Source organism: Arachis hypogaea, chromosome 20, assembly GCF_003086295.3.
Source record: "Arachis hypogaea cultivar Tifrunner chromosome 20, arahy.Tifrunner.gnm2.J5K5, whole genome shotgun sequence".
In the NCBI taxonomy this organism is placed as follows: Eukaryota; Viridiplantae; Streptophyta; class Magnoliopsida; order Fabales; family Fabaceae; genus Arachis; species Arachis hypogaea.
The window spans coordinates 44,630,046-44,702,134 of record NC_092055.1 but is presented as its reverse complement, the minus strand read 5'-3'; the positions used below and the strand labels follow the sequence as shown (position 1 = coordinate 44,702,134).

General features: G+C 34.6%; 2 protein-coding genes across 8 annotated transcripts; both read right to left on the bottom strand.

Moving 5' to 3' along the window:
• Window positions 1-29,334: 29,334 nt before the first annotated feature.
• On the bottom strand, window positions 29,335-33,246 carry LOC112784046 (jasmonate-induced oxygenase 2). The gene is made up of 3 exons (XM_025827142.3): window positions 32,625-33,246; window positions 31,230-31,560; window positions 29,335-29,757 (listed from the first exon to the last, which is right to left on the bottom strand). Exons 1-3 carry the CDS (start codon window positions 33,128-33,130, stop codon window positions 29,500-29,502), a joined length of 1,095 nt encoding a protein of 364 aa, XP_025682927.1. The 5' UTR covers window positions 33,131-33,246; the 3' UTR covers window positions 29,335-29,499.
• A 1,535-nt stretch (window positions 33,247-34,781) lies between these two features.
• LOC112784045 (protein LATERAL BRANCHING OXIDOREDUCTASE 1) lies at window positions 34,782-60,028 on the bottom strand. Of its 7 annotated transcripts, none has more exons than XR_011878687.1 (4): window positions 59,306-60,028; window positions 58,499-58,829; window positions 54,824-56,142; window positions 53,740-53,932 (listed from the first exon to the last, which is right to left on the bottom strand). XR_011878687.1 is itself a non-coding variant. In XM_072229868.1 (4 exons), exons 1-3 carry the CDS (start codon window positions 59,773-59,775, stop codon window positions 54,863-54,865), a joined length of 918 nt encoding a protein of 305 aa, XP_072085969.1. In that variant the 5' UTR covers window positions 59,776-59,858; the 3' UTR covers window positions 53,740-53,932; window positions 54,824-54,862. The 7 variants fall into 7 exon arrangements, 6 of the variants coding, with proteins under 6 accessions (XP_025682920.1, XP_072085969.1, XP_072085970.1 ...); XM_072229868.1 differs by having other exon boundaries at window positions 54,824-54,979; window positions 59,306-59,858; XM_072229869.1 differs by having other exon boundaries at window positions 53,740-53,926; window positions 54,824-54,979; window positions 59,306-59,858.
• Between the last annotated feature and the right edge of the window lie 12,061 nt (window positions 60,029-72,089).

Genomic DNA, 72,089 nt, shown 5'->3' with positions numbered 1-72,089 from the left:
AGAAGCCGCCGCCGTGTCCGTTTGGGTCTGACCAGAAGAGAGGAGGTGACGGTGGTGGATGTTGGCGCTGCTGCATGTGAGAAGGAGGTTCGTTGACTCATCAACAGCACTGCCTGGGCTCGGTTCTGTCGTTGGGAACGGCACTGTAGTCGCCGGAAGCACTACTGAAGGTGTTGTTGTCCTATATCCTTAATTCCTTTTTGGTACAGTGAATAGCTCTTGTCCTGAAACTCTTACTGTTATTATTCTGTTATAAATTATTGAGGATTCTGCGTCGTTAATGTCTCAGAATTTGTGAAAGGAATTAATTTATTTTGGTTTGATTAATTATGAAAAGAATTATATTTTTGGGGCGTTTTAGCAGAATTTCAAATAATAAAAATGATTATTTAGGAATAAATGATGCTTGTTTCAATTAAGATTATGGTTGGAAAATAAAAATAAAATTTTGAGTCCTTGAGAAAAACTTTTAAGCTTGAAAATGGAGTTGAAGTTAGTTTTGAGAAATTAAGGTTTAAAGGTTAAGGATTAAGGAATTAAGGATTCAGGTTTGAAGAATAAAGATTGAGAAAAAGACTGAAAAAGATTGAATGATTTAAATTAAAGAATTTAATTTTGAGCACAATCTCGTGAGAAAGGCAAAACATATCGCTCACTTGAGATATTGTGCATGAGACTCAGTGGGAACGCTTACTTGAGATTCGAAGGATAAGGCTCAGTGGGAACGGCGATACTTAACATCCACTTGAAATCAGAAGGAAGGTTTCCCATGAGAACGAAGATACGTAACGCTCATGGAAAGGACGATGGTTGAGGTAGGGATGATAATACGTAACGCCTATCTCAGGACCACTATCGGATATCGGGTAACGAACCGACACGTGAGCTCGCGACCTGAATAGAAATAGATATTCATCATATGCATTTATATGAATTGCTTAGGTGTGCTTTCTGTTGCAGTGTTATATTATCTATGAAATTTTCTGCTATTTGACTTGCATAATTTTCTTGTATCTTTGTATTGTATACTTTACTTGAACTTATTGATTTATAAAAGTGACTGTAAACCGAGTGATTGAAGATTAATTAATCTAACTGAAAATTAATTAAATAATGTAATTTGAAGAAAAATAACTAATCTGTTTAAAGTAGGACTCGAAGAATTTTAAGGGATTTATTAGGATAATCATTCTTGAGTTATAGGTTGATTATTTGTATTTTATTCTTTATTTTTACGACATTTTCATCCTCTACTGAGAATGAGCGATTAGTTCTCACCCCAAAATTTTTCACTCTTTCAATGACATAAATTTTTGAAGACTCGGTATGGATTTGCAGACGAATAGTGGAGTTTATTTATGAGTTGAGTGCTTCATAGAGTCCCCTCGTGCTTGTCGCTTAAGATTTTATTTTATTCAAAGGGATATGTGTTGTATTTGAACTTTATTTGAAATTACTTGAATAATATTTACTATTATTAATAATTATGAGACTATTATTATTTGAAGATCTTTGATGAACGATTTTATTCAAATAAAATTTTCTAACATTTTCACAAAACTAGAATGCGATATTGATATAAAGGCTCAACAATTAAGTAGTTAATATTAGAAAAGGTTACGTAATATTTTTGCTAGTAAAAATACCATGACTTAAGCAAGATATTTTGCTAGATGGAACATTACACAAAATATATAAAGAAAAATACCATGACTTGTGTTGTTTTTTTTTGGTACTGTTCACTAAGACTGTATTTAAATTTTAGAATAGGATAAAATAAGACATTAAAAACAAGATACAAAAGATAAAAATACAAAAATAAGTGGTTTTGTTTTTTTTTTTTTTGTGATAAACTAAAAAAATTATGAAAGTTTAATTTATTCTTATTTTTTTATTCAAAAAATTTGGAAAAAAATATAATTATAAATAATTAATAAGAATAATAAAAGAAAAATAAAAAATAAATTTTGTTTTTTGGTTAGTGTATTTGTATCTTTTTTATTAAGGACACAAAATACACTAATTCAATATCTCTGGACACAATATTTCTGTTCATATTTCATCTGTCAAACAGAATTTTGTGTCTCTACCGGTGTCTATAAACAAATGCAGTCCAACTGTCTTTTTTTCTTTCCTTCATATTTATGAAGTCCAGACACTTCCTTGAATTGTTGTGTTAGTGATTCAGACACATTTTGAACACGACACTTATCGGCACTTGTCCAACACATGTGTCTTATGTGTCCAACTGTATCTTAATAAAAAATAAAATATTCTTCTCCAGACATATATATTTGGACATACCTAAATATCATCATGTGTCAACGTGTCCATCCTTATTCTTAACAAGTATCTTTAAAATGAGTTTAGAAATAATATATATCTATTAATTATTAAAACAAAAAAAATTTAAATACTTTATATAATTAAAAAAAGGTTAAATTACACAGTTGATCAGTCTCAATATCGAAAGTATAGTGCTTCAAAGTACCAAAGGTACACTCATGGACTTCATGCTAGATGTATCGGTTAGATACCCTAACTAGCACAGGCACAGACTCAGAGTATGCATTGAAGCATAAGCAGTTCCATCCCTCAGGCTCACGAGGACGAACTGCTCTGATACCATAATGTAACACCCTAATATTCAAATCCTTATGCTCGAGTCATAAGTCAATGATATTACGGTGGTACGACTCTCAGGTAGATTTTTAATAAATAAATATAGGTAATTTCGAAAGGAGTATTAATCGAGAAGCCTGAAAAGAGTAGAAATAAAATCGCGAAGACGTATCTCTCACGTTTCGATAACAAAAGATAAACCGTGAAGTCGAAAACGATATACGGACAAGGCGTAGAGGAGATTAAGAGATAGATAACAGATAGATATATATAACATAAGTAAATAGCCACTAGTTGCGACCCGCGAAGTCTAGGCCGGCTAGGGTACAGTATGAAAATAGTTGACAACAGTATGTCCTAATCTCTCCCGAAGGAAACATGAGAGCCTCTAAGGGCAAATTCAAAGAGTTCAATACATAATATGATCTTTCCAAAATAAAGGTGGAGAGATTCTAATCAAAACACAAAGTAGAGGAAATAAAGATCTTCGCCGTCTCTCAGACGACCCACAACTCACTTCTGAGCACCTGGACCTGTATCTGAAAAACAAGAGATATATACGGAATGAGAACCCCGGGCCCATGGGTTCCCAGTATGGTAAAAGTGCCAAATAAATACAATGCACTGCAATAAAACTCACTAAGCATCCTAAGCTTCTTCACCAATTATTCATCTTAGGTTCTCACTAATCCATGAATAGGCAACTGTCATAAGGGAGTGCTAAATCTAATTCATGTTTCACATGTTTCCCAACTCGCTGACTCTTCCACGAATCAGACTCAGAATTATAAGCAAAACCATTACCAGTTGTTCTGCCTCAGCAATTCTATATCAATACATCATACACTCGCCTGGAGCTAGTGAAACCACATCACTGCGTCTACCCAGGGAGCTCCAGTTATCTCATTCAATAATCATCATCATCATGCAATCGCATCATCAATTCATCCCATCAAGAACAGCCCTCACACCCACCGACACCAGCATGAGGGGCCTCTCAGTTGTACAAACACAAGCAATACAGGCAAGTAATACACAAATATGGTACAAGTAGAACAAGTAGCATATAGTCAGGTAACATGACATATATGATGTAGAAATCCAAAACAAATGGCAAACCCAAACAATACAAACATATGCAAATGATGAATGCCTGCCCTATGGCTGATGATATCATATGTCGGTTATATAGCCAACCCGACACGTCCTGGTAGCTAACCATGGACAGAAACACCCATTGCGGAGCAAGTAGGTTTGAGCTACAACCCCCTTGCTACTACCCGCTCAACCCAGAGCCAGTGGAATAACCACTACTGCGGCTACTACCCAGGCGGGTGTTTACAAGCTCAACCTGGAGCGAGTGGATTCACCACTACTACCGCTACTACCCAGGCGTCACAATCTCTGACCTGGAGCAAGTGGGACGAGCCACAACCCTTGCTACTACCCAGGGTCTCAATCTCTGTCCTGAGCAAGTGGGACGAACCACAACCCTTGCTACTACCCAGGGTCTCAAAACATACATTCATTCAGTTTAGAAGCAATCATCACTGTTATCAAATCTCAAACATTAACCTGGAGCAAGCGGGACGAACCACCACCTTACTACTACCCAGGTATCACAAATACACATGTGTTCAAAACTCCATAATTAAACTCATTTATCATAAACATCCTTTCCCGTCTCATACCCGGAGCAAGTGGACAACGCCACTGCCTACTACCCGGGGTCACACATCACATTTCAACCTTTTTCATTGTTATGCAATTAACACATTCATTCATTAATCACATATATGCATTTATACTCAGCCATAAACAATAATGGCTTTGCCGTAACCCGGCAATAACTTAGCCATCCGGCTCATGGTTCAATCAAGAACCGGCCATTTGTCAACAAATATAGCCCTTCGGCCCATGGCATACACGGTACTCCCACCGTCATCCTCCATATCTCATATAATCATCTTTGATCATCATTGATCATAACTTTTCCCCTTGCTTCACTCGCAAGTTACCACATCCCCTAGCTCCTTTCTCATTGCTAGGCATATCATGATGATTTAATACATAAGGGATGAGATCGGAGGCTTAGAAGTATGAGATTTGGCTTTAAAAACTCAAAAATCAACTTTGGCATAAAAACAGGGCCACGCGTACGCGCACTCCACGCGCACGCGTGGATGGCCAAAAACTCATCGACGCGCAAGCGCCATATGCGCGAACGCGCGGGTTGAAAAATATCCAAACGGCGCGCAAGCGTCAGCCACGCGTACGCGTGAGTGCTCTTGCGCCCAGGCACAAAACTGGCACAACCCTGGCACAACTCTCTGGAAAATGGCTGGGCAATTGGTGCAGCGCATCGACGCGCCCGCGCACACCACGCGCACGCGTGGATGGTGCTTTCTGGAAGAACGGCGCACACGCGCCAAGTGCGCCTACGCGCGTAGGGTCGTTCAGCTAAAAATTTTCTAAGTTAAAAGCTGCAGAATTCACAGATTCAACCCCCAATCTTCCGACGGTCATAACTCTCTCATTTTAAATCATTTTTCACCCATTCTTTGAACGGCATGGACATCCCAGATCCAATTTTATTTTTAAACAAGTTTGGCACAAAATGGAAATCCGCAGTCCAAGTTATGTCCCATCAAAGTATGCCCAAAAACCATGTTTTCATACAAAATCACAAGGTGCCATTTTCAAAACAAGCCATTTTCAACTCTTTTCAAAATCAACCAAAACATGCCAATTTCATCCCTTTCCTTGAAATCAATCAAAATATACTAAAACCAACACCAAGCCTCCTCAACTCACACATTGACACTTTCTCAAACTCAAACACATTTACATATCATATACTCTTCCTCATGCCAAAGTTCAACAACACTATTTCCAATCAACCATCATTATACATAATCAATAGCATACTCACTATCACGTAATTTCACCCACAAATCAACCTTAATCATTCCTCAAGCATATATCACAACATACATATCTCTAATGCATCATCATACCATCAAGGTATCAATAGTCATAATCACATATATGACCACATAATATGTCTCAAGCAAAACCAAACATACCTCATCTATATAATTTCGCCCAAATTTACCAAATTCCACACTTCAACTCCTCAAACCTTATTATTCAATAACCAACCCAATCATTCATATATTCATTATCTGAAATTCATCCAATCACTTGTGTCATCATACAATGCACGCATCAACTTACCTTTCTTACCTTTCCCCGGCCTCCGGCCCAAAATTCACGGCCTCCGGCCCAATTTCACAATTTAAATGGATAAACCACAAATCAATACTCATTACCCAGTACATCAAATTCTCAATACACCAAGCATACAAGGCTACACAATTCTCAACCCAATCATTAATTCACATTACATACCAACTATGCATATTAGCACCAACCATTTACGCAATCCAAACTTAATCCTAGGGGCATCTAGCCTAGGAATTCTCATCACAACACACGGTACTTAAATGGAACTTAAATCGTACCTCTTGTAGCCAAACCAATTGAGCCTCTTCTATGGAATTCTTCACCAATCTTAGCTCCAAGCCTCACCAAAGCTCCTTAAGCAATACCAATCTTCCAATTGTGCACCAACATCACCAAATACACTAACATAACCAATATCACATACATACATCAATCTAGGGCTCATAAAAATGACAAATCACAAGGGTTTGAGCACTTCTTACCTTAGCCCATATGAAGTAGGGATAGAACCCACTTAGAATCTATGTTGGAGTATCTCTAAACACCCAAAATCACAAGATTTCAACACTAACTACCCAAAAATGTATAACAGTGGAGAAATTCGAAAACTGGGTAGAGATGAATGGAATACTCACCACAAAACTTAGATATAATTGTAGAGGATGAGAAGAGCGACGCGTGGCCGCAAACGGCTCGTCAATCGGAGCTCCGTAGCTCAAGTTATGGTGATTTGAAGATCAAAGAGAATTAGGTTTTCTCTCTTCTCTTCTCTCTTCCCAATTTCAGCGCCCAACACCCCTTCTTTAGGGCAGAATGAGCTGAAATGCTCATAACTAATGTTTATATATGTTGGGTCTTGGGCCCACTTAGGTCCGGTTCACTTATTTTTGTCCGTTGGCCCAATTTTGGACCAAAACCTTTAATATTAGCGCTCTAAATCGCATTTCAAATATTTCTACCTCCTCTAATTATAATTCCTCGTTTCTTAATCCTATTTACTCATAATCAATTTCCTTAGCTGTAGTACCAGACAGATCTCAGTCGGTACTGCCGGTCAAAATTCCACTGCGCGTTTTTACGCAGAAAACTATGTTTTCCGACTCAGAAAAATTCACTGAATCTAAATATCATATTTAGATGATCAAATCCCAATTGCCGAATCTTCCAACCATATTCGCTCCCATTTAACTTATTATTTAATTAATTTCGGTTAGACCGGGTATTACAAAATTAACGAGAAAATTTATATAATTTAAATAAAAGCCTTGACCGGGAGAAGATTAATTGGAAGTTTTATCCTTGTTGAATTTTTCCAAGTGTAATAATAAAAGGTTGTTGTTCTACTTGGTCATCCCTTACTTAATAAGGGAAAGTCAAGTAACTAACTAACCAACTCTATCACCCAAGTCCTAATCCTCTCCTAAGGGAGGATTAGAGTCAGAGACTAGAGAGTCAGCCAACAACTTCCAGTTAAGATTAACACTTGAGTATTCCAACTCAAGGTTCTCCTCTTAATCAACTCCCAATCAAGTTAGGGAACTACTCCATTAACATGAATACCATGTTCGTTGATATGAAAAAGGAATAGAAAAAAGACATGATAATTGAAATAAAATTGGAAGCAATTAAATAAATAATAAGATTAAATGAAAAAAGTATTCCTTGCATTAATAAATTCTAAAAACAATCCAATTGTAACTCTGAACAAAAATTAAGGATATGAAAGAGTAAGGGAAAAAGAAAGCAAACTACAATAATAGTGACTTCAACGGAGGTAATGACTCTTCTCAATATCCAAAGCAAAAGTAATAAATTCTAAAACTATGAATGTGAAGAAAACCTAGAGGAAGGAGTAGAATTCCTTCTAAGATTCAAAACTAAGAACTAAAAACTATACCAATGAGAATGTGTCTTGAGTCTCTGCTATTCCCTGACTCTAGTCTGTGTTTCTGGGCCGGAAACTGGATCCAAACTCGACCCAAAACCGTCCCCAACATTTTCTGCAACTTCTGCAAATCGCGCATGTCACGTGTACGCGTCAGTCACGCGTACGCGTCGCTGGTCAATTTCCCGTGTCACGCGTACGCGTCAGGTACGCGCACGCGTCACTGTGCAAACTCGCTTTCACCCGTACGCGTCAGGTCAGATACGCGCACGCGTCGCAGTGAAAATCTCCAGATTACGCGCACGCGTGAGCCATGCGTGCGCGTCGATGCTTGCTGGTTATCTCCTTAGTTTTTTGCGTTCCTTCCATTTTCTGCAAGCTTCCTTTCCATCCTCTAAGCCATTCCTACCCTGTAAAGCCTAAAAACACTGAACACACAGATCACGGCATCGAATGGTATAAAGGAGAATTAAAATACACAAATTAAAGGCTTAGGAAGCAAGTTTTCAATCATAGAACAAAACTAGGAAGAGATTGTAAAAATCATGCAAATAGTATGATTAAGTGTGTAAAGACTTGATAAAAGCCACTCAAATCAGCACAAGATAAACTAAAAAATAGTGGTTTATCAAACTCCCCACACTTAAACATTAGCATGTCCTCATGCTAAGCTCAAGGAGATAAAATAAATGAATGGGGAAAGTAAGACTCACGAAATGCAACCTATATATGAATGCAACTATATGCTAAGATGTTTCTGTCTACTTGGTTAAAAGTAAACAAGTTCTCTAAGACAAAAATAAATCAAATTTCACTAATTCAAATCATATAATAGAAGACAAGTAAACTTGTGAGAAGATAGCTTATGAAAGTAGGGAACATAGAATCAAGCATTGAACCCTCACTGGTAGTGTATGTGCACTCTAATCACTCAAGTGTATAGGGTAATCCACTCTAGTCTTCTCTAGTCATGCTCTCTAACCCTTGTTCTTCACCTAACCAATCAACAAATAATTAATGTACCAATGCAAATATCATGAGGTCTGTTTAAGGTTGTAATGGAGCTAAGGTAACGGTGAGGGTATATATATGGCTAAGTGAGTTATAAATTGAATCCTTGACTAACCTAAGCTCTCACCTATACTCACACACTCTATATACTTTTTAAAATCATGCCTAGCTACCCAAAATTCCCATTTTTGCATCACATACTCATGTATCAACTTTTCTTTAATTTTATCACATGTGCATTGATCTTTCATTAGCTTAACATTGGGGTAATTTTGTCCCCTTATTTATTTATTAATTTATTTAATTGAATATTTTTGGGGTTTTTTTTGTGAAAGTAAATATAACTTATCAATGCACATGAATTTTTCATTTTTCTGGTTTCACATGAGTAGGTACCCAAATTCCCAATATTTCATCAAAGTAGAAACATAACACATTCCCTATTAACCCATGTTCCCACAGTTTTCACACACTTAGTTGATACACAATATCTATCTTAAGCTAACCAAAGATTCAATTGGGGTAATTGATTTGTTTTTCCGCTTAAGGCTAGTGAGGTGGTAAAATATAGAACAAATGGGATTAAAAGGCTCAAGGTGGCTAACAAAGGTAATCGAAAGGGTAGGCTATTTGGGATAAGTGAGTTAATAACAAATGATGGCCTCAATCATATGCATGCATATAAATACATTAAACATTGAACATATAGAGTGGAACAAAATATAGATTACAATCATAGAGAAGAAAACACACAAGAATAAAATATTATGGTTAAATAGTGTAACCATGTAATTAAGCTTAAATCTCACAGGTTGTGTGTTCTTAGCTACAATTCATGTTCCAATTTATAGTCTTCAAACAAGTTTAACACAAAATTTTTAATTTAAATTAGTGAAATCTTCAAAATAGGGTCTTGAAAAGAAACTTATTATTTTAACCAAGAAAATACATGCAAACAATTATTATCATGCAATCTATTCTATCTAACAAAAGAAAAAAAAAAACTAAAATGTCGGTGTTAAAAGAGAGAGCTTACCTCTGGAAGTCAGGTACTGACCGACCTCCCCACACTTAAAGCGGTGCCATCAGTTAGGAACAAAGGGGGGCTGGTAACAGCATTTTCACAATCAGGGTTGTCATGGCTCCCGGTGCTGGTAGGTGAAGTGGAGTCCGGAGTGTCTGGTTCTTCTTCAGGTGGGTGGTTGCCAACAATCAGCTCCTTGAGGGTATGTAAATTGGCGCTTGTTACGGTGCTCCATTCTCTTTGCCTGCTGGTCAAGCCGGTCCAATCTCTAAAGTATCTGAAGGAGCAGCTGATTTGTTGATGGTGCTTGTGATGTGGAAGGGGAAGGAATATCTCCGGCCGGGTCTGCAATTCAGCTGGTAGTGGCTGCTTGGGGTCTGATGTACTTCCCGTTGGGGACATACTGATCGTCCCGCGGAAGTATGGTCTTGGTGTCCCCAGCTCTGTAGGAGACTCCGACTGCCGAGACTAGATCTGAAACCAAGGCGGGAAAGGGTAGGTTGCCCGCAATCTGTACGTGTCCCATGGCGTGCTGGATGTGTCTTGGTAAGTTGAGAGGCTGGTCTGTAAGGATACACCAGAGGAGAACAGCCATGTCTGCAGTGAAGGAGGACTCGTAAGTGGTTAGAAAGACGTAGTGGGATATAATCTGTGCCCACACTCGAGCCTCCACGGTAAGTGCTGAAGCGAATATGCCCTTAGGTCAGGATCGATGGTATCCATATATCCATCTGCCGCCAAGATGTGCTATAACTCTGAGGACGGCATCCCAGTCAAACTGGTATGTCTGGCGCTTGAAAGAGGCTTCTTGGTATGCGTCCAATCCTTCTGGGGAATGGGGGAGATCTAAAGTGCGCTGAATGGCCCTTTCGGAGATTGAGACTTGCTTCTGACGAACATAGACAGATTGCAAGGTTGGCATGTAAAAATTGGAGTAGAATTCGACTACCCATGAAAGATTGACCTGCCGTGGCTGTGTTTGTAAGAATCCCCAGTGTCTTCTCTCAATGCGGGGCTCCACAAAATCAACAATGTGAGTGGGGAGGATGAGTAGGTGCTCATTATTGTAGTTCCTCTCAGCCAAAATGGGGAACATCTGCTCAGAATAGTGGTTAGTGAACCGTGCATTGTCTGTGGCCGGAAAAGCTTTCTCAGTTTCATTGACCTTGATGATCCTCTTGACTCCCTTTGTTGAGGGCTTTACTGATGTTGAAGATGATTCCGCAGCTAGCGCTCTTTTTGTTCCTCTCCTTGCCGGTGGTTTGGGAGCAGCTTTCTCTGTACCCTTCTTGGTGGCCATCCTAAAAAAGGAAGAGGAAAGTAACATGTAAAGCCAAGGGTTAAAGCAAGGAGGAGGATAGTACAAGTGATAATCAATGCCAAGACTACATGTGATTAGTTCATCAACAGAAATATAGCAAGTTCATATTATGGCAAGTAGATGCAAGATGTTTATTAGCATGCCGGCAAAGGCATGAGTAGCATAGATCAAGCATCAATAACTAAAATGTATTATCACTCGTAACAAACTAACAATCACGTTTGTATTGACAATTATATTCAATTAATAAAATATTGAAAGGGTTATGTGAAAAATATGCATTAGAGTAGAAGGATAGAATAATTAAAAATGCACAATGCCATACGGGCTTTTTCACAAACACTTAGTATGCATGGTAAATATGTTATTGAAAGTATTAAATTTGAACATGCAAGCAACCCAAAAATAATTAGTGATAATTGTCAAACACTTCCTTAATAATCCATAAGCAATTACAGAAGAAAATAATCACCCAATTAGATTTCTAACACCAAGTAAAATAATGCAAAAAAATAAATAAATAAATAAATAAGAAGAGAAGAAAGAAAATAGAAAGAAAGAACCTTGAGAAGAAGGTGATAAAGAGAGGTAATGGAAAATGTGAGGTAAAGAAAATATGATGGAAGGGGAGAAGAAGAAGAAAAGAGTAAAGAAAGAAGAAGGAGAAAAAAAAAGAATGGAGAATAAAGAAGAAAGAAGAAAGAAATTAGGATTGGAAAAGAAAAGATAAGAAAAGTGGCGGTGCAGGGATCTGGTGGTGTTGCGCGAGTGACGTGCACGCGTACTCCACGCGTACGCGTGGGTCGCGCAAATGGGGAGGCGACGCGTAGGCGTCGGTCACGCGTACGCGTGACCGTGCTTGTGCTACTCGCACGAAGGCAGCCTTGCGCACGCACAACTCTCTGTTCGTTTTGGGGTGTGTGCCAAAATGGCATACGACGCGTGCGCATCATTGACGCGTACGCGTGAGTGTTCAGAATTTGAAAATGACGCGCACGCGTCAGGGACGCGTACACGTGAGTGACTTAGTGCCTTGGGCACAGTTCCAGCACCAAGCCATCACAACTTTCGGCCTGACACCTTTTTATGTCGATTTTCATAGGTCACGCGTGCGCGTCATTGACGCGTACGCGTGAGGTGCCAAATATTCAAATGACGCGCACGCGTGAGGGACACGTGCGCGTGGTGATGCTTGTGCGATTGGCACACTTTCTGCATTGCTCCCCCGCAACTTTCTGCCACTTTCTCTTTTTTTTTTATGCAATATGCATATGCAAATACAGACTATATGCAGAAATCATGAGAAGAGTCACTAAATAAAACTAAGAAAAGAGAAAAGAATGATCATACCATGGTGGGTTGTCTCCCACCTAACACTTTGCTTTAACGTCCTTAAGTTGGACAGTCCACAAGCTCAATCTGCTTCTGTTGGTGGATCTTTCAATAGGAAGATCTCTAGCTCCTTGTTTTTCTTCATCTTCTCACCATGATATAGCTTTAAACGATGTCTATTGACCTTGATAAATTTGGAGCTTGAATGATGACTCAGGTGAAAGACTCCATACGGCTCTGCCTTCTCTACTCTGTAGGGACCTTCCCATTTTGATCTCAGCTTGCCTGCCATGAGCCTCAGCCTTGAGTTGTAAAGGAAAACCAGATCTCCAGGTCTGAACTCCCTTCTCTTGATATGCTTGTCATGCACAGCCTTCACCTTCTCCTAATATAGCCTGGAGTTGTCATATGCTTCTAGTCGAAGGGTCTCCAGTTCTGCCAGTTGCAGCTTTCTTTCAGCACCAGCTTTCTCAAATCCCATGTTGCACTCCCGCACAGCCCAGAAAGCTTTGTGTTCCACCTCCACCGGGAGGTGACAAGCCTTTCCGTACACTAAGCAGAAGGGACCATCCCAATGGGTGTCTTGTACGCTGTCCGGTATGCCCAAAGCGCATCTTGTAGCCTGGTGCTCCAGTCTTTCCTATGAGGCTTGACTATCTTCTCCAGGATACGCTTTATCTCTCTGTTAGACACCTCTGCTTACCCATTAGTCTGTAGGTGGTAAGCAGTAGCTACCTTGTGAATAACGCCATGCTTCTTCAATAGAGCGATCAATCTCCTGTTACAAAAATGGGTGCCTTAATCACCCACGATCGCTCGTGGTGATCCAAAGAGACAGATAATATGGTTTCTAACAAAAGAGACAATAGTATTAGCATCATCAGTATGGATAGAAATTGCTTCCACCCATTTAGAAACATAATCTACAGCTAGCAATATATATAAGAAACCGCTAGAGTTTGGAAACGGACCCATAAAGTCAATGCCCCAAACATCCAAAATCTCACAGAATAACATAATTTATTGGGGCATCTCATCCCTCTTGGATATATTGCCAAACCTCTGGCATGGGGAACAAGATTTACAGAAGGCAGTAGCATGTTTAAAAAGAGTGGGCCACTAGAATCCACAATCTAAATTTTTTCTAGCTGTTCTTTGAGGTCCAAAATGTCCACCACTCTCAGAGGAGTGGCAGGCCTCTAAAATGGACTGAAATTCTGATTGAGGTACACACCTTCTAATTATCTGGTCAACACCATACCTCCATAAATATGGATCGTCCCATATATAATATTTGGACTCGCTTTTCAGCTTGTCCTTCTGATGCTTAGTAAAATTGGGAGGGAAAGTATGACTAACTAGATAATTAGCTATAGGTGCATACCAAGGAACTACTTCAGATACTGCATGCAAGCTATCAAATGGGAAAGCATCATTGATAGGAGTGGAGTCATCCTTAATGTGCTCAAGACGACTCAAGTGGTCCACCACTAAATTCTGAGAACCACTCCTATCCTTAATTTCTAAATCAAATTCTTGCAGCAGCAGTTTGAAGGCTGGTTGTTGGGAGTGTTCATTGATCCAATCTATGAAGTAAGAGCTTGTACAGCAGAGGTCAGGCCATTTAAGGTGGAGCTAAGTGTGCTCTCCATGGCCTTTTGTCTTTGCTCAATAGATTGAAGCAATTCGTCATTAGAAGACGAAGGGGGGCAAGTAATCTGAGGGGTCTGCTGTTGGTTGTTTTGAGGCGCTTGGGACTATCCTTAGGTGAGGTACTTTGTAAGGCTGGTTCTGGTTCTGCTGATACCGGTTTTGCTGATTGTTATTATTATTCCACCTCTGATTCCTCTGGTTGTCTCTGCCTCCTCTATTATAGTTGTCCCTCCAGCCTTGATTGGAGTTATCCCTCCACCCCTGGTTGGAGTTATCTTGCCAACCCTGGTTATGATTCCCACCTTGGTTATAGTTATCGCCTTGTTGATAGTATCCTTGGTTTGGGCGGTCATAGAAATTATGAGTAGCTGCTAAGGTGTTGTCCTCTTGTTGGAGCTGCGGACACTCATTAGTATAATGACTATAACATGCACATATCCGGCACACTCTATGAGGAACCAGTTGTTGACTATGTTGTGGTGAGCGGGGTTGAGATTGTTGTTGACTTAGATGTATCTGCTTCAGTAGGTTGGTCATCTCACACAGACTCTGTGTGAGAGCAGTAGTCTCACTGCTAGAGAAAACCTCTGCAACAGCCTTGGGGTGGCTGTTCCTGTGCCTATGATTCCGAGTGGACTCAGTTAAATCACTGATCAGTTGCCAAGCTTCATCTGCGGTCTTGTACTTTTTCAGAGAACCATTACTTGCACCATCCAATGTGGTCTTATCCCGGGGCTTCATGCCCTGTGTGAAGTAGTTGATCAACACCAGCTTGTCAATCATGTGGTGGGAGCATGCGTCTAGAAGATTCTTGAAACACTCCCAATACTCATAAAGGGTTTTTGACTCGCCTTGGATAATGCAGGAAATCTCCTTCCTCAGTCTGTCTATAACTTCAGCCGGAAAGTATTTTTCCAAGAATTCTCTCCTGAGCGTATCCCAGTTGGTAACAACTGCTTCAGGTTGAGTGTAGTACCACTCCCTCGCCTTTCCCTCAAGAGAAAATGAGAAGGCAGTCAGCAGAATAGAAGTTTCATCTGCACCATGATGCCTAACAGTAGAACAGGCTGTCTGAAAATCCCTTAAGTGCTTTATAGGCTCCTGAGCATGTAAGCCATGAAACTTAGGTATCAAGTTGATTAGCGCAATCTTCAGTTCAAAATCTGCATCCAGATTTGGGTGACGCACTTGATATGGGTATAGTGTAAAGTTTGGAGCTCCAGCTTCTTGGAGAGTGATCCTCCTTGGCTCCGCCATATTACCTGCACGTAAATCAACCAAATTAGTAGAAAAGGAGCTTATTTCTTTCTCAAACGGTGGTTCAGATTCACCCTCAGATGAGATTGGTGAATTGATAACAACCACCTCACCACCCTCAGAGGCTAACCGACGCCGAGCTCGCCTAATACGTGAAAGAGTTCTTTCAATTTCAGGGTCAAATGCGGCTAAACTCGGATCAGGAAGTGAACGCATCATTCAACGAAAGAAACATATAAATCATGATAATAAAATAAAATAAAATAAAATGCAAATAAATAAATTCCAACCAATAAATTAGCACACTGTTGCAACTCCCCGGCAACGGTGCTAAAAATTGACGTGGCGGAAATTAGCCAATTAAGAAATTAGTATAAGAGGTTGTTAGTACAGTTCTTAACCAGCAAAAATCCGCTTATCAAATTAGAAAGAGTGTCACAATTTTTAGAACAGAAATACTGGGAGTAAAAATCCCAGGTCGTCTCCCAACGAGTTGACAAAAGAGTGCAGCTTATTGGTCAGAGATTTTCCCAGAAATTTTTGAGTTTGAGAAACAGAAAAATAAATAATTGTAAAATGAAGCAATAGAAATTAATGAGAGAATTTATATAATTCAAATAAAAGCCTTGACTGGGAGAAGATTAATTGGAAGTTCTATCCTTGTTGAATTTTCCCAAGTGTAATAATAAAAGGTTGTTGTTCTACTTGGTCATCCCTTACTTAATAAGGGAAAGTCAAGTAACTAACTAACCAACTCTATCACCCAAGTCCTAAATAAATACAGTATAGCAAAATATCATAGCATAATATTATAAGAATCTAGCAACAGCTCGCGGAGTTTAAGCCGGCTCGCTATATATACAGACAACTAAAAGACTGTAGTTCAAAAGGGCTTATACAAGTTTTGTTCTCTCAAATAAAAGCCTCTAGGAAAAACAAAATACAAAAGTGAGAGTACAAGTTAAAAATAACCAAGATGAAAACAAAATAGAATAAGATCCTCCGCTCTGCTACCATCACCCAACTCACTGCGATGGGTTGCGACCTGCATCTGAAAAACAACAACAACGTATGGAATGAGAACCGGAGGTTCTAAGTATGGTAACAGTGCCCAATAATCTAAGATGTAAGGCTCCAGGATGCCAAAGGCAATCCTAGAACTTCACATCAAACCGATATTCAAGCTTAGAACAAAATATAATTAACGTAAACCTTGAACAATAAACATGGTTTTCTAAACTTAAAGGATTCTAACTAATACTAATCACACCGCTGTATCCCACAGCCTTCGCCAACCTAACCTCCGTGCGATCCCATCGCCACCACCTGCCTAACCTCCTCAGCATCAGACAAACACAAGATAAGTACAAGCAAGTAAAACACAGATAGTATACATTTACAGCATGTAATTCAAGAAGCAAGTAGGCATATTATACGATTAGGAAAACTCAAGTAAACAAAGCAAGCAAGCATATAGAAAATGCATATGATGAATGTTTGTCCTATTGGCTGTGATATCACATGTCGGTTGTAATGCCAAACCCGATAGAAAATCCAGTCGACAACTCCCGGATTAGTCTCACTATTGCGCATAAGGAGGAATAACTCCGAGGGATAAGTGCCCTACCACCTTCTCCTTTCAGAGGAAAACATTCTGAGGGAGAGAGCCCTACTACCTTCCTCTGGTTGTCGCATGATTCCGTGGGTTAGTTCCTGATAAATCCCGATTTCGTGTTTTATCTTGTGCTTATTTTAGGAGATTTTACCACCTTTTCTCACATTTATTCAATGAAATAGCATGGTTTTGTAATTCTCCCTTGAATTGTGCTTGAGTGTAAAAACATGCTTTTTAGGCCCTAAATTGGTAATTTTGATTCACTTTAATTCCATTCGATGCCTTGATGTGTTTGTTGAGTGATTTCAGGTTCATAAAGCAAGTATTGGATGGAAGAAATGAGTAGAAAAGCATACAAAGGGGAGAATGCATGAAGAAACAAAGATTGGAAATGCACCAATGGACGCGCACGCGTACAAGGCGCGCACACGCAGAAGTGATTTTGTATATAGACGCGCACGCATACATGACGCATCCGCGCGGATGAAAAATTTGCCAATAGACGCGCACACGCACATGGCGCATCCGCGCCGATACTCTCACGTGGTCCACTTAAAGGCAAAATGCTGGGGGCGATTTCTGAGCTGTCCAGGCCCAAATCTAACTTGTTTCTGAGTGTATTTCATGTAGAATTGAAGTCCAAGCAAAGGGGGAGCAATTAGTTTAGCCAACATGAGCCTTTAGTTAGATTTCTAGAGAGAGAAACTCCCTCTTCTCTCTAGAATTAGGTTAGGATTAGGTTAGATTGTCTTAAATCCATGTTTAATTACTTGATCTCATCTTGTTTCTTTTATAATTTCTCATTTCTATATCTTGATTTTCTTATTTGTGACGTTAATTTCTCATTTATGTCTCTTTTGTGATGATGAACTCATGTTGGATTTTGTTTACATTTAATGCAAATTGATGTTTGATGTTCTTTTATTGATGAATTGAGTTGTGAATTTTACTCTTCTTGCAATTGGTAGTTGGTAGATTTACTATTCCTTGCATTTTTACCATGCTTTCTATTTATACCCACCAAGTGTTTGACAAAATGCTTGGTTGGGCTTTAGAGTAGGTTTTGAGCATTCTTGGCTTGGAAAGAGTAATTAGGTAATCTTGTGTCATGAAAACCCAACTCATGTTGGTGATCTAGAGTTGTTAGCTAATATTGTTTCCATTAACTCTAATCTCTTGCTAATTCACTTAGTGAGTTGATTAGGACATTTGGATTGAGATTAGCTAGTCTTGTTAGACTTTCTCCGAGTGTGAAGATAATATGTTACCTTCTTCCATCATTGGGGATGACGTAATGAGATAAATTCTTGTTTATATTGGTGACATGATTAATTAGTGTTGTTTGATATTCTCCCTATGTGAAGATGACATGATACCTTCTTCCGTTTGTTGGAGTTGACTAAATAAGATGAATTAATCAATGTAAGACTAGGATAGAAAGCCTATATTCCCAATCTTTGCCATGAATGTCTCCCTTTATTACTAGCTTTCTTTAGTTACTTGCTTGATTTACTCTTCCTGTCATCTAAATTCTTGTCCATTTACTTTCTTGCCCCTTTATCAATCATACCCCCTTTGTTCCTTCATAGCCAATAATCATTCACTTCTTTGCAATTCTTTGTGAGACGACCCGGAGTCCAAATACTCCGGTTAATTCTTATTTGGGGTTTGTACATGTGACAACCAAAATTTTTTATGTGAGAGTTGTTTGTTGGTTTGGAGCTATGCTTACAACGAAGTTCTTATTTCTACTAGAGAAATTCTAAACCATCGAGCAAAATCTCATCTATCAAAATGGCGCTGTTGCCAGGGAGTTGCAATGGTGCTATGTTATTGGCTATTGTATATATTGTGAATAGCTTGAATTTTGGTTCGTTTGCTAGTTTTTGCTAGTGTAGAATTTTGCTCTCTTTGTTTCTTATTAGTCTTTGTTTTTATTTTCTCTTTCACTATGAATTCTCATCCTTTTGGCTATGAGCATGGTTACAACTATGTTGTAGGAAATGGAAGCTTCAATGGGAACATGCATCAAGGATTTGGAGATCAAGGGTGGGAGGAGCCCCAAGCTTATGGACAACTTTCTTGGCAACAACCTCCTCCGGCTTCTTATGGGTACAATTCAAATCTTGATGCATACCAATCTAATGTATGTGATGACCCTCATTGTGGTTGTCAACCACAATCATCATATGCATATGAACCCCCTCCTCAACATAGCTCTCCACTATACTCACAAGTCTCATACCACCATTCACCTCCATATGATCCCAACCCGTATTGACCATACTAACTACCATATCAACTATACCTAGAGCCACCACCATTCTAACACCAATACTCCCAAGAACCACAAAGTCCACATACACCACCTCACGAATTTCACCAATATGAACCACCTTCCAATTACAACAACCTTCCCTCAAACAATGAACCCTCTCTACCACCATCACCTCCCAATGAAGCCCACATGCTAGAATTGAGAGATCTTGAATCTCATATCTTAAGGCGACAAGAAGAGGATGAAAAGAAGTTTGAGGAGTTGAGAGCTGAAATGGCTATCATCATAGAAGCCATTGGCAACATAGTCTCATCCCGCCTAAGCCTATGCGATCAAGGCACTCCCATTGTTGAATGTGGAGAAACACCCAAAGAGCTGAGTGAGGGAGTGAGTTGAAGCTCCAAGGTGAAGAAGAGGAATTAAAGCAAGAAATGCAACAAGAGGAGGAGGTAGAGATTATTGAACAAGAGGAAGTAGTGGTTGGAGCTTTAGGATATGTTGAGTACATAGAGGAGTCGCAAATTGAAGAACCTTATTTCATGAAGTTTGAAGTTGATGTTGAGGAGGAGAGTGCACAACCTCCAAGACACAATGTGATTAAAGAATTGGAAGAAGTGTTCCAATCAATAGGCCCTCCTATTTATGATGATTCCGCATCAACATATGATTCTTTTGAGTTTGAGGAATCCTTCTCCACTATACTTGGAATTGATGATGAGGTAGATTTTACTCAACCTCCTATTTATGATTTGAGTGATGGGGAAGATCTAGAGGACATTGGTGAAGAAGAACTTGAACTTGAGGAAGTTTGGCAAGAGGTAAAGCTTGAAGAACCTTGCCAAGTGGTGGAAGCCTCTAGAAGAGGATGGATGGGAGTGGAATATGCTTTGTCAAGGCCGTTGGGAACTCCTCCACCTAGGTTGTCATCTATTCCTTCATTTGAGTGGGTAAAACTCCTAACTCTTAACTTTATTATCCCACTTGAATATGGTTTGCTTGAGACGGATGGCCAACTTAGAGCGCTTTGTGGAATTAAGCAAAAGAGGAGGATGTTTAGTGGTTGGCATTGTAAGTCTAGGCTCATTATGGTTGAAGCTTCAAGGAGAAAAGGTTGGACTAGTGCTCAATTGGATGGGTCTAGGAGGATAGTTTGGTGCTTCCATGAGAATTCATCTCTCTTGCCACCCGGAGAAAATCACCATGATCAACTCAAGGACGGGTGTGAAAACAAAGTGTGGGATCCCGGATCACACAAGGAAGATCAACTTTGGGAGCCTATGGTTTGTGAAGAACTCCATCAAAGCTTGGAGTTATTAACCTTGAATGATGAAGCACAATGGAAGTCCAAGCATTGGTGGATGTTCAAGGATGGATTCAAGCACAAGCCACCTTTATGAAGAGCTCCCCATAAGTCCAACTTAAGGACAACAAACAAAAGTGCTAGGTGGGAGACACCCCACCATGGTAACATATTTCTCTTTTCCTCTTTGTAAATATTGGTAATTTAGGTTTAATTTCATGTTTTGATTGCCTAGTTGACTTTATCTGGGAGTCTAGTAGGTTAAATAAGGTTTTATGATGTTTTGGTAGCTGTTTGGAGGTTTAGAATGCTTGGTTTGGTGCAAAAACATAGAAAAAAATTTGAAAAATAGAGCACCATCCACGCGCACGCGTCCTGCACGCATACGCGTGGATTGAATTTTCCCACTTCCCAGCCATTTTCCCGAGAGTTGTGCCTGAAGTGTGCCAACTTTGTGCCCCAGGGTACGCGCACACATACCTCGCGCGTACGCGTCGACTCTCTGCTTTACCATGCACGCGTACGCGTCGCTTCCATTTCATCAATCCACGCTTGCACGCACATGACGCGCACACGTGGATTGCCTTGTTTCACCCATCTTCCTTTCTTCTCTTCTTTCCATTTCTTTCCTTCTTCTCTCTTCTCTTCTTTTCTTTCCACCCTTTAAACATCATCCAACACTACCAAATATCATGTAATACCATTTCTTTTAGTTAGTTTGATTTTCATTTAACTTTTGTTTTCTATTATAAGTGTTGGATTACTAATCTTGTTTACCATTTACTGCTGCTTGTTACTAATAAGATGTTATCTTAACATCATTATAGTTAATTGTCGTTGTTGGATTTCTTTGTTGAGGTTGTATTTGGTTACTTGTTTGGAATTTTTCATGTTTAACACTTTTGAATACCAAGTACTTGTTACATTGCCTTCATGCATCTTACCTCTTTGAATTGCATGTTTTGGCCACCATGCATTCATCATCCATTGTTAGGCAATTGTATATTATCAATGCATTTTTTTAGGATTCTTGTTCTAATTGATCATCACCTATTTCATGTATTGAGATTGTGGAATTGTGAAATTGGATGCAAAGCTTACCTAGTGACGTATTTTTGAGCTTTTCAAGCTTTGTGGACCATGCTTGCTATGTGAAATGATTTTTGACTTCTATATCCTTTTTCCTAAGTTCCATAGCATCCATGTGTTTCACCTCTATGTCACTTAGGTGTTGCAATAACTTCAATATGTGTCATTGTTTGATGTGTGAGCTCTCTATACCATTTTGTTCATCAAGTTTACTTCCACATCAATCAATGTCCATGCATTATCCAATTTCACAATTGCTTGATTTTCGCTTGAATGCTTTCATGCCTCTTTACTACTTGTTTGGTTGACTTAACCTACAAGTCTTTTGAAGTATTTCAAGCACACTAGAATGAGTGAAATGTGCATCTTCTTTTGTATAATTGTGACATGGTTTCTAAATACTAGGGTGTGAGTTCTAAACTGCATGCAAGTTAGGACCCACACACTTATTTTTCATTAATGTCACACTCATTCACTCACTCAATTCTAGTGATTTACCTCATTCCAACAATCCATGCTTCCTTGCTTGTGCATTTACTTGTCTTATTATCTCCTATTTTCTATGTTCAGGATGAATCATCACAAGCGAAAATAGAAGTGGGAGGAAGAACACGCAGCAACCGATTGACCTACCAGCTGAAGGTGGCAACTCGGAAAGTCACCGCAACCCCTTGCTCATCTTTGAGTGCACCGAGGACGGTGCAAACTTTTAAGTGTGGGGAGGTCGTCCGACCATTCGACGTTTTTGGGTAACAAGTTTCTAATCCCAACACTCTTGCATTTCATTTTAGGATTCTTAGTTGCATTTTCTTATTTTGCATATGTATATATTAAACTTAGTCAATATGATGAAAATTTTCAAGAAATTCATTTTTAGGGCACCACCCCAATTGGTTAAAAAATTTTTAGAACTTACTTGAATTATACACTTTGTGGATCATGTTTTGAGCTAAGAACACAAGCATGAGAGTTTTGAGCCTAATTGTGTGGTTACATCATATAGAACCACTTATTTTCATTCTTGTGTGCATTATTCTCTTTCTATGAGTGTAATCTTTGATTTGTTTGATTCTTTATGTCCATTATTTTGTGTATACATGCATTTATATGATTGAGGCCATTGTTCAATTAGCTCACTTACCCAAATAGCCTATCATTTATCTTCCATTGTTAACCAATTTTGAGCCTATGCTTAACCCATTTGTTCTTAATTGTAGCACATTACAAGCCTAAGTGAAAAATAATAAATGTCCTTAATTTGGATCTTTGATTAGCTTAGGCTAGTGAGAGTGTTCATTATTTGATTTTGGGAGAGTTGGAAATATTGAGAGGGAATAAAAAAGGTATTTTTGTATTTTTGTTGAAAATTTTAGGAATTAGGTACATACTCATGTATTAATCATGTGTAAACCATATGCATTGATGTCCTTGTATATATTTTATCTTAAAAAAAATTTGCAACAAAAAGGGAACAAAATGTCCCAAGGTTTAAAGTTTCATAAATTCAATGCATATGTGTGATAATCTAAAAGGAAATGCATGAGTGTGAGAAAAAAGTGAAGGATGGATAGCTAGGTTTGTTTAGAATTGTTTAGGTTGTCATAGGTTAGATGGGAAGTTTAATTTAATCAAAGATTCGAATTTCAAACTCACTTGACCATACGCATCCTACCTTGACCCTAGCCCCATTACAACCTATGGAAAAGTCCTCATGATATTTGTATGCATGCATGAAATAATTATTGATTGTTAGATGAAAAACAAATCTTGGAAAGCATGATTAGGGGAGGAATTGAGTGAATCAACCCCATACACTTGAGTGTCTAGAGCGGATACACATCCGGCGAGGGTTCGATCACTTAATTACATGTTTCCACCCATGATAATCTTTTCTTCCAAGTTTGTGAACTCTTTCAATGATTCAATCCAATTGTGGTGATTGCTAATACCTTAGCCCTTATGCTTGCATGTGTACTCTTGGAGATTGATTTATTTTTACTAAGCCATTGCATCATGTAAATAGATTGCATATAGATAGATAGCATTTAGTTAGTTGCATTGAATAAAGGTTAATACCCATTGCTTCTTTCTTGATTTTAGCATGAGGACATGCTTAGTTTAAGTGTGAGGAGATTTGATAAACCCCGATTTCGTGGTTTATCTTGTGCTTATTTTAGGGGATTTTACCACCTTTTCTCACATTTATTCAATGAAATAGCATGGTTTTGTAATTCTCCCTTGAATTATGCTTGAGTGTAAAAACATGCTTTTTAGGCCCTAAATTGGTGATTTTGATTCACTTTAATTCCATTCGATGCCTTGATGTGTTTGTTGAGTGATTTCAGGTTCATAAGGCAAGTATTGGATGGAAGAAATGAGTAGAAAAGCATACAAAGGGGAGAATGCATGAAGAAACAAAGATTAGGAATGCACCAATGGACGCGCACGCGTACAAGGCGCGCACGCGCAGAAGTGGTTTTGCATATAGACGCGCACGCGGATGAAAAATTTGCCAATAGACGCGCACGCGCACATGGCGCGTACGCGCCGATACTCTCACGTGGCCCACTTAAAGGCAAAACGCTGGGGCGATTTCTGAGCTGCCCATGCCCAAATCCAACTTGTTTCTGAGTGTATTTCATGCAGAATTGAAGTCCAAGCAAAGGGGGAGCAATTAGTTTAGCCAACATGAGCCTTTAGTTAGATTTCTAGAGAGAGAAGCTCCCTCTTCTTTCTAGAATTAGGTTAGGATTAGGTTAGATTGTCTTAGATCCATGTTTAATTACTTGATCTCATCTTGTTTCTTTTATAATTTCTTATTTCTACATCTTGATTCTCTTATTTGTGACGTTAATTTCTCATTTATGTCTCTTTTGTGATGATGAACTCATGTTGGATTTTGTTTACATTTAATGCAAATTGATGTTTGATGTTCTTTTATTGATGAATTGAGTTGTGAATTTTACTCTTCTTGCAATTGGTAGTTAGTAGATTTACTATTCCTTGCATTTTTACCATGATTTCCATTTATACCCACCAAGTGTTTGACAAAATGCTTGGTTGGGCTTTAGAGTAGGTTTTGAGCATTCTTGGCTTGGAAAGAGTAATTAGGTAATCTTGAGTCATGAAAACCCAAACTCATATTGGTGATCTAGAGTTGTTAGCTAATATTGTTTCCATTAACTCTAATCTCTTGCTAATTCACTTAGTGAGTTGATTAGGGCCTTTGGATTGAGATTAGCTAGTCTTGTTAGACTTTCTCCGAGTGTGAAGATAATATGTTACCTTCTTCCATCATTGGGGATGACGTAATGAGATAAATTCTTGTTTATATTGGTGACATGATTAATTAGTGTTGTTTGACATTCTCCTTATGTGAAGATGACAAGATACCTTCTTCGGTTTGTTGGAGTTGACTAAATAAGATGAATTAATCAATGTATGACTAGGATAGAAAGCCTATATTCTCAATCTTTGCCATGAATGTCTCCCTTTATTACTAGCTTTCTTTAGTTACTTGCTTGATTTACTCTTCCTGTCATCTAAATTCTTGTCCATTTACTTCCTTGCCCCTTTATCAATCATACCCCCTTTGTTCCTTCATAGCCAATAATCATTCACTTCTTTGCAATTCCTTGTGAGACGACCCGGAGTCCAAATACTCCGGTTAATTCTTATTTGGGGTTTGTACATGTGACAACCAAAATTTTTGATGTGAGAATTGTTTGTTGGTTTGGAGCTATGCTTACAACGAAGTTCTTATTTTTACTAGAGAAATTCTAAACCATCGAGCAAAATCTCATTATCAGTGCCCTACCACCTTGCAATCAGAGAGAAGTCGCATTTTTAGGAGGAATAATTCCGAGGGATAAGTGCCCTACCACCTTCTCCTTTCAGAGGGAAACATTCTGAGGGAGAGTGCCCTACCACCTTTCTCTGGTTGCGAGAAATATTAGTAAGAAGCCTAGCTTCAACTCTCACATCCGAACGTAGGCGGGAGACTGCCACAGCCCCTACGACGGAGAACAATGCATATCGTAATTACATATTCAATCTTAGAAGCCACCCCTCTAAACACACTTTCACTCATACTCATCACAACCATCATCAAGTCATAAGTTTCATTCCGGTCTCCTTAGTTCATCAGTCTATCAATTTCGTTATCAGCAATCACCATATTCACCACTCTTCCTTCTCTCTCAACCAACTCATCCTCACTACACTAGAAACCTAAACCTCCGTTTGCTAACTTTTCAAAGTAAAACCCAAATTAAACATCCTAGGACCTTTCCCATGTTCCAACATCCAAAATTGAGCCCAAAAGTCTAAAAATGGTGTCACAGAGGCTTACAAGCTTGTTGGGAAGGTGAAATAGTTGAAAACAAAGTTTAAGTTTGAGAAACAAGGCATGTGCGTATGCACAGGGGTGTGCCTGCGCACGCCCAGGAAGATTTTAAAAGTGTGCGTACGCACAGGTACCAAATCTTGTAAGGTCTGTTCACTCGCACAAGGTGTGCGAGCACCCCCAACAAACGACCTTTCCCAACTTGTGCGTGCGCACAGGGCTGTGCGTACGCACAGGTTGCAATCCCTCATTGGTGTGTGCGCGCACAAGCTGTGCTAGCGCTGCAAACAGCACGCCCATCCCTGCCTGTGCGTCCACACAGGTCTAAAATCTTGCAGGGTTGTGCGTGCGCACAAGGCTGTGCGTGCGCACATACCAGAAATCACAAAATCCTGTAACTCTGCAGAATTTCAGATTTTGACACCAATCTTTGAATGATCATAACTTCCTCTACAAAAATCTAAATTCTACAAACCTTATATCAATTTAAAGCTCTCAAAGCCATATTTAATTTAAAATAAGTTTCATGTAATTTCAAGCTTTGAGGCTCAAGTTATGATCCGTCAAAGTTCACCAAAAATCCACTTTTACCCAAAAACCTCAAAACCTCAATTTCACCAAAACGCACAATTTAAAACCAAACTAATCATAACCCAAAAATACCAAAACAACATCAAAGCTCCTACCACTCATTCCTCAACCTCAACCATCCATAATCTCCCATTTACACTATCCCACACCATCAAAATTATTATTCTCCAACAATAAAAAATCATCAACATACATCATCACACATCATAATCATCAATGCCCTTTATTCCAAACCACCACAAACATTTTACATTAACTTATTACCTTAAATCCTCATAATCCTCATTATTCACCAATATGACTAATCACCATAAATACTCATCAATAGCAATAAATCTCACACTCATTATCAACCACAATAATCTAATACTAACAACAATTAATATCAATTCACATATAATTATTCATACACCAACAACATTCAATCCTATCTTAGGACCAACTAGCCTAACTGTCTATAAACATTACATATTACATAAAGGAAACCGAAACCATACCTTGGTCGATTCTCAAACGCTCCAAACACCAAAATGAAACTACCAAACTTGATCCAAAGCCTCAACCAACTCCAACAAACACCAAAGCTCAAACTAACAACACATATATCACCAAAATCAAAACTTAAGATACACAAAACAACTAAACACAAGGATTTAGTAGAACCTTACCTTATCCAACGAGATTAGGGGTAAAATCCAACAATTACCCGCTACTAGAGATCACCTAAACAAGCAAAACCACAAAACTTGCTAAGAAACCAAACCCAAAATCTCGCAGAAGCTTAGGGCACGAAGCTGGGGAGTGAGATGCGAGCCCTTACCAGATTTCTTTAGATAGAAAGGAAGATCTCATCGAGAGCTTCACGTGGCCGCAAAAGGCTCGTCAATCGGAGTTCCGTAGCTCAAGATATGGCTCCCAGAAGGTGGAAGTGAATAATAACACCACCCCTTCCCTTCTCTTCTCTCAAAACCGCAGCCCTCTCTCTCTTAGGGCTGGAAAATGAGCTCAAAGCTCATTAAATGAGCTTATATATGTTTGGCCTTGGGTCCAACTTGGGCCCGATCCAACTCATTGGCATTTTAACCCATTCGGCCCAATTTTGGGCTAAACCTTTAACACTAAGGCCCGGTTTTTCATTTCTAATATTTTTCTAAGGTTTTCCACTGTTTTCACTTTTTCTCGCACAGTACCGGACAGATTTAAACCAGTTCGACCGGTTCAACTGTCGGTTTGCGGTTTTTCATGGTTTTTTGCAGAAAACATGTTTTCTGACTCAGAAAGACCTACTGAGTCCAAAAATCATATTTAAATCCCCAAATTCTCATTCTAACTTTCCAGAACTTAATTTGGGTATTTAAATTATTTTATTCGTGAAAACTCTGGCTCTTATACATTGTATATTATCTGTGTTGTCTACTGGGATTGAGGAGGTTCGGAAGGCGGTGGCGATGGGATCGCATGGAGGATAGGTTGGTGAAGGCTATGGGACAGCGAAAATCTGTTAGACTAGAAAATCCTCTAAGTTAGATTACCCTTTTAATATGTTAGGGTTTTATATATGCTTTACTATTTTAGTTATGCCTTGAGATTGAATCTTGTGATGGATATGAAGTCTAGGATTGCCTTTGGCGTCCCGGGGTCTTATATCCTACATCACTGGGCACTATTACCATACTGAGAATCTTCGGTTCTCATACCATATTTCTGTTGTTGTTTTTCAGATGCAGGTCCCAACCCACCTCGATGAGTTGCTTTGGATGGTGACAGAAGCGGAGGATCATGATACTTTTGGAGTCTTTTGATTTATTTTGTATATGTCTCTCACTTTTGTATTTTGCTTTTGCCTAGAGGCTTGTATTGAGAGAGAAAAACATGTATAAGCTGTTTTTAAACTGTCTGATTTCTGTACGTCTGTATATGGCTAGCCGGCTTAAACTCCGCGAGTCATGGCTAGATTCTTATGATATCATATCCTCATCTTTTGTTATATTATATCTATATCTTGTGTTTGAAGTTAGTAGCTTCGTTAGTACGTTTTGCGCTTTTCAACTCCTATTTTTGAGCTATATCATTCATCGGGCTTCTAGATTATATTAATTCTTTCTATATAGTATATGTATGAGCTTTAGAATTGTCGTAACCTTTGATTAACCTTTGCTTTATGACGCGAGGTAAGGTTTAGGCTAATTAGGGTGTTACACTTAGTCCGTCGCCTCAGCAGGACCAGGAGGATGACAACGACAACGACTACCAGAATTTTTAGTGATTAGAGTTTTGTTCTAGACTGTTTGTATCTCTTATTTTTTATTTTTAGTTGTATTTTGTACCCTTGATATCGGATTTACTATATTTGATTTCTATTATTTAGAATTTGACTACTAATTGTGCAAAAAAATTAAATAATAAAAGAACTTGACCACCTATTGTGTCGAAAAAAATAGATTTACCGTCGGATTTACCGGAAGCAACACCGACAGTAACTAGGCGGGAAAGAAAATAGTGGAGTACCAAAATTACCAACGAAACTTTGTCATCAGTAATTACTAACGGAGTAAAAATGAATCCGTCGCAGAATCCGATGGTAATTATCCACAAATTAAAAAATCTGGCAGTAGTTAATTATCGACGAAAATTATACTGACAGATTAATTCTAATAGAAAATTTACCACTAAATATATTACTGAAAAATTTTTTTCGTTATTCTGTTAATATATCTGATAGTATTCAGCATTTTTTTTTGTAATACTTGTTCTGACAATAAATCTTGAACAAATTATCGTGTCTTACCTTTTATTAACGCATTTATTAACTTAACACAGAAAATTAATCTAGTAAGATTTTACCACTTATCACTTATTAGCCAATCAACAGCATAGCCATTGTAGATTTGTAGTAATAGAAATCATAGTCTCTGTTGTGAATAATAACTTTAGGCTATCTTAAAGTGATGAATTTGAAGGTTCTCCTCTCTATGTTTCTGGAAATTGCCTTCAAATCTTTTGAGAAGAAACTTCCCTGACTTGTAAGGCCGATATTTTGGAGGGTTGTGTTCATGTATCAGCTCCTTCAATGGCTTCACTTCAATGTCATGTGCAGGGAACAAGAAGTATGGAATGGAAAACCTTTCCTTCTCCGAGTTAACTATTACTCTGTGTTCCACACTCTCATATGCACCATTGCTCCAAACCTACATATCCCGAACAAAAGAACACAATAGTCAATATACATACTAAGAAATAACGGTGTTGTGACACAAAATATTAGAATAAACACTTAAATTAGTCTACAAAAATTTTTTAATAAGACATTTTAATTCTTAATAAATTTTTATTATTTTAAATGTCTTTGAGATGGATTGATCCTTTTGTAAAATTTGTCTATTTTTAGAAATCTAATTGTCTTATAATAAAATTGATTATGAACTTATTTATCCAATGAGCATATTAAAAATTTTATTGAAAGTAATAAATGGATTAATCTGTCCGACAAATATAATTATCAGAGATTTTAAAATAATAAAAATTTATTACAAAATAGATCTGAAATTTATTAGGGACTAATTTAGATATATGCTCTATGTATTAATGTTAACCAGACTAAAATTTGGTTTGGTAAAACTTTTACTTTTCAAAAGTAATTTATAAAAACTAGTTTTTAAAAGTTAACTTTTTAAAAGTTCTAGCATTTATGTTTGGTAACTTAAAAGTGGCTTTTAATAAGCATAAGTAACAACAAATGTATTTGATAAAATATCTTTTAAAATTTAAAAATATTATAATAAATATTAATATAAAAATTAAATTTAAATATTAATTAATGGGTAAATAGTCAAATTAGTCACTAAAAGATCACTCGTTCTCCAAATTAGTCCCCTAAAAGTTTTTTTTAATCAAGTTCATCATTTAAAGATGTTAAACTAGTCATATTAGTCATTTCATTACTTTTTTTATTAATAATGTCAAAATTTACTAATATGTCACATTAAATGACATCCCAACACACACTTAGGAGTGTTAATTGACTATTAACATAATAAGTTTATAAAATTATATCAAATTAACCCTAAATTGAAAAATTTTAATGTTTTAAATTTTCTCTTCAATTAGGTTTTGATTTGATCTAATTTCATAAACTTATTATGTTAATAGTCAATTAAGACTTCTAGGTGTGTGTTTGGATGTTTCTTAACGTGTTACATTAGCAAATTTTAACACAGAAGAACTAACATGACTAGTTTAAAATCTTTGAAGGACAAATTTGATTAAAAAAATCTTTTAGGAGCTAAGTTAGAGAATAAATAATCTTTTAGGAACTAATTTGACCATTTATTCATTAATTAATATAAAGTTATATTAAACCTTTTATTTTAATAAATACAAACCAACTTTTGAAAGTTTTCTCTTAAGTGCTTTAAAAAACACTCTTATCTTTTAAAAACTGCAAGAATAATAAGTACATGAATTTTTTAATTTACCAAATACAAAATTAAGTACTTGCAAGCACCTCTTCAAAAAATTTTTACCAAATCAAACCTAAACCACAAACAAATTTTCAACATTAGAGTCTATAGAAAACAAAACAAAATGCTCCCTCTGTCATCTTGAATCAGCATATCAAATATGGAATCTATATATGTATAGAGTATGGTGAGATTGGCACCTGAATCATATCAGCGAGATTGATGATATAAGCATGTGGGATTGGTTCAACGTTGATCCATTCTTGGTCGTGCGTCTTGCGTTTGACTTGAAGACCTCCAACATCGTCTTGGTCAAGAATGGTTAAGGCACCAGAGTCCTTGTGTGGACCCACCCCAAGAGCTAGGTGAGGGTAAGGGCATGGAGGGTAATAGTTCAATCGAACAAAGCTTGTTTGGTCTCCGAAGAATTCTTCGAACCTCTTAGATTCAAGTCCCAAGCTCAGAGCAATCAGCTCCAACAATTTGTAGCTTAGCTTTTCCATCTCCTTGATATACTCCTTTAGTATATCTCTAAATATCATTTTGAAATAACATAAAAAATCTCAATTTAGTTTTATAGTTAGAGTTTTTTTTTAAACCATAAGTGGCTAAGACTTGTAAATATGATGCGAAATATAATAATTTATGTAGGTATATTCTGTACCAAAATATTATTTACACACCAAAATTAGTTATTATATATTTGATAACTGATTTTTTGTGTATACATAACATAATTATAATTTGTATATACAAATTTTATGCAATATTAATACAAAATTATATTAATTTATACAAAATAAATAGACAAAAGTATATGTGAACAAATTTGAGATAAACAAAAATATATATCAAAATTTATAAATATTAAAATATACCTTAATTCTTAAAAACTTATTAATAGTATGACATTTTTAGGCTAATATTTTTTATATGAAAAAAATATTGATGATTTTGTTAAAAATGGAATTATTTAGTGTAATTATAAGTGGATAGATTTTGCAAGTAGAAAGTCAATAAGTAGAGTGCGTGTTGTCTAGAGTGCGTGTTACAACACGCAGGGTATGTTTTAGACACGTGTCATTATTTTGGCAACACGCAAAGTACATGTTAAACACGTGTCATCATTCTGACAATACACATGGTGTATGTTAAACACATGGCAACATCTTGATAGCACGCAAAATGTGTGTTGAACATCTTTTTTATACATCCACAATACTGTAATATACTTTAAATATCAATATTCAACTAAAATACTATTTTCATCTCTATATTAAAAATAATTTCTAACATTTTTATCCATAAAAAATATTCTTCCGAGTGTAGTTTAATAGTAAGGGTTTAGGGTTTATGAATCTTTTGTGTGGTCTAAACTCTTTCATGTGCATATGGCCATATGTGCAGAGTTTAGTGTTGGTCAACTGTAACTAAAAGTCGTTGACGCACTAAAATTTTTGTAACATTAATCCATTAATTTAGTGACAATTTTTCCGTCTATGGATATGCATGCATTATACAACGAACAAGAGAAATTAAAAAGAAAAGTAAATCACTAATTTATACGAGGAGAATGAATGAATAATGATATATACCTGAAGTGTGGAGGGTGTTGAGGATTTTTATTAGTCCAATGAAGGATTCGATCATCGTGTTCATCAGAAGTGAGGGGAAAAAGAGTAGGTTCTTTGGCTAGAAAATCAAACACTTCCTTCCAATCCCTAACGTTCTTTGTGTGCTCAGTGTCATAGTAACCGCTGGCAGACGTTTCATCTCTGCTAACTTTCTTCTTATCTTGGAAGCTCTGAGCAAAGAAGCTCTTGGAAGCTTCCAGAAGGTTCCGCCTCAGAGAGAGAGGCACACCATGGTTTGTTACTTGGAAGAATCCCCATTCCTTGCACGCGCTTCCGATCTCCTTCACCAGCGCGTCAATGGAAGAAAGAGAAGGGTTGTTTGATGTTACAGGGGAGAGGTCTATGACTGGAATCCCTTGTCCTTCAATGATGGAGAGACTTGGCCTGTGTTCTGGTTCTTGGATGAATGCTTGGTCAACGTCAACTGTCCCCATGGCTCGTGATGACGATGATGATGATTCATTCATTTATTTGAATCCTTTATCACAATAACTGATCACTTTTATACTCTTTGTAGATACATTTAGACATAACGTATCTGGACATCACAATTTGATGAAACAGAATGAATTATTGTTATGATATATTTATAAGCCAATTTGAATGCATTAATAGTGTCAAAGGGAAAATTATTGTAAAGGAGTGTTAAGAAGATTTAATTATTAAAAAAAATTAATATTAAAATTATTAGGAAGGATCAAATTTTTTTATAATATTTAAAATAAGAACAAAATATTTTTATAAAGAGACAAATATATCTTTAATTATTTTTTATTTATTTTTTATAATTTTAGTAATTTTTATTATTTATTTATTTATTTACTTTTCTGATTTTTTGTCTTTTTTTTCTTTGGATAAAATTCACAAAAATAAAAAAATAAATAAAATAAATAAATAATTAATAAAAATTATTAAAATTCTTAAAAAAATAAAATTTATCAATAAAAAAATTATAAAAAATAAATAAATAAATAATTAAAAATATATTTATCTTGTTATGAAAAGATTTGATTTTTTTTAAATATTATAAAAAAATTTTATCTTTTTTAATAATTAAATCTTCATAACTGTCTTTTAGAATGATTTTTTCTTTGAAATATCTATTTTAAAGACAAACGAAAAAGGCCCAACCCCAAAGGAGAAGGAATCCCTAGTGTCTAAGGGCCTGCTTGGGAGGAAGTGTTTGTCTTGTGGCTCTGTTCTACCTCATGTCAATATATTGATCGCTATTTAATTAAGGTGGCTTGCATTTAGTCAATAGGTTGGCACCATCTTTTGATATTTTGGAAGAAAAACCAATTCTTTTTAGACAACGAAAATTACAATAGAAAAAAAAAATTCAAAGACCAGCAATTTTAATTTATATTGAACATCTTTAGCTATAATTTACTAACAAAATTAGTACAATCATTCTAGCACAAATTAGTACTTATAGTACAATATTTTTAGTCAACTAACCCAAAATTAATATTTTTAGTCAACACTTTTAAATATTATTGACTAGTTATTAGCCAAAATAATAAATTATATCATAGACAATTTCATTTAGCTCATGCAAGTTCTTGAAAAAATAGCCACTAACTACTGAGAAGTCTAAACTGAATCGGGCTCAACAATTATGAATCTAAATTCTTTCTCCCAACGCAATCACAGTCTTAATCACGAAAACAGTATGAAGCTCCAGTTTTAGCACATCTTAATCAAGAATTTGACTCTCAAATATAGGTTGAAATCTGATTTTTATTATTATTATTATTATTATTATTATTATTATTATTATTATTATTATTATTATTATTATTATTATTATTATTATTGTGCTCTTATTTGCCTATTTAATTGTTGTTGTTTATAAAATTTTTGCTTTCTACAAATTAAACCTATCATTTTTAATTCGGTTTAATTGTTGGTGTTTATGATATTTGCTTTATAATTTTAACTCCCTAAAAATTTATGGTTTTTTTCAAATTAAAATTTTATAATTTTATATAGAAGTATTTTACACAATTTTAGTATTTCATTATTATTTAATTATATTTGATTTAACTATGATTGAACCACTATTAGATCATTGAACTTTTGAACTAGTCTTGTGATTATTCAATAATGTTTAGAAAATAAAAAAAATTAGTCAAAACAGTTTATTAATAAATATTAAATAATGCAAATTTAGAATTTTTTTTTTTTATCTACTTGGCATTACTGGTGAGTAATTTACTGATCAGTCTAATTTTCATAACAAGCATTAATACTAGAGTTATGTCCAAGTGATGAAATCTTATTAAAATCTTTAAGCTAGCTTATAATAATGAATCTGTAGATTCTCCTCTGTTTGCTTCTTGAAATTGCTGTTCATTCTGCTTAGAAGAAACTTTCCGGATTTATATGGCCTATATTTTGAAGGACTTTTCTCATTTATTAGCTCCTCCAATGGCTTCACTTCAGTGTCATGTGCAGGGAAGAAGAAGTATGGAATGGAAAACCTTTCCTTCTCTGAATTAACTATTGCTCTGTGTTCCACACTCTCATAGGCATCGTTGCTCCAAACCTACATGCATAAAATACTCCAATCACATACCAAGTAATAACAAACACAATATTAACAAGCCTAATAATACTACTCTATTAGAATATATTACCAGAAACACTTTTTCTGGATAAAATAAAATAGTAAAGTTACTTCTTATAGTACCTAAAAAATTTAAGCTTATTTAACAAATTTTCTCCTTTTCAAAGAGTAAATGATTAAAATATCCTCTCAAAATTTACTTGTTAATTAAAGCTTTAATTATCTGTTGGTCCTATAGTTTTGTAAAATTTTCAATTAAGTCTTTATACTTTTTTTTTTTAATTAAGTTCCTGAATCATTTTAAAATTTTTAATTAAGTTCCTGCCATGACAAAAATGTTTAGATTAACAAATATTCCGTTCCTAAATTAAAGATACCATCAAATCTATAAAAATGATTGCTATGATTTAAAAGGAAGGGCTCGACCTCCTCTCAAAAATCCAAGAGCAAGTTCGGCTAAAGAAGGAAGCATTGAAACAAAGGATGTCCACGAGATATAACAAGAAAGTCATTAGACAAAATTTCACCATAAACGATCTCATACTAATCAGGAATGACATCAGAGTACAAAAATCGGGCGAAAGAAAGATGGCGGTAAACTGAAAAGGACCATGCAAGATCCTTGAAGTCTTGGAAAAAAAGGTTACTACATAGTGTCCAACCTACAAGGAAACGAGCTTCCTAGGTCGTGGCACGCATGCAACATGAAAAGACACTATAGCTAGAAATCGAACCTTGCTCCCTGTTGTACTCTTTTTTCCGACTTCAACTAGCGTACAATGAAACTTCGAAGCAAAATCCCAAGATAGAGAAATCTTGGAAGAAGATCAGCAAAAATGGAGTCACGGTGAGGAAGAACGAAAGTCTCGATAAAAGAAGAGGCAAAGTTGTAGGAGTGAAAGCGAAAAAGAAGAAAGAGAAAAATGATTATGGTTATATAGTCATTAGGGGTAAAACGATAAATTTACCCTTCATTTAATGACACGCACGGTTAGCAAGGTAACAAAAAAGACGCGCGAACGGTTACAAAAAGACGTAATATTTTCAGATTCAAAAAACACGTCTAGTACTTAATCTAACTCCGAGAAAGGCAATATACCCGACGTGATGAACTGAAAGCCACAAAAGATCAAAACCGACTGGGAATGCTTGAGTCTGAACCAATGAAGCTCAGCCTCAAACAGGGGGCATTGTTCATACCCTGACACATTATCTAGCCATACCCAAAATGAATAAAGTCCAATCTATAGATATAAATCAGATCGACACTAACCCGACATTATAAGAGGTCATACACGGCGACATGGGCTTAGTGCTCCTTATTCAAATAAGAAACTAACCCCTACTATCTCTCCAATTCATCTAAAAAGGAGATCTCAGCAAACTCTTTACAAAAGGAGAGTAACCAACCCACCATCAAAGGTGGAACTACTTCAAAAGTGGTTATTGACCCTACATCTACATTTATAAATACTCTGACACCCTTAGGTATAATTTGAATTCCAATCTACTAAAACCTGCTAAAAATTCTTGCTAACTTAAGCATCGAAATCCCTTGCAGGTACCATCCACCACTGTCTCATGAGGAACTCGGACGGCAGCACCTCAACACCAGAAAACGTCAGATGCTATTACAAAAGGAGTCTAGACCTCACGTTCAAACCCAAATTCATCAATTTCAGGTAAACCTCGGAACATTGGCGCCGTTGTCAGGGACCTGGTATTCAACATCGCACGATGGCAGATGATATTCCAGAAGATAGACACACGACTTCCAATTCTGAAGCCGTAGAAGAAGAGCAATATAACGATGAGCGTGCATTAGTCATACCTCCCCGAATTGATAAAGGGAAAGGTGTTGCCAGAGACGCGCATCCGAAAAACTTGGAAGGACACAGGATTAGCTCGAAAGTTCATCGACCTGAGGGATCTGGGCTAAGAGACTCCACAGAAATCATGGGACTTGTCCACGACATCAAGTTCGGCTAGAACAGCTCGAGCAAAAGCTAGATCAACAACGAGAATCTGAAAGAGCCCTGAGAAGAGAGGTACGACGGCAAAGGAAATTAGAAGAAAAACTCTTGAAATTGTAATCCGACTTCGAGGGTAGGAGAGCACGAACTGATTGAGAAGAAATATCTCTGGCGGACAAAGTTTAAAATCCCAAACATGGACCTTTATGATGGAACCACTAACCCGAGACATCATCTGAGCAACTTTAAAAGCCGCATGTATTTGGCAAATGCGTCGGATGCAACTTGCTGCAAAGCTTTCCCAACTATGTTAACCAAGGTAGCAATGAAATGGTTCGATAGCCTACCACCTAGATCAATCACCTGCTTCGACAAGTTGGCAAGAAATTTTCTCACCCGATTTTGCATCCAAAATGATAAGGTCAAGCATGCACTAGGCCTCTTGGGAGTAAAGTAAGAAGTCAGGGAATCTCTATGGACTTATATAGAAAGATTCAATAAGGCGTGCTTGGAGATTCAAAACCTATCCACCGAAGCAGTCATCATGGGACTAGTTAACGGTCTTAGAGAAGGTCCCTTCTTCGAGTCCATATCAAAAAGACACCCGACCTCTTTGTACGAAGTACAAGAGCGAGCAGAGAAGTACATCAATATGAAAGAAACTGCTTGGTTAAGAGAACCTGCACAAGGCAGCACAATCAATATCAATCTCGAGACAAAGAGAAAGAACCCAAGAAAAAAAAAGAATACAACTCGGACAAAACTCGAAGGTATCACAACTATACCCCATTGTGAGTTTTTCTTGTTGACGTCTACAGAAAGATCTGCCACACAGAAAAGATCCCACCTCCCAGACCAATTAAAAATAAAAAAGTTAGAAGTCGGTCGGAATACTACGAATACCATAAAATCTACGGCCATTCCACTAATTGCTATGATTAAAAAATGTGATAAAAAAAATTGGCTAGAAAATGTCGGTTAGATAGGTATTTAGCAGAAAGGTCGAATGACCAGAGCAAGAGAAAAAGAGATGAAGAAGATAGGGTTCGCGAGATCGGCCACTACGAATCCTTGAGAGACATTTGTAGGAGGAGGAGGAGTAACCAAATCCTCCCACAAGAGACATTTGAAAAAGGTTTACTAGGTCGGTAAGGAAGCTGAAACGCTCGATCTACCTACCATCACTTTCACAACCCAAGGGATAGCACCTGGACATGACGACCCCGTCGTGATCATAACGATACTTGCCAAAGAAAACCTTCACAAAACTTTGGTAGACCAAAGAAGCTCGACTGACATCCTGTTTAAACCCGCTTTTGATAAGTTGGCCCTAGAGAAAAAGGACTTGAGAGCATACCCAAATACTGTCTTCGGTCTAGGAGATACTTCAATCCGACCTCTAGGGCTTATTTCTCTCTACACCACCTTTGGAAAGGGTACAAAATCAAGGACCTTGAGTATAAACTACATAGTGGTCGACATAGCATCGGCTTACAATGCCCTGATAGGTCGGACAACGCTAAACCGACTTGCTACAGTAGCTCCCACCCTTCACTTTTGCATGAAATTTCCACTCATGAGGGAATAGCCACTATAAAGAGAGGCCAAAAACTAGCAAGAAGATGCTACCACATAGGGGTGTAAGTTACCGAACCGGACCGAAAATTACCGCAGAACCGAACCGAAATTTGTAACAACCGAATAAAAAACCGAAAAAACTGATTTTTTTTGTTTTTTTCGAACTAAACCGAACGGTTCAGTTCGATTTTCGGTTGACTTTACTGAAACCGAACCGAACCGAAGAGTGACTGTTAGTAGTGCTTGTTTTTACTAAGCTGCCCCTTAACCTAGGTATAAAAGCCAAATCCCTAACTTTCTTCTTCCCCTTTTACGCGCAGTCCAGCATGACACACCCACAACTCACTTCCATCTCCCATTCTTCCACCTCTGACCACCATGCAGGAGAGAAGGAGAGCCTGAGGGAGCCAGAGAGTGTCGTCCGCCATCAAAGAAGTAACCCATCGTCGCTCGAAGTCGTCCATTCATCTCCTTCGCAACCTAAGCCGAGCAGCACTCCAGTCCAGTTTGTCGCCGAGCAGCCGTCCGTCGCCGAGAAGCATTTCAGTCGCCGAGGAGCACTTCAGTCACCGAGCAGTCCAATTCGAGCCCTCTCCTACAAGCTGCAAGTCAACCATGTCTTCCTCCGAGGTTAGAATTTGATTTTCAAATTTTTATGGTTGATTATCCTATAGAATTTACTTCCAAAACAATTAAATGAACTAATTACATCCTGCAGAATTTTTATTGTTGTTACTTTTATTGTAATGTGTTTTGCTACGAGTGAAATAGAGCCGTTAGAAACTACCAAGCTCCAAGTTTATAACGACCCATTTGGTTCTTAGATCATTAGATGTAGAGAATTAGAAAGCAATGAGAAAAAAAAAATTCTGTACTCTCTTCAATTTATACGTTGTGATGATAACAACGTATGGTGATGTAAAATGATATGAAACCAAATTAGCTTTGCTTGACAGCGAGTAATATAAGGCTTCAGATGTGACTTCTTTAAAACTCTCTTCAATTTATACTTTTTATCTAGTACCTGCCTTCTTCATTGTTGATGAATAAATTCTTGGATTTTTAAGTGTAATGACTAAATTCTTGGATTTTTCTAGGAATGGAAAAATAAGGTAAAGGTAATATGTTTTTCTTTGTTTTTACATGGACCTGTGATTTTATATGGTTTTTTAAGGCATGACTACTAGTCTTTAGCACTGAACCAATTACACCTGGTTTTTGTTGTTGTTCATCATGATCATGGTTTCTAGCTTTGTTAATTTTTTCAAGATCTTTTGCAGTTTGTTCGGCTCTTTCTTCCTTCAATTGTTCCTTGACTCCATGATTGATGATGCTAATAATCACTCAAATTTATTGCTAGTATATTAATTTGTTATGGATGTGAAAGAATTAAGGTGGTGTTTGATAATATATATATATATATATGTATGTATGGTAAGATTATAAGGATAGTATAGGAAAGTTAATTTGTGTAGGTTGCTGTGAGTGGACACGGGTTAATAGAATAGAGAAGGTTATGACATATGGCAACCATGTTTGGGAGGTTTGACATGTGTTTAAGAAGTAACATGACATATTCTACATTGTTCTCACTTCTAAGAATTCTTAAAACATTATTATTATTATTATTATTATTATTATTATTATTATTTTGTTATCTTGTTTCATAATTTGTTATCTTATTTCATAATTTGTTATTTAATATGTTTCATAATTTATTGTTGTTGCATAAATATTGAAAACAATATTTTTGAACAAGTTTTGAATGCTGAATTTGTTGCTGAAAACAATATTTTTGTTGTTCATTGTTTTTGTAGAAATTGCATCAACCAGGGAAGATGATGATGAGTCTAGTGTGGATTCAGATTAAGCATGGTGACAGTTTGATTTTTATTTAGTTTAAAGTGGTTGTTTCGGTTTTTAGTATGTTTTAAAGTGTGTTTATTTTTGTTGTTTGCTAGACATTTTTAAATGTCTTTGTTTTATGTTTTAATTATTGGGTCAAATTGAATTCGTATTTAATTTGGATGTGATATACTCTTGTTATTCTAGTTTATTGGCGATTTTAAACATGATTTTATGGTAATTTAAATTCTAATTATTAGGTCTAAAAAACCGAAAAAACTGACCGAACCAAACTGCTGTTGGTTCGGTTTGGTTCGGTTCGGTTGTCCAAAAAGTAACAAACCGAACGGTTAGCAACATTGTAGAACCGAATAGGTCGGTTCGGTTGATTTTTGGTCCAAAACCGAACCAAACCGAACCGATTACACCCCTACTACCACAAAGCTCAAACCTACGAGGGTATATAAAAGGAAAATAGGTCAACACCATAGAACTCGGAGGTGTTCGAATGAGAGAAAAAACTAAGACCCTAACCTAATGTAAAGATTGAAGAAGTCCAGATTGGGGATGAAATCAGAAAAACAACTAACGTAGGGGCTAACTTGGAAGAATAGCTAAAACAAGACCCCATTAAGCTTCTGCAAGAAAAGTTTGATCTCTTTTCTTGGAAAGATTCTGATATGCCTGGAATTCACCCTGACCTCATGAGCCACAAGCATGCCGTTTACTCGGGTTTATGGCATGTCCAGCAGAAATGATGAAAGCTCAGCCTTAAAAGAGAAGAAGTCGTAGAAGAGTAAGTCCATGCAATGTTAGAAGGCCGGCTCATAAGAGAAGTAAAGACCTGCTATGGCTTGCTAACATAGTACCTGTGAATAAAAAAAACGGGAATTGGAGGATGTGTGTCGACTAGACCGACCTCAATAAAGCTTGTCCCAAGGATCCTTATCCCCTCCCCAATATTGATGCTCTGATATATTCGGCTTCTGGATAGAAGTATAATCAAATCCCAATATACAAAGTCAAATTAGGAGAAAACCTCTTTCATTACTCCCAGGGCGAATTACTATTATGTGGTAATGCCCTTTGGGTTGAAAAATGTTAGAGCCACGTATCAACGTTAAAAAATTTTGTGTTTTCATCTCACCTCAAAAAGTTGATGGAAGTCTACATGAACGACATGCTTGTCCAAACAAGAGAAGAAACCAGTCTGCTATCTGACTTAGTAGAAGTGTTCAACACAATATGGTAGCACGTGATGAGATTAAATCCCATAAAGTGCACCGTCGCAGTGGAAGCAAGGAAATTCTTGGTATTCATGCTCACCTAAAAGAGCATTAAAGTCAACCTGGACAAATACAAGAAAATATTAGAGATGAAAAGTCTAACTTGTCTGAAGGAAGTTCAGCAGCTAAATGGCAGACTGACAGCCTTGTCCAGATACTTAGCAGGATCATCTTTAAAATTCTTGCCTTTATTCTCAATACTAAAAAAGGGATATCAATTCTAGTAAATTCAAGGATGTGAGGAAGTCTTTCAAGACTTTAAAAAATTCTTGATCCAGCCACCTATCCTGACATGACCCGAAGAAAGAGAAGAACTCGTAATGTATCTGGCCGTAGTAGATAAGGCCATCGCCTCTGCCCTCATCCAAGAAGATAAAGACGGATAACAACCTGTGTACTTCACGAGTAAGGCATTACAAGGGGAAGAATTGAACTATCAAAAAATAAAAAAATTTACCTATGCCCTCATCCTAGCTTTTAGAAGACTCTGACCTTACTTCCAAGCCCATACCATCAGAGTCCGAACTAACCAACCTATAAAGTATTTCTTCCAAAAGAAGGATATTGCAGTTCGGATGCTACAATGAGACTGTGAAATTATCCGAGTTCGACCTCAAGTATGAAACTCGTATAGCCATCAAATCTTAATATTTGACCGACTTCTTAGCTGAATACACAGGCAAACCACAAGGAAGCCCTGCAGCTTGGCAACTATATGTAGATGGATCATCAAATAAAGTTTGTATTGAAACAGGAATCATTCTTGAGAATGAGGAAGGAACCCAGGTAGAGCTTTTGTTAAAATTCGAGTGTCCAGCCTCCAATAACCAAGTTGAATATAAAGCCATGCTTGCTAGCTTAACGCTAGCGAAAGAAGTCGTCAGCATCAAAGATCATAGTGTTTAATGACTCCCAAGTGATAACCTCTCAGATAAATGGAGTTACCAAGACAAGGATCATAACATGAAGAGGTACTTAGAGAATACAATGGAACAACTAAACAATTTCAGAAAATAGAAGTTAGACATATAACTCGAGAGCTTAATTACCAAGTTGATGCCCTCTCCAAACTGACTAGCACAAAATCAGGGAGCAAAAGTCTGATCCAGAAAACTCTCCACGCACCTTCAGTGGCCAAAGAGGTCGACAAGTCAGACGCTTTAACAATCTCCAACCTAAACTTAGGTTGGATGACTCCTATTATCGAGGATATAAAATTCGATATCATACCTAAAGAAGAAAGGAAAGCAAGGAGACTCATAAGGGAAGTACAGGGCTATACTCTGGTTAACAACGTTCTCTATAGAAGAGGAGTATCTACACCGTTACTGAAGTGCGTTCCAACCTCCAAGACTGAAGAAATCCATAGTGACATCTGTAGAAATCGTCTAGGAGCACGGTCACTAGCTAAGAATGTGTTACGAGCTATTTTTTTTTGCCAACCTTGCAAAGGGAAGCGGCAAACCTCGTCAAAAAATTCTCACCCTGTCAAATGCATGCCAATTTCCATGTGGCACTACTTGAAGTGCTCATCAGCTTCACCTCGCTGTGTCCTTTTGCAAAGTGGAGTTTGGACCTGCTCGGACCATTTCCTCAAGTATCTGGATAGGTGAAATACCTCATAGTCGGGATTGATTATTTTACTAAGTAGATTGAGGCAGAGCCTTTGGCATCCATCACGGCCCAAAGAAGTAAAAAATTTCTCTACAAAAATATTGTCACCCGATTTGGAGTCCTATACTCCATCTCCACGAACAATAAGACCCAGTTCATCGATTTGACCTTCAGAAGCCTGGTGGCAAGCCTCAAGATTAAATACCAATTCACATCAATAGAGCACCTTTAGACCAATGGACAAGCAGAAGCCGTGAATAAAGTCATATTTGTAGGGCTCAAAAGAAGACTACAAGATGTAAAAGGAGCCTAGACTGAGGATCTCTCCCAAGTTCTATGGGCATATTAGACAACTCCCAATTCCACAATAGAAGAATCTCTGTTCTGATTTGCTTATAGGATAGAAGCCATGATTCCTATTGAAGTTAACGAAGAAAGCTCAAGGGTAAGGTTCTACAATGAAGTGGGAAACATCCAAGCTCAAACGAAAGAGCTCGACCTCCTCTCAAAAATCCAAGAGCAATTTCGAATATGGGAGGACGCATTAAAACAAAGGATGTCCATGAGATACGACAAGAAAGTCATTAGACAAAATTTCACCATAAATAATCTCATACTAATCAGGAATGACATCGGAGTACAAAGGTCAGACAAAAAAAAGATGGCCGCAAACTGAAAAGGACCTTACAAGATCTTTGAAGTTTTAGAAAATTACTACAAACTGTCTGACCTACAAGAAAACGAGCTTCCTAGGTCATGGTATGCATGCATGCAACATGAAGAGATACTATAGCTAGAAAGCAAACCTTGCTCCCTATTGTACTCTTTTTTCTGACTTCAACTAGCGTACAATGAAACTTCGAAGCAAAATTCCAAGATAGAGAAATCTTGGAAGAAGATCCATAAAAATGGAGTCACGGTGAGGAAGAAGGAAAGTCTCGAGAATAGAAGAGGCAAAGTTGTAAGAGTGAAAGTGAAAAACAGGAAAGAGAAAAATGATTATATTTATATAGTCACTAGGGGAAAATGATAAATTTACCCTTCATTTAATGACACGCACGGTTACCAAGGTAACTAAAAAGACGTGCTAACGGTTACAAAAAGACGTAATGTTTTCATTTTCAAAAAACACGTCGAGTACCCAACCTAACTCCGAGAAAGGCAGTATACCCGACGTGATGAACTAAAAGCCACAAAAGATCAAGATCAACTTGAGAATGCTTGAGTCCGAACTATTGAAGCTCAGCCTCAGAAGGGACACTATTCATACCCTAACCCATTACCTAGCCAGACCCAAAATGAATAAAGAATCTACAGATATAAATCAGACGAACACCAATCCGACCTTATAAGAGGTCAAACACGGCGACATGGGCTCAACCCTCTTTATTCAAATTAATGGTGTACATGGGCTGGGTGAATCTGGGTTTGATTTGACCCAGACCCGGCCCAAAATATATACCGGGCCTATACTCAGAAAAACCTACACACCTTCGGGCCACAATTATACCGCGTGAAAATCAGCCCGTTCAAAACAACATATTACCTTGATATCTTCTTGTAAGCTAACATGTGAAAATATCCAAATTTTCAAGACTTCAACCTTTATTTGACATGATAAAATTCACTTAGAAAAATATAACAAGAACCAACCATTCACCAAAATTAAAGCATAACCACAATCAATACTAATATTGTCTAATAACACCAAATATTTAAGTCAATACAAATAACACAAAATATTAGGCATTAGTCTAAAGTCTTATACATCCTATACATAAAACATTAACTTATAGTCTTATAATGACTAATAACATAAAATATTAATGTTCATAATACTTAAATTCGACAAAAGAATAGCCATCATCCATTAATAGCCATTAATGTTGTCAACTTGTTCCTTGTAATAAAACATGAAGAACACATCAACTAAAACATGAAAAACAGACAATAATCAACTAAACAATAAACACATCAACTAAATAGAACAATAATCAACTAAACAAATCAGAAAAAAAACAAGTAATAATTTAGAACAAATCAGTAAACACATCAACTAAATAGAACAATAATCAACACCCCTAATATTCAAAAGTTCTAATAATAAAAAATCAACACCCGCACCTAATCAGAATTCTAATAATCAAAATCAACACCCACACCCCTAAATTCACAAATTCTGATAATCAAAATACCTATTTTCTAATTAGAATATTAATTAAATAATAAAATTAATTATTTACCACAAAAGAGAAGAAGAAGAAGAAGACCGGAGCAGAGAGTGGAGCAGAGGGGGCGGGACTCGCAGAGCAGAGCAGTGGCGGGGCAATAACAGAGAAAAAGAAGAAGAAGATGACCAGGCAGAGCAAAGAAGCGTCAGTCGTCACCGAGAAGCAGGGCAGCACCATCGGTCATCAATCATCGGACATCAATCATCGGTCATCACCGTCGTCAGTCAAACGAGGAGCTTCGCCGGTAGGTGGTTAGAGACAGAGAAGGCTAAGAAAGAAAGGGTGGCGGCATGCGTGAGGGGAGGAGGGTCCAATTGCATGGTGCATGCTGGGAGTGCGTCATGCATGCTGAGAGACTGGGAGCGGGAGAGAAGACAAGGTCAGGGGTTAGCATGGGGACTAGGGACTGGGCATTACGGATTGCAGGAGGGAGGCTGAATGGCTGAGGGAGCTTGAGGGCTAAGGCTGAATTGAATGCGTTGAATGGCCTGGGCAGTGGGCACTATTTTCCCTAATTTTGTATGATGACTGGGCCGGGTTCGGGTGACCTGACCTGTAACACCCTAATTACCTGAATGTTACGCTTCCGGCTGTGCCTCTCTGATAGCTCGGGTATTACGATGACTATTAACATATTTAATATTAAAATAGGAGCCTGTTTAAAACTTAAAACTGTATTTTTCAAAGACCATATATAACAAAACATAAATCCATACTTACAACCATATACATACATATATATAATATTAACTTACAAGCATTACATAATACAAATCATATCCCTCTCACAAAATGTGAAAAGTTAAAGGCGAGAGAAAACATAACTAATACAACACAATACATAGAATAAATGGAAAAGTAATATACTTCCAAATCGATATCCTGAAAATAAAAAAACTTGTTGGGAAGTGAGAATATCGTTCTCGCTGGTTCTCACTATTGGGTTAGAGAGTTGCTATAATAAGATACGTAAAATGAAACTATTTTAATTATACAGTGATTTTTTCCCACCTTATGCATCTATTCAAAAACCAAGGATTTACATTCAAAAATCTGAAATTCTTTTTAAAAGAGAAATCCGTTAATTCTTCAAAAATTCAAAACCTTTTTCCTTTTGTATCAAATATTAAAAGTTTTCCTAGACAATATGAATGACCAAGCTATTCCAAGCATAGGTTCATTAAGTCTATGCTGAACCAGTTTGATTTTTCATACTTTAATAAACCAAAAATACAAACTAATCACGGCCATAGGCCCAAACAACTCAATCAACATCCAATTCACCACATTCCACTCAATTTTAGTCACAAACACAAGTAAAAAAGTTCAAACACAATCAAAGCAGTTACATCAAGTAGAGTAATTAGCAATTAAACATAATTATTCACATAGGCAACTAATTATAATATGCATCCCAAAATAATGTCACATAGATGCATATGATGAATGCTGTCCTATAACTGATAAGTCTCATCCGTCGGTTATAAAGCCAAACCCGACATGTCCGGTAGCTAACCCTGGACAGAACACCAAACACGTAGCAAGTAGGATAATGCCACAACCCTTGCATCTTACCTGTGTACCAGAATGTATAAGGAATGAAGAGTAGAAAGAAAAATCACTTTGACAAGCTCAAGAATGACCTATGAATCAGAGAAGACCGGTAGGAACAACAAAAGAAAAGCAATGTGATAGTTTGAAATAAAATCAAGCTGAGTCAAAGAAGTATGAAATCATCGAAGAAGATTAACTAAAGTCAATGATGACGCTCGCAAGGTTTAAAAATTTATGATTAAGAACTCCTTCAAATACATTTGAATATAAAGAATGAAAAACTTAAAGAAGATCACCTCATGCTCTAAAAGAAAAGGTACACAACCTGCATTTTGCAAAAGGATGACAGAAACATATATCAAAACTTGAATATGATTAAAAGAAAATTAAATTACATTTCTTCCAAACAATTTCCAAGTAAAAGACAGAATAAAGTTTAAAAAATGAAAGTCAATTGTGTTATGGCCAAAAATAATTTCTCACAATTCTCGAAAGACATTTAGGTACTATATCAGATAAAGTTGTGCAATGGAATCGCGGCAAAGTTGGAGGGAAATCAAATTTTGTTAGAAAAATGAAAGTCTGGGGTCAAGTTTTAAAGTACATAAACTTTCAAAGTTCATATTCCAACTCCATTTAGAAAAGAAATTTCGAGGTACAATTTGCTTATAGGTTAGTAAAAAAATAAGTGGTGCGTTGTAAACAGACAGGTATCTGTTAAATAGGGAAGCTTTTCAAAACTTCGTTTAAAATAGTGCATGCCAACTTCAAAACAACTTTGTCAAATTTAAAGAATGGTTATGGATGCAATTAAGCAAGAAAATTGATTTAAGATTTCTTAAGAAGAGAATCCAAAACTTGTTTTAAAAGTTCACATCAAGACTCCAAGAATATAGTTGAAATCGCCATCTCATAGGAACATTCAAGAATATTAAGATGTACTTAAAAAAGAAATCAGGCCATACGAGAAAGGACCTTAAATCAAGGGAGTTCAAGCAAGATCCACTAGGCATGAAAAATCAAACAAGATTTCAATTGATCCAAAAGAACACAAAACTCGTAAGGAAAGACAACTCAATCAATAGTGAATTTTCAAGAAAGAACCTTTGACTAAAGGAAGACGAATAAGAGGGCAAACGATGCACTAGATTGAAACAAATTCAAGGTGACTTGGATGAGTATGAGATTCGCAAGAGAAGAAAAACTAAGACTAATGGTGATGTTCATAAAAGTAAAAGAATAATTAAAAATAAGACCAAGTATGACATTCATAGAAATGAAAAGTTTAGAAAAAGGAATTGGTCCGTTCAAAAAAAGGAAGGATATGAGCCCAATATTTTCAAAAGAACAACAATTGCATAGACAATGTGTTATGCTAAACCAAATTTAAATTAAAAATAATTTAGGTGAAGTTTGTCAAACGAAGATCAACTGGGATAAAGACGAAAATCCTTTCTTTCAAGAATTTTGAAAAAATTACCTAAGTACATAATCGAGTAAAGATATGCATAAGAATAATAGTAAAGTCGTTAGAAAAATCAAGTTGCATTTAAAGTAAGTATATTTCCGTAGACTCGTAAAAGAACAGGCGAGGTGTTGGAATTAAATAGTTTTTAAACTGTATCAGGGATTTTCAAAGTTTTATGTAGAGAAGTGTATATCGAATCAAAAGCAATTCCATAAAAATTTGAAAGATGGTTGTAAATATAGTTACATAAAAGAAGAACTGAATCACAATTTCTTTAAAAGGGACTCTTACAAAGAACTTAAAAAGGTACACTGCATCAAAACAAGTTTAGAATTATATCGAAGAATACATGAATCAAGAAGAAAAATTTAATCAGAATAAGGCAGATACACCAAGGATTTCAAGCAGGCATATGCAATTAGGATCAAATAAGAATGCATATGAACAGAGGAATAGGGTTGAAAAATCAAACTACTTTACCAAAGAAATAGCAAACAAGAATTTCAAGATAGGCTAGGAAAGAACAAATCACATGACTCCAACAAAATTTAAGACACATAACTGAGTAACCTCAAGAAAAAGTTTCTAATGTTCCTAAAACCCGCGATTCGCGTTAACTGTAACTCGTATATCATCTATGATAACCCATTTGTGCTTCCATATATATAATTCACTAGTTATTAAGCCGACCAAACTCAATCCTAGGAATTATGCAATGCAAAACTAATGGCATTAATCAATAGACCGTCATGTGCATAAAGCTCTAGTTCTCGTTATCCGAACAAGACCTACTACATGACAGACGCTCAGAGCATGCAATTGATACATAGTGGATCCATTCCTCAGACTCTACAGGAACGACTACTCTAATACCATAATGTAACACCCTAACTACCTGAATGTCACGCTTACGGCTGTGCCACTCTGATAGCTCGAGTATTACGACGACTCTTAACATATTTAATACTAAAATAGGAGCCTGTTTAAAACTTAAAATCGTATTTTTCAAAGACCATATATAACAAAACATAAATCCACACTTACAACCACATACATACATATACATAATATTAACTTACAAGCATTACATAATACAAATCATATCCCTCTCACAAAATGTGAAAAGTTAAAGGCGAGGGAAAACATAACTAATACAACACAATACATAGAATAAACAAAAAAGTAATAAACTTATGAACTTCGTCGTCGATATCCTGAAAATAAAAAAATCTGTAGGGGAGTGAGAACATTGTCCTCGCTGGTTCTCACTCTAGGGTTAGAGAATTGCTATAATAAGATACGTAAAATAAATCTGTTTTCAATATATAGTGATCGTTGCCCGCCTTATGCATCTTTTCAAAAACCAAGGATTTACATTCAAAAATCCGAAATTATTTTTAAAAGAGAAATCCGTTAATTCTTCAAAAATCCAAAACCTTTTTTCTTTTGTATCAAATATTAAAAGTTTTTCTAGACAGTATGAATGACCAAGCTATTCCAAGCATAGGTTCATTAAGTCTATGCTGAACCATTTTGATTTTTCATACATTACTAAACCAAAAACACAAACTAATCATGGCCCTAGACCCAAACAACTCAATCAACATTCAATTCACCACAATCCACTGAATTTTAGTCATAAACACAAGTAAGAAAATTCAAACACAATCAAAGCAGTTACATCAAGTAGAACAATTAGCAGTTAAACGTAATTATTCATATAGGCAAACCAATTACAATATGCACACTCAAAAATGTCACATAGATTCATATGATGAATGCCTGTCCTATGGCTGACGAGTCTCATCTGTCGGTTATAAAGCCAAACCCGACATGTCCGGTAGCTAACCCTGGATAGAACACCAAACACGGAGCAAGTGGGACAACACCGCAACTCTTGCATCTTACCCACGTATCTGGAGTAGGAGACAGCTTCACCCTGCCTCTTACTTAGGTGGTGTTATAGTTCTCAACCCGGAGCAAGCGGCAATAGAATTTCACCCTTGCATCTTACCCGAAGTTTCAAACTCTCAACCGGAGCAAGTGGATAACACCACTGCATCTTACCCGGAGGCATATTACAATCGAATTCAAGCTCATTTTCATTATCCTTTCAATTCATTTATAATCATTTTCGCACTTCCTCCTTAACAATCCACATCAACTAAATCATCATTCATTCCATATATCACTTTTTCCTCAAATCACTATACTTTGAAACCAAAATCCTTTCTCTTTATAACATTCTTTTCCACACAATCTAATTTTCCCAAACCAAGCTCAAAAATCATTTCATTCTTAAACCATTCGCTTATCCACTTTAATTTAGGAGTCATTAATTAATTACCACAACAAAATCTCAAGATTTTGAGGGAGAATCTACTAAATTTCCATTTCTTAAATTCATTAAAGATCCTTAAAAATCATTGTTTTCCTAATTTGAATCAAAATCAAATAATAAGAATCAGAAGTTCCAAACAATTTTAAAAGCTGAATCACTTAGAACAAAATCAGTTCATTCAAATCAAAACCACCTTCAAGTTCATTTTTAAAACTAATTCTCTGACTTCTTCCAAAATGCCACAAACAGAGTTACTCAATTAAAGTCCAATTTTCTTTTAATCCACTAAGACTCTTCCGAATGTGATTCTTTAATCAAATTCAAAATATAAACCCCTTTTCGCATTTACATCAACCTCAAAATATAAGTCTTTTCTAAATGACTTGCACTCAACATATAATACTATTTTAGGAAATAAAGCTCAATTGTAATTCTCCTTTCAATAATTCAATTTAAAACATAATTCGTTATTTTCTTAAATAATTCAAGTGAAATAATATAATTCTTAAATTCATAATTTTCTAAATAATAGTTCAAACAAACAAAGTCTCAGATTTTATAGAAATTTCGGCAGCACCTCCCCTAAAACTTGGACTTTGCCACCCTTTTCGGGTCCCAACCAAACGATTCCGCAACCTTTACCAACGGGTTCAAAACCAATTCATTTCAAAATCAAGCTGATTCCAAAAATTCATATCATTTTCATATCTCAAAGAAACCGATTCAAAATCAAATCAATTTTCAACAGATTAAACTCATTTTCAAAACTTTAAAGAAATACTTCAAGAACCATTTGTTTACAAAATCAAATAATAATTCAGTCAAACAAACATTCATATCTATTCAAGACACCCAAACAATACATAAAACTTATACAATCACTAAAGGTATATTTCTCACATCAATATCCATTTATGACAATTCCAAATTATAAAGTTTAGTTTTCTGAAAAAGCTCCTACCTTGATAAGCGAACCCGTAACCCAAACGCATCACAGAAACCTTTTCTTAGTGCACAATCTACGGCAGCCGCAACTATAGCAACTCTAATCACCGCACTTAAGAACCGAAACTCAAACCTAAAGCATTAATGTTGCAAGGACCTTAGAAATAATACATAACAGAACAATGACTAAAAGAATTCGGAATAGGAAACAGCTTACCAAACTTACAAATAGCCGAGAAAATGGAACGGTGGCGACTCCATTGACGACGTGGCAGCTCGATGTTGCATGCACGACTACTAAACTCAGCATGCAAGAACCACAACTCAGCCCAACATTACCATCATCTCAGTTACTCTAACAGGCTATGACGGAAAATTAATTTCAAAGGTTTCAGAGACGATAACACTTACCAAGGGAAATGGGACTTCAATGGCGATTTCTGGCAGCAGAAGCAGCGAGAAACGGCGACGAAGGCGCGGCGGTCTCCCTTCCCTGTGCGCGCTCTCCCACTTTCTTCCTTGGATCTCCTCCATGGTGGCGGCGAGTCTGACTCCACGATGTGGACAACGGCGGCGCAGGTACAGCAGCGGCGGCGACGGGCTTCACGGATTTGACTGGGAGTGGCGGTCTCCAAGCCCGCAACCGTCTCCCTCACTCGCGAGCTCTCTCTCTCCTTGCGACTCTGTTCCCAACAGGGACGTGGCGTGGTGCGGCGCGATGGACGATGGCTGTGCCGGGACAGCGGTCCTGAGCAACGTGGCAGTGGGAGCTCGACAGAATGGCGGCGACGGCTTAGCGGCTGGACGACGACGATGTGACGGTGGCGAGCTTCCCCCTCCGCCGGAGACGCTCTCCCCTTCCTTTCTCCCTTCTCCGTTGGTTCTCTCTTCTCCCTTTTTTCCTCTGTCTGATTCCCGCTCTCTTTCCCTCGTGTGTGTGTGTGTGTGTGAGAGAGACATTGAGAAGAGAAAGGGGAATGTAGGTGGTGGCACATTTTGGAAAACAAGGGTTAAAGTTGTGTATTTAGGGGATTAGGATTTTGGTAAAAATAATTAGGTATAAGGGTAGTTTGGTAATTTTAATAAAATTAAGGGATAATAGAGTAATTAAAAATTAATTTTGAATCCAATAATATCTATAAAATTATCATTTAATTATAAATTTACAATTTATTTTAAACTCTACTCTAATTCAATAATTAGAAATAATCAAATTAATTTCCTTTAAATTATAAAATAGAGCTAAAAATCTAATTATTCAAATTAAAGCATATAAAATACTCATTATTTTTAAATTAGTAAAACTTTAAATCATAAATAAGAAAATACCTAATTGGTATAAATATCTCAGAAAATATATTCTTGAATAAATAAAATAAATCATAAATAATTTTATTATCTCATTTCCAAAAATTTGGAGTCTTTCCTAGTTTCACTCTCTTTCTAGGTGTCATTTTTTCTCTCCGGGTCAGTCCCGGGACACTTCGGGTCCGGACCATCATCTTCCAAAACGCTTCGAGCCCGGGCCGGGTCTTTGGACTAGACTGGACTGTGTATGTAAAACCCTTATTATTTGAATGTCACGCTTTTCGGGTGCGCCACTCTGATAGTCGAGGTATTACGACGAATCTCATATATTAAATAATAAGGTATGAGCCTTTACGCATAAATCTATAACAACACATACTCACATACTTAATATTAATAATACATTATAGTATTATATACAAAAGTAATTATAAAACCTACCTCTCTGAATAAAGCTCTAACTAACAAGGCGAGGGAAAAATAAATTCTAACAATTCAACTCATAAACATAATCTTCTATACTCCTGTAGCTCCGCATAAAACCTTCGTACCTGTAACTAAAAGGGGTGGAAATAGAGGGTTAAGAATTTGGGAGTTCTTAGTAGGGTCGGCATGGATAGTTACATTCATTTTATTCATTGGTGCACAAGAATTTCATAACAGAATACTTATAATCTTCAACAGATGGCCATTAGCAACAAACCTTATAATACAAACAACTTTAACAAACCGTTTTTGAATTTAAAATTTTTTTCAAAAGAGAAAGGAAAACTATTTATTAGTTAAACCCATCGACAAGGCCTCTAGACATAATACTTTTCAAATCGTTTTTCAAACTCTTTTCTTGATAAATCAAATTCAAACATAATACTTTTCTCGATAAAACTCAAAACATAATCATTTCATTAATGATTCAAAACCAGTTAATATAATCCTTAAAACTTTTGAAAATTCATTTTAACGTCCAAATTTTTTTGAAATTACACTTTAATCACTAAACTTCTAAAAATTTTATTTTAACTCACAAACTTTCTTTTATTTAACATCTTGTCCCAAAACTCTTTCTTAATTATATTTTGGCCACAAAATATTCAAAACATGAGTGTTTTGTGCTTTTCAAAAAACCAAATCAAACTCATCAAAAGTTCATCAAAATTACTTGATCTTTTTTAACTAGTTTTTAGTTGTTTCGGTAACCGATTTTTCACAGCTTTTAATTTAATTTCGCGACCATCAAACCTCATCAAATTTATCTCAAAATACCATATCATAACAGCTCCAAAATAGTCAAAACACCCGAGCTGGATGTTCATACATAGCTAAACCAAAATCTCAAGCAAACAACGATAATTTAGCAAAAATTAAACATAAACTTAATCAATCTCAAACAAGAATCAATCAGACCAATATTCACTTATCAAATTTATATTTAATTATTATAAAATTACCAAAGCCTATCTCTGTATGAAATCAGAACAATAGAAACTTTAGAGAAGCTTTTTGATCGAACTGTTGAAGAAGAAAACGTCAAAATTGGCTACTACACCTCCGGAGCTCCTTCGGCCAAACTTTGCATGGAAGGACAGCAACTCCACCATCAATTTCTCCCGAACAAAAATGACATCAACATGAAGAAGAAGATGTAAACACTTTAATTAGATTAAATTTTTTATTGGAGTTATAATAAGAAATTGAAGTTGGAAGTCATGGTTCCATGGAAGCTCACATACTCTCTTTCTCTCTCTCTTTCTTTCTCCATGTCCGTGACAAAAATGAATAAATGAAAAGGGATAAGTGAATATTATGATTAACGAGGATTTGTGGTGTAAAAGCCTTATTAGGAGTCATGGCTAATTAAAAGCCTTAGGGATTTGTGCATATATATATATATATATATACACGTTTCTAATTTTCTTTCTTTTGCTCCCTTAAAGGCTTCAGCCAAGTGATGATGATTATAAGAGAATGATAATTAATGATATTCTAATGAGGTGTCAAAAATAATAAATGAAAGGGGTTGGGTGTCGCGGTCTTAAAGCGACTGAGTTAGCGATTTAAGTTATGAAATTAATTTAATTATTTTTAATAAAATAATTTTTAAAAATAAAGAATTTCAATCAATAAAATAAATTATAGTTAGATGGTCAAAAATGTGGGTCATTACATTCTATCCACCTTACAAAAATTTTCGTCTTCAAAATTTGATACAATAAAATAAGTTCGAACTCTACAAAAAAAGCTAGATTCATGAGAAAATACAAGTAACGTCAAGGATGAATACTCGAAAATATTCAAGTAAATAGATAGGATCACAATCAGGCAAAGATATGCATAAACGATAAGGTGTAGCTGAAAGAAATAATCAAATCACATTTTAAGGAGGGAATCCGAAATAAAGAATTCCGATGAGAATATTGAAAGAAGATATGACACCAAGTGACATATGAATTCCATAACAGAATACTTACAATCTTCAACAGATGGCTAATAGCAACAAATTTTATGATACAAACAACTTTAACAAATCAGAGATACAGAGAAAATCACAAGTCAAGAAGCACACACACAATCACAGAAACACATATCACAGAGAAGTATGTACAAACAAGTATGATGCATGTCTAGTCCTACGGCTAATGAGCTCATTTGTCGGTTATATAGCCAAACCCGATATGTCCGATAGCTAATTCAGACACTGTCTCTCTGCTGCGTATTAATACCATTAGAGGGAATACGTGTCCTGTCACCATTAGAGGAATTATATGTCCTGTCACCATTAGAGGGAATATGTGCCCTGTCAGCCTTACATCCAGAGAAAAAACAAACATACTCATCATTCAATTTCATAATTTAAACTCAGTTTTAATCATTCTTTTTCTTCATCTCTTTTCCAGAACAAGTGGACAACGCCACTGCCTCTTACCCGAGGTCACACGTCTCGTTCATTTACAAATCCTCATTGCCATATTCATGTCTCATTCATTCTCATATTCCTCGAGCTAACTTCAAAATCATTTTCGAATTTAAACTTTTTTTCAAAAGTAAGAGGAAAACTATTTATTAGTTAAACCCCTCGACAATGCCTCATTTCAAAACCAAATCATTTAAACTCAAACATAATTCATTCTTTTCTTAAATAATTCAAATCAAATCAAATAATTATTTCCATCCAAATTAACCAAAATAAAATTTCTCAGAATTCTTCTAAAAATTTTGATAGCACCTCCACTAAAACTCGGATTTTATCACCCTTCTCGAGTCCCATCCAAACCGTTTTTCAAACTCTTTTCTTGATAAATCAAATTCAAACATAATACTTTTCTCGATAAAACTCAAAACATAATCATTTCTTTAATAATTCAAAATCAGCTATTATAATCCTTAAAACTTCTAAAAATTCATTTTGACTCCCAAATTTTTTAGAAATTATACTTTAATCACTAAACTTCTAAAAATTCTATTTTAACTCACAAACCTTTTTTTATTTAACATCCAGCCCCAAAACTATTTCTTAATTATATTTTGGCCTCAAAATAGTCAAAACATGAAGGTTTTGAATATTTCAAAGAACCAAATCAAACTCATCAAAAGTTCAACAAAATTATTTGATTTTTTTAACTAGTTTTTTAACAGTTTCGGTAACCAATTTTTCATAGCTTTTAATTTGATCTCACAGTCATCAAACCTCGTCAAATTTATCTCAAAATACCACATCACAATAGCTCCAAAATAATCAAAACACCCAAATTGGCTGTTCATACATAGCCGAACCAAAATCTCAAGTAAACAACAAAAATTCAGCATATAATCAAACTCAAACATTAATCAAACCAACATTCACTTATCGAATTCACATTTAATTATTATAAAATTATCAAACCCTACATCCGTAAGAAATCAAAACAACAGAAACTCTAGAGAAACTTTTTAATCAAGGTTCTAAAGAAGAAAACGTTAGAATCGGCTACTCCACCCCTGAAACTCTCTCGGCCAAACTTTGCATGGAGGGACAGCAACTCTACCATCGATTTCTCCTAAATAAAAGTGCCGTCAACGTGAAGAAGAGAACGATACAAACACTTTAATCGAATTAGATTTTTTATTAAAACTACGATTTTCAAAAAATTGATGTTGGAAGTCATGGTTCCATGGAAGCTCATATTCTCTCTCTCGATCTTTCTTTCTCCTTCTTGTCCGTGACAAGAATGAATGAATGGAAAGGCATAAGTAAATATTATGATTAATGAAGATTTGTGGTGTAAAAGCTTTATTAGATGTCATGGCTAATTAATGAAAGAAAACATGTTTCATGATTATATATATATGCGTGCGCACGCGCATTAAGCCACATTTCAAATTTTCTTTCTTTTGCTCCCTTAAAGGCTTCGGCCAAGTGATGATGATGATAAGATAATGGTAATCAATGATATACTAATGAGGTGTCAAGAATACTAAATAAAGGGGGTTAGGTGTGCGGCTTTAAGGCTACTGAGTTAGCGATTTAAATTATAAAATTAATTTAATTATTTTTAATAAAATAATTTTTAAAAATAAAAAAATTTTATTAATAAAATAAATTATAACTTATTAATATTTAGATTTTAAAAAATGTGGGTCATTACAGTATACACCCTAATTCAAATAAATAATTAATTTTTACTATCTCTCCAATTCATCTGGAAAGGAGATCTTAGTAAATTCTCTATAAAAGGAGAGTAACTAAACCACTATCAAAAGTGAAACTACTTCAAATGTAGTTATTAACATTACATCTATACTTATAAATATCTTGACTCCTTAGGTATAATTCGAATTCTAATCTACTAAAAACTTGCTAAAAATCCATACTAACTTAAGTATCGGAGTTCTTTATAAATACCACCTTCACTTTCTCACGAGAAACTCAGACGGCAACACCTCGATATGAATAGACGTTGAACGCTATTACAAACAAAATCTAGACCTCACATTCAGAACCAAATTTATCAGTTTGAAATAAACAGTGAGATTCTCGTATAATTCTAGACAAAAATGTCGACTCTTAAATAATTTCCTATTAGAAATAATGTAGCTACATATATAGGACATCACATTCCAAAGTTAAAATTCTGCAGAAGTTGTACCTGAATAATATCACCAACGTTGATGATATAATCATTTGGGGTTGGTTTCACTCTAACCCACTCTTGATGTGTCTTATGTTTCACTTCAAGTCCTTCAACCTCATCTTGAGCAAGAATGGTTAAGGCACTTTCATCCTTGTGTGGACCAACTCCAAGAGCTATGTGAGGGAAGGGGCATGGAGGATAATAGTTGAGACGAATAAGACTGGTTTGACCTCTCATAAAGAATTCCTCAAGCCTCTTTGGTTGAAGGCCTAAACTCATAGCTATAAGTTCCATCAATTTGAAGGCTAGCTTCTCCATCTCTTCAATATACTCTTGGATTATATCTCTGATTAACATTCATTTTTAACAAAACTCAATTCCTTTCTTGAATTTGGATTTAATTTAAAAAGTAAACTACGTATTAAAGTTCATAATATTGAGAAATTTACTTAAAATAAATGAAATTAACTTCATACTCATTAAAAATAAAAAATTATTATTTCTATCATAAAAAATTAAATTAACAAATTTTTACAAGAACAAAATTAACATTCTGTTACTTTGTCACGCAAAAATTATCTTTCCTGAATAAAAAAATTAATTTCGTTCATTTGTTAAATTTATTAAAATTTTAAAATTTCATAGTAATTTACTCGAATTAAGAATGAAAACGTTCCAGAAACATCAGAGAAAAACGAAAAACAGAATTAAAGAAACGGAGGTCAAACTGAATCATCAAGTCAAATAGTCAATGGACTCAAAAGAGGGGAACAAAAATCACAAAGCTTATCCAAAAACGGAAAAGAATGAATGAATGAATACCTGAAGTGAGAAGGATGTTGAGGAGATTTATTACTCAACTGCGTGACTCGATCATCAAGTTCATCTGCAGTAAGAGGGAAGAAAGTTGGTTCTTTTGCAAGAAAATCAAACACTTCTTTCCAATCTCTAACGTTCCTTGTGAGCTCAGTGTCATAGTAACCGCTCGGAGAACTTTCATCTCTGCTAACCTTCTTCTTTTCCTGCAAGCTCTGAGAAAAGAAGTTCTTGGATGCTTCCAGAAGGTTCCGCCTCAGAGAGAGAGGCACACCGTGGTTTGTTACTTGGAAGAATCCCCATTCCTTGCACGCGCTTCCGATCTCCTTCACCAGCGCGTCAATGGAAGAAAGAGAAGGATTGCTTGATGTTACAGGGGAGAGGTCTATGACTGGAATTCCTTGTGCTTCCATGGTGGAGACACTTGGCCTGTGTTGTGGTTCTTGGATAAATAATGCTTGGTCCTCCTCTTCCATTCTTGCAGCCAACCAAAAACTCTAGTGGTATTGAATTTCGATTTGGTAATCAAGGTTGTGTTTCAATTTGGTTTTTGAAACACAAAATATATAGATCAAAAATGTTATTTATATATCAAAAATTAATTTTTATAATTAATTATTATATATATATATATATAATTTAATTTAATTTATTAATTAAATTATATAAACATAAAAAATTATTTTTATTATATAAAATTTTTTTATATAAAAATTTAATGAATCCTTCTATTGTACATATGTAAGGGCGTAAACATATACAAAAATTATGCCTTGTGTGATGGTTGAAGCTTTGAGACCATCCCCAATTGGAACTCATTCCAATTTTTATTTATGACTCACCTGTCATAAAAAGTAACTCCACATCATTTTTTTGTGTCGTAAACAGTAAATAAAAACTTAAAGTATCTCTCTCTTCTCCGTTAGGAGGAATTAACTTTAGTCTCTATTGTGGTCCTACTTAATTAATTAATTAAAATACTTAAAATTTATGTAATTAATTTTTTTTAATAATATTTTTTAAATTTATAAATTTAAAAATAATTCACTATTAAAAGATATTAATATTAAATAAATTCATAAATAACAATAATACACCATATATAATTTGGGATTACACTAATTTGTAAAATTACCTAATACAAAGAAAAACATAATTAAGCTCTATAATTGACGACAAGCATTGTGAAATTGTCATATATATTCAATCAAATCCTCTTTCAATTGTCTATGTTGCTGTCTATTTTAAAGTTGCGCATTTCTTTGGAGAAATTGATAGTATGGTATAAAATCTTCCTCTCCAAACTAAGGTTGTGATAAGCTATTTTCGATATCATCATACTCTAATTTTGCAACGGCTAATTTTACAACTGTTAATTTTAATAATGTGGTTAGCATTTTAAATTTTAAAAATAAAAATAACTAACCCAACCAAAAATTATTTTGTAAAGTGTAAAAATTAAATTTATTTTTTAATGTAAATAAATTTAATTAATTATAATTTAATATAATAATATAAATAATATTTAATATTAATTATGATATAAATAATTATATAAATCATTAATTAAATAAAAATTTAATTATTTAATCTAATTAATTATTATAATTATTAATAAATTAATTATAATTTAATTAATTAATTATTATTTAATTAATTAATATAAATTATTAATTAAATAAAACTATAATTATTTAATATAATTAATTAATTAATTAAAATTTTATATAATTATTTATTTTTAAATAACTTATCAAATAACAAGTTATTATTGGATAATAAGAATCTCCATTGAGAGGAACTCTCCCTTCTAAATCCAAAAGAAGGAATTCTTTCTTACCTCACTCCAACGATTGATTCTCAACTTTTCTGATATGTACATAATGAAAACTCCAAAAAAGTAACTATTGAAGTTGTTCTGAAGGACACGCTATGGATAAGGGAGCATAGTGTCATATTTTTCTTGCTGTGGTCTATCAATGGCTTTTCTTGTGTATGTTTGGATTATAAAAGTTTGTATAAAATTGAGTTTATAAAATTAATTTTGATGAAAAATAAATTTATATTAACGTGATTTATATTTAATAATTTTTTATTAAAATAAATTTTAATAAAATACATATAATTTAAATTATATTATTTAAAATTATTTTTAAATAAAAAATTATTAAAAATTAAAAAATATTAATTTAAATATTTTTTATATTATTTTATGTTTTAATTTAGATATTTAAATAAATCTTATTAATTAATTTTATAATAAAATTAATATTTATTTATTAAATTAAAATAATATATAAAATTTAAAAAAATATAATTTATATTAAAATAAAAAATATTTTATTATTTATGAATAATTTTTTATTTAATTTGTTTTTTTAAATAGAATCATAATCTATATTATAAAAAAATTACAATAAAACATAGTATATGAGCATTATAATTATAAATTTTACAAAATTGAATAGAAAATAAAAAATTTCAACTAAAACAAAAATATTAGACATAAAAAATAGTGAATGATAAAAAAAATTAATATGAACAAAGAAACAATAAGAATAGCAAAAAATAATAATATACATGAAAAATCAGAACACTAACAAAAATAATATAAAAATTATTTATCATATAAATAAAATAAATATAATAAAAATATAAAAGTGAGTATTATAAATTTTATAACATCAAACAAAAAAAATATTCTATAATTTTTTTAGTACTATCAGTATTTTTTAATTTAGTATTATTTTAAACTATAAATTTTTATTATTTGTGATTCTATTGTTATTTATAATTAATTTTTTATTTATTTTGTCCTTTTTGATAGGATCATAATTCATATTATACAAAATTTTGATAATAAATGTAGTATATAATTATTACGAGTTGAAACCCATTTTGGCTCCTGAAATTTTCGACCGGCCTCAATTTCGACCCCTAAATTTATAATTACCCAATTAACATCCTCAAATATTGGATTGTGCCCCACGCTTGCTCCTGTAGCTATTTCCGTTGACGGAGATCTGATATGGCACGTTAAGTTGACAGAGTGTGTATCCACGTGGCACCCAACTTACTAGAATGGATGTATGATGAGTGAATGGTGTGGCAAAAGTTGAATGAACTCAATTTGCAGCCCTTTTTTTCCAATATGATCGAGACTTTGCTGGAGAAATTGAGTTCATTCAACTTTTGTCATGTCATTCACTCACCACACATCTATTCTCACAAGTTGGGTGTCACGTGGATATACACTCTGTCAACTTAACATGCCACATCAGATTTCCGTTAGCGGAGATAGCTACAGAGGCAAACGTGGGACACAATCTAATATTTGAGGGTGTTAATTGGGTAACTATTAATTTGGGCGTCGAAATTGAGGCCGATCGAAAATTTCAAGAGCCAAAATGGGTTTTAACTCTAATTATTACAGTTACAAATTTTACAAAATCAAATAAAAAATAAATTTTTTTTATGCAAAACGAAAATAGAGTACATCAAAAAATAAAAAAAAATTCTATGAGAAACAATAAAAATTCTATAAAACCAACATATATCATATAAACAAAAAAAATATAAAAATTAAAATATGAAAGAGTACTAAAAATAATAAAAAAATTAAAATATTCACTTTGCTAGCAATTAAAACAAATTTGAAAGATTTTTGAAGAACTAGAAAGAACTACTGTGAAGCCATAAAGGTAATGGTTACTGTATCCTTTTTATACAAGAAAATGAAGGGTAGAGTTAGTATAAAAGAAATAAATTTTTTATCTAATTTCCCAACCATAACCAACCACTACAAACATGAACGCAGAAGCAATAAATTTTAGTTTCACGTGAACGTGCGTTCAGAAGTAACAAATTTTAGTTTCACAAAAAAATAAAGTGTTCAAGAGACTCAAATACACTTCTCTCTTTGCTAACACGTTTGTCAAACACACCCATAAATGGCATAATGGAATTTTGTGGAGTCAGACTCAATTGGACTTCAATAGAGTTAATTGGACCTTCAATGTTTTGTTATGTGATAAAATTAATAAATATTGAGTCTTTAAATGACAATCTAAAAATACTAATGAATTATAGTTTAAATGATATAATTTTTTTATTTTTACCTAAAAATTTTAGGTTTAAGTCTCACTCCTAACTTAAAAAAAATGACAATCTAAAAATGGTCAACTATTAAAAAAAAACAATAATAAAAGAAATTTGTATTAGCCTGATCGAAAAAAAAAAAAGAAAAATTTGTATTAATTAAATATTAATTAAAAAGGTGGACTGTTATTATGTATGACTTGATTGGTTTAGGACAAAAGATTTAATAGTGCAATAATATTTGGACTATTAAATAATTCTAGTAATAAAATATATTTTTTAAATTTTTTAATATTTGTCAAATAGTTTTTATTTAATTTTAAGAGTTACGTTTAGATATAATCCTATTTTGGTCTTTAAGGTTTAAAGTGTTCTATTTGAATCCAAAAAAGTTTCATTTAGGTTCAATGTAGTCTCACCGTGAGGTCAAAGTTAAATAATTAACGAAATGTCCTACATGACAGTAATATACGAACAAGGTCGATAATCTAGAGAACAAGTACAAGTTCTAGAGGTACAAAATCAACCGTAGATACATTAATACATTTATTTATCATTTTTCTTAATTCTATAGAAAATATTTCATTTAAATTGTAAGAAAAATGATATTTTGTTTAATATTTTGTTTATGAGTTATTACTTTTGATTTTCAATAGTAAAAAATCATATATTATGTTTAATACTTTGTTTATGAGTTATATGATATTTTGTTCTTGGGTATTTATTTTTTTGTTATTGAGAAATTTTAATAAAAAATTATTTGTTTAAGGCGATAAAAATAGCGATTAAAATTGTCATTTTAAACGATAATAAATGTTATTTTACCCGGTAAAAAGGACGGTGTGTAACTGCCATTTTAACTAGGTAAAAACAGTGGTTTCAAATGTCATTTTAACTAATAAAAATGCAAATATCAAGGTAAAAATGGTGGTTCATAACCAATTAAAAATATTGTCTTAACCCGGTAAAAGCGACGATTTCAAACGCCGTTTTAACCAACCAAAATGCCACTCTATCAGGGTAAAAATAGCGATTCATAAATATCGTTTTATCCAATCAAAAATACCATTTTTATCCTAGAAATAACGGCAGTTTGAACCACCGTTTTAACCAACCAAAAACGTTATTTTCACCCTGAAAATAATGGTGGTTTGAACTGCTATTTTAACCTACCAGAAAATATCGTTTTATTTAAAAATAATGGCGGTTTGAATTGTCGTTTTAACCTATCCAAACCCAGGAAATTATGGCTATTTTAGACAACCGCCGTAATAACCAAAATAGCGCCCAGAATTACATCGCTTTCTGAAAACCGCCGTTTTTACTAAATTTTTTTTGTAGTGTCGATTGGATTTCTACATATTGCGATTTCTACAGCTGCAAGGATCGCCAATTCATAAATAATGATTGTCGTTCCAGCAAATTGATAATCACACCGGAAGGAGATTCATAAACCATTACAATTATAGAATTGGATAATTGAAAAACAAATTGATGACAGATTAAGAAATTGGTAATCTTAAGATTGAAAAAAATAAAATTAGAATTTTTACATTAAAATAAAATTGAAAAAGAGATTGAAGATAAATATTCATAGAACTTAATGATAAAATTTTAAAGATAAGATAGACAATAATTTTTTATGAATATTAAAATAATAATTTATAAAATATATAACAGATTTTATAATTAAATAATATATAAAAAATTAGTTAATAATTAAAATTAAATAAGAACTATTTGATAATTATTAAAAAACTTAAAAAATATATTTTATTATTAGAACGTTTAATAGTCTAGACATTATTAGACCATTAAATCCTTTGTCTTGTTAGAGATGATTAATTTATAAATTAAAGTAGCTAGAGATAGCTAATAAAGTAGTAGTTTGTTGTAAATATTTTTGGCTACTTGACAAGTTGGTTAAAGATGGATTAGTTCCTATATATATATATATATATATATATATTAGTAATTTATTAAACTGTACCACTAAGCATCATTGTATTTTGATGCTTCTCTAAATCTTTATTATTTTGGTTTACTAAAATTATTTCTATTTCGTATTAAATATAACTACTTTTGACTAAGTAGTTTATCCGAAAGATTTCTTGTTCTTATTTTGCAATTGATATTTGATTCTTGTGTTCTAGGCAAAATTTTGGAAATGATACCCTTATTTTCATTCTCATAAAACAAAACTTTAGTAATAGTATTGGTCTTTTGTAGTTTTCGTATTTGAATGCAGAATAAAAATATTGTTGTTGTTCTTTTTTCGAAAAAAAAAACTAAGAGTCTAATTTCAGTAGAAAATAGAATTCTGAATTGTAATAAACTATTGTTATCATTCTAATGAATGATAATCAAATTTTAGTAAACAATTTCTACTTAGTCTATTTAGTACTTAGTCTATTTATAAAGTAGAACATTTTTATCAGTCTCTTTTTTTTATTTAATGAATAATGATATCTTCTTTATATTGCTATTTTTGATTATTCCAATAATAAAATTTCGAAACATTAAAAAAAAAAGTAAGTGGACCTAACCCATTGAATCAGAACTATATCTACTATTCTGATATTCAAATTCGATATAGATAAAATTTATCTTTTTTTTAGACTTCTTTTTGATTTGTACTTCGTAAGAATTAGTCGATATTTACGATTAAATCCTCCCGTTCCTCAAGATTCTATAGGAATATTTTTATATTCCCTTTCTACAGCTTATTCCAAGCTCCAAAATACAAGTCATTTTTTTTTAACACAAGAGAAGATCAATTTCCATTTCTATAAAAAAGAAAGAAAAAAAAGATGAAAAAAACCTAATGGATTTCCAATTTATGCAAAATGCTTTTCTTTCAATTTCGAATTTCTAAAATGTCCAAGATATGTTTTACATCTTCTATCCGAAAATCTTCTATTTTCATAAGGTTTTCGTGACTGGTATTAAAAAGGTCCAATAATGTATGTATATTGGACCTTTTGAGACAATTATAGATCCTGGGAGGCAATTCTAATCGGTCAATAAAAAAAGATTTTAATTCTATCTCTTTTTTGTTTTTTCTTAGTTTAGCCAATGTATCATGAAAAGTGAAACCGGGTACAGTAAATTTGTGTTGATTTTTTTCTAATTTCAAGTTTTTTGCTCCCGCATGTAAAAAAGGAATAAATAGGTCAATCAAATTACAGGAGGCTTCATAAAGCGCTTCTTTAGGAGTTAAACTCCCATTTGTCCATATTTCGAGAAAGAGTATTTCTTGTTTTTCATTCCCATTCACATAAGAATGAATACTATGATTTGCGTTTCGAACAGGCATGAATACTGCATCTATAGGATAACTTCCGTCTTGAAAGTTTTTTAGTCTTTTTATACAATATCCGCGATTCCTCTCGATTTGTAATCTAATATACAAATTAATGGGTTCTATTAGGTTAGCTATATGTTGCGTATTATCAACAATTTCCACAGAAGGTGGTAAAATGATGTCTTGAGCGGTTACATATCCGGGACCCTTGATACAAATAGATGCGTCTCGAGTCCCATACAGATTACTTCTCAATACTATTTCTTTCAAATTCATTAAAATTTCATGTACTGATTCTTGAATACCTACTATGGTCGAATATTCATGTGGTATTTTCTCAGATTTTGCACGTGTTATACATGTTCCCTCTATTTCTCCAAGCAAAACTCTTCGCATCGCAATGCCTATTGTATTAGCTTGGCGTTTCATAAGTGGAGACAGAATAAAGCGTCCATAATAAAGGCGCTTACTGTCTACTCTTGATTCAACACACTTCCACTGTAGTGTTCGAGTAGATACTCTAATTTTCTCTCGAACCATAGTAATCAATTCTTTTTTTCAAATCCTTGAATTGTTTATTTCTCTTGTCTTGAAATTTATTCTATGTTTTCTAAGTTTATCTTTTGTTTTACATTACACACGTCATTTTTTAGGGGACCTACACCCATTATGTGGCATAGGGGTTATATCCCGTATAAAATTTAAGAGTATGCCACTTCTACGAATAGCTCTTAATGCCGCATCTCTTCCGAGACCGGGACCCTTTATCATGACTTCTGCTCATTGCATGCCTTGATTCGCTACTATTCGAATAACATTTCCTGCTGCGGTTTGGGCGGCAAATGGTGTTCCCCTTCGTGTACCTTTGAATCCACAAGTACCTGCGGAGGACCACGAAATTACCCGACCCCGTACATCGGTAACAGTGACAATGGTATTGTTGAAACTAGCTTGAACATGAATAACGCCCTTTAGTATTTTACGAGCATGTTTACGTGAACCAATACGTCCATTTTTACGCGAACCAATTTTGGGTATAGGTTTTGCCATATCTTATTATCTTTTTATTATTTCATAGTTATTATCTCATAACCTAAAAGGAAGTCTGAGATGTATGGATATATTCATTTCATGTCAAAAAAACAGATGTTTTACTATATTTCTTTTTTTAATTAGAAACTAGAATTAATATTCTCAAAATTGGCATTCTATTTGTGTTAATATACAACTAACAAAAATAGAATTTCCAATTTTAGATCCCCAAAATCTCTCTATCTAATATCTCTTTTTTATATTGTATTCTATTAGAATAGTTCTAATCTATATATATATAATCATTGATATATATTATATATATAAGAAAATTTCGAAATATTCGAAATAGAATTGCTATATTCATTCAATAATTTGAAATTTTCACATATTCAAAAATATTAATATATAATCAATATTACTATAAAATCATATCATATATAATAGAGAATATTATATAATTTCTAAGTTTTCATGTAAAAAAAAGTTTAAATTTCAATATCTATATCTTTTTTGATTTTTTTTTATTTGCGCACCCAGTCCTTTATAATTCAAAGCCCTCTCTTGTGGCTTTTGTGGAAATATTATCCTTATCCTTGTCTTTGTTTATGTCTTGGATTGGAACAAATTACTAGAATTCTACCTCGTCTATGGATCAATCTACATTTTTTACAAATTTTACGAATAGAGGCCCGTATTTTCATATTTATCATTCCTTCAACTTAATCTCGGATCCATTTTAATGGAAGAAAATAAGGTTTCCTTCAATTTTTAACTTCTATTCTAATCGTACCCTCAAAACCAATAATATTGAAGTTAAAAAAAAAAGTCTAATTAAAGAATTTATACTTGCATTTTTTATTTCTCTGTGGTAGAAATATATATAAAGAGTATGTTGAACCTTTTCAGAAATATAGCCTAGACTGATATTTTCATTATTTTAAATTGAAAATAAATGAACCAACCCCGAACATACCCCACAGGGGAAATTGATTCAGCAATATTGAATTAAACCCTCATGAATCCGTTTCTTTATAACAATTCCTGTTAAACCCATTTCACGCATTCATTAAGGTATGAGGAGTGATATGAGAGACTTGTGTTTTGTTTTATCTCTCTTTACTTTTTTACAAAAATTGATAGAATTTTTTCTATAATTCGGATATCAGAAAGATTACCATATATAACATAAAACTTCTCTGTCGATTCGTTCTAATCGAGCCTCTCGATCTGTCATTATACCTCTCGAAGTAGAAATAATGACAATTCCCATCCCCCTAAAATTCTTGGAATTTGTTGATAATTAGAATAGATTCGTAGACCAGAAGTACTGATCCGTTTTAAATTCAAACGCGTTTTAGATGATCCTTTTCTATTTCTTCTATATGGTAGAGTTAAAACTAAAAAAAGATTTTCCCCTTCCCTATGTTTTCTCATGTTTTCAATAAAACCCTCTCGTAAAAGCATTTTAGCAATATTTTCAGTAATGTTAGTACATGGTATTAGAACCGTTCCTCTTCCATTCATGTCAGCATTTCGTATAGAGGTTATTATGTCGGCGATGGTGTCCTTACCCATAGGAAAATAAATGTTACCCTTTACTTACTTTTGATATAATCAGCATGCTCCGTGTTCTATATTTTCTAATATATATTAGAGTAATATAATTTGAAAATATTTTAGTTAAAATTAAAGAAAGATATCTAGTATATTTATATATCTTTAATAGAAAGATATCTATATAATATCTTATTTATATATTTTTTTTATATTTCTATATTTATTTTTATACTTATTTTTATTCAAAAAGAATAATATATATTAAAAAATAAAAATGAAATCCAATTTTATTAATAATTAGATATATGTGTAAGACATAATTTATTAATTTATCTATTTCATTTTCATTAAATAATAAAATGTTTTTTCTTATAATACCTCAGGTGCTAATGAAACTATTTTAGTGAAATTTAACTGTCTCAATTCCCGGGCGATTGCGCCAAAAATTCGAGTTCCTTTTGGATTTCCCTCTTGATCAATGACAACCGCGGCATTATTATAATAATCACTACTGTTGGCATTTTGGTTCTTATTTATAGTGATAATTATATGTCTCACAATCAAGGATATTTGAGATTTTTTGCTTATATGAGTTTTTTTAATGCTTCAATGTTAGGATTAGTTACTAGTTCGAATTTGATCCAAATTTATATCTTTTGGGAATTAGTTGGAATGTGTTCTTATCTATTAATAGGTTTTTGGTTTACACGTCCTATTGCAGCAAATGCTTGTCAAAAGGCATTTGTAACTAATCGTGTAGGGAATTTTGGTTTATTATTAGGTATTTTAGGTCTTTATTGGATAACGGGTAGTTTCAAATTTCGGGATTTATTTCAAATATTCAATAACTTAATTTTTAATAATTATCTTAATGTTTTTTTTGTTACTTTGTGTGCCCTATTGTTATTTTGTGGTTCCGTAGCTAAATCTGCCCAATTTTCCCTTCATGTATGGTTACCGGATGCTATGGAGGGGCCTACTCCAATTTCTGCTCTTATACATGCTGCTACTATGGTAGCGGCGGAAATCTTTCTTGTAGCTAGACTTCTTCCTCTTTTCATAGCTATACCTACCATAATGAATGGAATAGCTTTCATTGGTATAATAACATTATTTTTGGGAGCTACTTTAACTATTACTCAAAAAGATATTAAGAGAAATTTGGCCTATTCTACAATGTCTCAATTGGGTTATATGATGTTAGCTCTAGGTATGGGATCTTCCCGAGCTGCTCTATTTCATTTAATTACTCATGCTTATTCAAAAGCATTGTTGTTCTTAGGATTTGGATCAATTATTCATTCAATGGAAACTATTGTTGGATATTCTCCAGAAAAAAGTCAAAATATGGTTCTTATGGGTGGGTTAACAAAACATACGCCAATTACAAAAACAGCTTTTTTAATAGGTACGCTCTCTCTTTGTGGTATTCCACCCTTTGCTTGTTTTTGGTCCAAAGATCTGATTCTTAATGATAGTTGGTTGTATTCGCCAATTTTTGCAATATTAGCTTATTTTACAGCTAGATTAACCGCATTTTATATGTTTCGCATCTATTTACTTGGGTTCATCCTTGTAGTAATCAGATGAATTGAGTTTGCAAAATGAACGTGTAAGAAGAACTCAACAGGGATCCACTCTTTTTATTGATGAATTCGAGGGGGTCCCGTTGAGTTCTTAATAAGAAGAAGATTTCTTATTCTATAAATGACTCAATAGATAACTTTTTTCAATGTTTCAAAAAAGTCCATTTCAATTTTTTTAATGTTTTTTAAAAATGAACTTTATTTTTTGATTAAAAAAAGTCTTTTCCAGAGGAAAATTTCTTTCAATTTAAGTTGAAAGAAAAGTAAAAAAAGAATAAAAGGGAAATCGTTTGATTTACTTTTTCGGGATATCGCAATGGAAATAATATGAATTCTGTTTAATTCTATTGTAATATATTCTTAATTCTATTCTATCTTTATTCCCTTTTTCTATTCGAAATCTTATTGTTGGGTCAACCCCCCTTCTTTTGTTTGTCCACTACATAATGTGGTATACTGTATTCATTAAGATGATATTTTATCTTATCTCATAAAGGTTCCGCTCAAAGAAGGGAATCAACAAGTATTATTCTATATAAATAGAATAGAAAAGATTTTCTATTTCGATATTTTGCTACAATAAAAAATAATCGGACTCTAGGAAAAGATAAAAAATAAAATCTCTCCTAGAATCCTAGAATCTCGTTTTCCCTATTTTGATTTCTACTGTGCTTAATATTCTCCAACTATTTTTCTTATATTACAACAATAAAGAATTAATAATTGTTTTCTATTGTAGGACATTGAAATCTGAAAACAATGACATAATCATATTGCTCTAATTTATTGGGTTGAAAAAAGGCAAAGTAAAATAGTCTTCTTCACTATATATACTATGACTGACTAGTACTGCAGTACAAGGAATTCTCTAAATACGGTAGAAAAAGACTCGAAAGAATCAAAGGTTCGGTCCTTTTTCTTAAATTTTTGATTATACAGAATAGAATTACAGTACAGAATTTATCGACTAAAATTTAGTTCTTTTACCGGCTTAGGCATAATATGTTCATAAATTCGCGGACCTGTAAATTAGAAATTCATCTCGGACAATTGCACCTTCTCAAATTGTTTCTTTTTAAGAACCAAGAAGATTTGTGCCAAAATAATCGATGCCAAGAAGAACAAAAGACCTTGGACACGTAACGGATCTTGAAGTACTATTTCTAGATCCCCCTGACCAAATCCACCCACATTAGGATTACTCATTAAT

Excerpts from the sequence above, each read along its gene's own strand:
- LOC112784046 (XM_025827142.3), bottom strand. The coding sequence starts at position 33,130 with ATGAATGAATCATCATCATCGTCATCACGAGCCATGGGGACAGTTGAC. Across the intron at positions 31,561-32,624 it reads CAACACCCTCCACACTTCAG|AGATATACTAAAGGAGTATA; the intron begins GTATATATCATT and ends AATGATATTTAG. Across the intron at positions 29,758-31,229 it reads ATCTCGCTGATATGATTCAG|GTTTGGAGCAATGGTGCATA; the intron begins GTGCCAATCTCA and ends CGGGATATGTAG.
- LOC112784045 (XM_025827135.3), bottom strand. The coding sequence starts at position 59,775 with ATGGAAGAGGAGGACCAAGCATTATTTATCCAAGAACCACAACACAGG. Across the intron at positions 58,830-59,305 it reads CAACATCCTTCTCACTTCAG|AGATATAATCCAAGAGTATA; the intron begins GTATTCATTCAT and ends AATGTTAATCAG. Across the intron at positions 35,212-58,498 it reads ACGTTGGTGATATTATTCAG|GTTTGGAGCAACGATGCCTA; the intron begins GTACAACTTCTG and ends TTATGCATGTAG.